The sequence below is a fragment of the Sciurus carolinensis genome, chromosome 11, assembly GCF_902686445.1.
Source record: "Sciurus carolinensis chromosome 11, mSciCar1.2, whole genome shotgun sequence".
Lineage (NCBI taxonomy): Eukaryota > Metazoa > Chordata > Mammalia > Rodentia > Sciuridae > Sciurus > Sciurus carolinensis.
The window spans coordinates 26,205,097-26,277,185 of NC_062223.1; the positions used below are offsets into that span (position 1 = coordinate 26,205,097).

Sequence of the window (72,089 nt, forward strand, 5' to 3'; positions counted from 1 at the left end):
TACAAAAAATTCCTAAAATTGTGGATGTAGCTGTGGGAGTTGGTAATGGGTAGATGATTGGGGGAGAGTCGTGATTCATGATAGAAAAAGCCTGTATTGTCTCAAAGAGACTGTGGGTGCTACTATGAATATCAGAAGGAGGTTGTGGTGAGGGCTCTGAAAGAGAAAACGAGAACTGCTCAAAAGGCCTCTCATGTGATGGAGGACATGCACATCATCAGAACAGAAATATGAAAGGTAAGGTGCTTCTGGTTGAGGTGTCCAGTGGATAAGAGAGATGAGTGGAAATTGGAGGAAAAGCTGCCATTGTTGTTGATTTATAGTCATAGAACCAGTAATGAATATACTGACTTTTGTTCTAGAATTTTACATGTTATTTTAGCCACTATTAATATGAAAATGATCTTAAGTGAATCTTTGCTATTACAACTTTGTGACTCCATGTGTTTATCATGAAACACATTTTCTCATGAAATGCAAGAAAATGCATGAAAATTCATTTTCTTATGAAATTCATTTTTCATTTCTTGTTATATCACATCCCTTTAATCACATAATTATGGCTTCCAGTGAGAGGTGTACTATAACCCAGTTTATTTATAAATTCTAGCACCGTGAATTGATAGCATGATACAAATAAGATATTTTTATGAGAATAATCTTGTTGTCATTTAAATACTGATTCCATCACTATACTTAGGGTAGGAAATTCTGTCTTATTTCTATTACTGAAATGTGCAGTAGACAGCTGGACACAAGTTGATGCTTCTTATACATATTTCAGAGGATGAATGAATTAAGATTGGGATTATAATACTCCTAAGTGTTTTTCATGGTTTTGTAGGTGAACTGCTTAACTATCTGAACTCAGCAACAATAAAAGATTAGATGGAATGGAGGAACAATGTAAGTTACTTTGTTCTCTTGAGACTCACATAGAATCCAATGGAGCAGAAAGTGTTTTTGAAATGTTCTTGCTCTTCTACATCTTGACCATGGTGGGAAATCTGCTCATCCTTATGACCATAAATTTCAGTAAGACCCTGGGCTCACCAATGTACTTCTTTCTCGCTAACTTATCATTATGGGTGCCATTTATTTTACAGTCATTTCTCCCCAAATGATTTCCAACTTGTTCTTAAGGGAAAGTATCATATCCTTTGAGTTTTGTATGACTCAGCTATTCACAGGACACTTTTCTGATGGGTCAGAGGTCTTTCTTCTGTTGGTGATGGTTGATGACCGCTAAGTGGCCATTTATAAGCCATTGAATTATTTGCTTATCATGAGGTCCATGGGTGTGTGTTGTACTGCTGGTAGTTTACTGGGTGGGAGGTGTTTAGCACTCAGTATTTCAGTTGGGTACTATTTATGGGCTTTCATTCTGTGGCCCCAATGTCATTGATCATTTCATATGTGACATACCCCCTATTGAAATTTGTCTGTATTGACACCTATGTGATTGGCCTCTTGGTGATGGCCAATGGGGAACTCATCTGCACAACTGTGTTTCTGCACTTACTCATGTCTTATGCTGTCGTCTTGCACTCTCTGAAGAACCTGAGTCAGGAAGGGAGACAGAAAGCTCTCTTTATCTAGGGTTCCCACATCACTATGTTTGTCTTCTTCCTTGTTCCCTATATTTTCACGTATGCAAGACCAGCTAAGACTTTCCCCTGTGACAAGTCATTGAATGTGTTTTACACAGTCATAACCCCCGTGCTGAATCCTTCATCTATACTTTGAGAAACTCAGAGATGGCAAACGCTGTGAAAAAACTCTGGGGATAAAAGTCACATCAGATAGGAAATGAGTGAGTTTTCCACTATGTGGAGAGTCCTTTTACCTTAAAACTGTCTTCTTAGGAAGTGTAACATTTGTGAAACTGATTCTAACTTCCTTTCCCTCCAGTGTATTTCTGGTAAATACAATTAATGTATAAAATATGTGGTTGTACTTCTAATAGTTTCCCTACTATAATGTAAACTCTGTAATGTCTTGTTTATCTCTACTGAAAAGTTCTCATGCACATGTAGTAGAGTGTTTCTCTAAATATGTACTAAATTAATGAATAAAATTTTAGAATCATTGCCCTGATGTTATTTAACTTTTGCATTTATTCTTATTCCATTCATTGCTGTTCTTCATCTTTTTTAGACTTATTTTTATGTTGAATCTATTTATGTTTAAAAATTTTAATGCTATATAAATTCTATATGTAAATTCAGTTCCACATGTAAATTTTTGTATGGAAATTGTACTTGGTTCAGTAAAAACTGGAATACTTAATGGTAACATTAAAAGTAGAACTCACACAACATGCTAAGTTGTAGAAATATACATCACCCTCATCAGAATCTCTCAATGCTGGTCTCAGATGCAGGTAACAAAATGTTTTCCTGTTTCTTCAAATAAGGAGTCTTATCACTTATAACCACCTGGATAAAACTGGAGGGCATTATATTAAGTGATAATGACTGGACACAGAAAGACAAGTACTGTATGATATCATTTATTTAGATAATCCAAAATAGTCATAGTCCTGGTGCAGAGAGTATAAGGCTGGAGATTGTGGGGACAGTGATGTTCAAAAAGTGCAGAGTTCATTACACTGGAAAATGTCTCCTTTTATCTACATTATTTCTGCTCTGTTATTAACTATAGTTATCATGTATGATAATTATAGCATGATAAATATAGCTAATATTACATCATATAGTTGACATTTGATAAGAGGGTAGATAAGTGTTCTCATTACAAAAATATCACATAACTGTAATATACTAATGAAGACATTAAACAAATGGTAAAGGAAGTAATTCAGACTGATGGAAAAATGATACCATGTGGAAATATGAGTTTGTGAACAGAAAAGAGGTTATCAGAAATAACAAGTACATGAGCAAACATATGAGTTTCCTCTTTAAACATCTTTAACATGTAATTAGTAAAATAATAGTAATGAAGCCATATTGAGGACTTTTAACCCAGTCCCCACAACTAAAATTAATTATTATGTTTAATAAGGAAAGGAAATAAAAAGGAAAAGAAACATAAATAATCCAAAAGAAGTATAAAAATGGCAAAGAATAAACAACATAAAGAACTCATAAGAAATGATATGCTTAAAATTAACCATACCACTAGTTCCATCAATATAAATGGTCTAAATATTGCATTAAAATGCAGATATCACAGGCTCTGAAAGAAATCCGATACTGCCTTATATACTGCCTTCACAAATACACTTTACCCATAAAGTAAGGTATAGATTAAAAGTTTTGGTAGGTTACAGTTTCCTACGGAATCATTCATTTAATACAGATGATAATTTATTTTACTTAATCTAGATGCCAGTACTTTTTAGAGTTGCTAAAACTTCTCAAGTTTTAGAAAAACTTTCTTTGTATTCTTTGTGTCATTTATAATTTTGAAATCTTTGTCTCCTTCATTTTTGTAATTAGAATAAAGAGTGATTACTCATTTCTCATATCATTCTCATTTTTTATCCAACCAGCTAGACCTTAGATATTTGAATACAGAGTGTTCCCCACAAGCTCATTTGTTAAAAACTTAGTCCTCAGCAGGATGCTAATGGAAGGTGGTTGAAATTTAAGAGGTGTAACCTAGTGGGAGTTTTTATGTCATGGGGAGACAGGTTCTAGAAGAGGATTGTGGAAACTGATCTCTTGCTCTCTCCTTTTATTTTCTTGAGATGGAAACGGTTTGCTCCAAAATATGGTCCCTACCATGATATACTGCATCACCACAGGTCCAAAGCAAAGAGGCCACTTCTTAGTCATGGCCTGAAAGCTCAAAACTGTGAGCCAAAATAAAATTTTTCTCTTATTAAGTTGGTGTAACTCAGGTATTTGTTACAGTAATGGAAAACATGTAATAGCTCTAATTAATTTTTCTAATGGTGATACCTCTTTTATTTCATTTTGTGCTCATAAAATACTTTTGTTTTTGTTAATTGTGTGGTTTTCTAAATTTTTTTGTTGAAAGGATATTTGATCTTTTATTTCTTTTTAAGCAATATAAACTCTACCAATGTTAAGTTATCCTGAGAGCACTCAGCTCACACCCCATTGTTTGAAATAGTATTTTCATTTGAATCATATTACATATTTTGGGTTTTAATTTTGAACACTATTTTACCAAAGAACATTTAAAAATAGGACTTTGACCTGTATGAATTAAAAAGTCATAATTGGTTTCTACCAGCAATCTCATTCCTTTTTATTTTACTTGTTCTAATTATTTGTACATGAGAGTAGAATGTATTTATACATTTTGATAGAACACACATAAATGGAGTGTAATCTCTCATTTTTGTGATTATAATCCCATTCATTTCTAGATTTATTGAAAAGTAGTCAGGCATGATTAATACTCTCATTATAAAAACAAAGTGAAAATCATATTGTACAGTACTATGTATCTGATAGATGTGGTGTGAGGAGTTTAAACATTATGTTGTGCTATCAAATCTTCTTGATTTAAATATTATCCCCCTCATTGCAGAGAAAAAAATGAGACTTTTATGTGTTTAAAATAACTTTCTCCAAGTTACAACATCATAAAGAAGAAACCTAACTCCAGTCACCTCTCTGTGAGTTATGTGTAATCTTGCTTAAAATCCACAATAGGTACTTTGAATATGTTTTGACCATTGCATCTCACCTTGTATCTTCATCTGATTGGACTTCAGTTCCATCAAGAAGGCCCTGGGTCATCTAGCTTGCTTTTGTAAAATAAGAAAATGTATTTTTTTTTAAAGCAGTTTTAAGTTCACTGCAATTTTAGCAAAAATCACAGAGAATTTTCTGAAATCTCTCCTCCTTAGAGTTTTCTGCTTGGTTCATTTTCTGCTGCTTGAACAGAACAAGAGACTGCTGAATTCATAAAGAATGGAGAATAATTTTGTCATGGTTCTGGAATCTGGGAAGCCCAAGAACATGGCACTGACATCTGGAGGGAGTCAGGGCCTGTGCCATCCCTTGGTAAGGGGGGAAGTGTAGAATAGGGCAAGGATGAGGCAGCAAGGGAGGGCTGAGCTGACCTTTATCAGCATACCACCCCTATGATGACCAACCCACTGCAGGACCACAGTATTGATCCAGTGAATTAATTCCCTCTGTATTTTTTGATCCCTCAGACATGGATTTAATAATTGTAGAAATCCAAAAGAATCAGCATCAAATCTCCAAGTCAGAGTGAACTCTAGCCAGCAGGTTGGCTCATTCACTGAGCTGCCTCAACCAGCCAAAGGAACTTTGATGTCTAGGCTGACTTCTGTATTTTCATAATCCCATCATTATATATCATGTGTTTAGTTTCATAAAGCATTTAAACTGAAGACTCTGCAGCTTTGGAGAAGAGTAAGGAATGCCTAGTGATTCTGAGAAAGGTGTGGACCTGCATGGCACAGGTATCCATGGGATAGGAGAGAGCAAAGTCCTTTTTTCCAGTATCAGGACAGTCATGAGTGGCAGAACTACCCAGAAGGGCCACCAGGGCTATAATGCTGGACCCTACCCTCTGTCTCTAAACTATAACAGGTTGCTGCTCCTCATGGACTGAGGCAGGAGTTTGCTATTTGGAGTTTTCAGTGAATGAGCACCAATACAAAGTCCTTCTGATGCCTTCATCCAGCTGTTGTGAAAAGATGAGGCAGAGAAAAGAAAATACTCAATCTAGCAGCCAAAAGTATGGAGAATGGACAGTGCTGTCCTTGCTTGTGCTAGACTTTAGTTTTATTCACCACTTTTCAGCTGAATGTTGCTTCTTATTTCCCTTCATTTCCTAGATTCCTTTCATTCCTTCCCTTTGGTCATAGGTCTAGAATCCAACATATCTAAACCTCTGTATCTATGAAGCTGAGTGTGCAGGTTGCCTCTGAGGTATTTAGTCACACCTATGCTGATGTAGCTGCCACAGACAATGCAGCTTTGCGGAGATCCACCTCTTCACTTCCTGGCAATCAGGGAGTTAATGCTCTGGACCCAAGTTAAGGAGCAGTACCTGTTGCCATTTTGTGGAAGCCATTTAAATGGGGCATACTCCACAGGAGCTTCCAAAGACCTTGATGGCATGAGGCCTCTATTGCAGGATATGACTCTGTCTAACGGGAAAGTTTCTATACTTTGGCAGAGACATAATTCTGGTGTGAGTTCTGTTCTCTCTGAACATTAGAAAGGAGGCCAAATGATGTTAAGGAAAGAAAGAACACCAGAGGGGAAGTCTTGTTCCTCCCTACACTATCTGAGAGATTGTTGGGTGAGTTATGGAAGGACTCATTTACTTTGCCTACAGGTGTTACATTGGGCTGTTGGTTGTGAAGTTCCTTTCACAGCCAGAGATTTTGTATGGTCCTTAAAATGCTTGAATGTCTTAGGGGTCCTTTAGGAAGTAGGTAACCCCTTCTGTGATTTTGACTGTATTTCCTGAGTGTGGTGGTCCCCTTGTTCCCAATACCACACTTCCTCCTGATTTGCCTGGGCTATCTAGTTTGCAATGAAAGAAAGGATTTGTGACATAAAACTATAAATGTAGTCATGGCTGGTCATTTAGTAGACAGGAGCCTTGCCTTTACACAGCCTAGTTTAATAAGTAGAAAAGGCAGTTTTCTCCCTCTCTTTATGTGTCCAGGCTGACTCCTTTATGCATGCAGGTGTCTATCCCTCTCCACCTTCCATTTCTTCTCATTCCACCATGGAACCCTGAGTAAAGAACAAGTAGTCCTAGAAAGTGGAGGTCTCAGGTACCAACTGGCAGCCATTTGAAGATGTCAGGTAGTTCTGGCACTAAAGGATGGTTTTACTTCTTCTAAATAGTATACAGTTTCTTTTTCTTGTCTTACTATTGAGTACAATGTTGAAAAGTGGTGAGAGGGAACATCCTTCCCTTGTTCCTGATTGTTATGGTTTAGATATGATGTGTCCTGCACAATCTCCTGTGTGAGGTAGTGCAAGAATCTTTGGGGGTGAAATGATTAGCTCATGAGAGTCTTCATCTAATGAGTGGACTAATCCACTGATACTGGTTAACTGGGCAATAACTGTAGTAGATAGTTTGTGACAGGAAGAGATAGGTTTGGTTTCAGTGACACAAAAGCTGACTAAAACTGATCGTATAAGTAAAGCTTCTAGACTCTCACTATTAAAGATAATGTCAGTTTTGATTGCTTTGAAAATACTCTTTTTTTTTTAACCTTAGGAACTTTTATTTATAGTTTACAGAATGTCCTTACAATGAAGGGGGTCAAATTTTATTAAATACTTTTTCTGCAAATGTTGATATAATCCTGTGATTTTTCTTCCTTATCCTATGGTGTGATGAAGTACATTAACTGTTTTTGAATGATGAACCAGGCTTCTACACCTGAGAAAATCTCACTTGGCCATGGTGTATAAATCTTGATGCACTTTGGTGAATTTGGTTTGATAATTGAGAATTTTTGCTTAAATAGCAGCAATTCCTCTTTACTCTCATTTCAAAAGATCTTTGAATGTAGTTCATATTCCGTAGTAAGATCTGTGATAACCCTACAGGGCTTGGTTCTTGCTCATGTCTTCACCTTCCATTGTTCAATCCTCTCCCTTTCTTATCCCCCTTCAGGTTCAATGACCACCATCATGAAATTTCCCAGCTGTGTCCCACATTGGATCTTTCCATATGTGACAGTGTACCCACCAGAGTAAATGACTTCTCATCCATGGACTTTAGCTTAAACCTCACCATACACCCAAAATGCAAAGAACCCTATCAATAAATGGGCCAAGGAACTAGACAGACACTTTACAGTAGAAGAATTACAGGCAATTAAAAATTTATGAAAATTGTTCAACATATCTAGTCATTAGAGAAATGCAAGTTAAAACAACTCTAAGGGTTTCAACATGGCGGCCTAGAGGGCGGCTGCATTTCACATTGCTCCAGGATGCAGGATTCAAAAGAGGAGATAGTGAGAGACTTGGGACCAACTCAAAGCCGCCGGGTGAGTCTCTCCATTGGGGAGGCATCCCGGATGGGGCGGTAGCCCCGGAACGCAGGGAATTTGTGAAGTGGAGTTGCTCGGTGAGACGCCCCTCCCCCCGCTGGAGCGGTAAACACATACAACTGGGATCATCGTAGAGGAGGTGGCTCAGCACAGTGCTTGGACTTGGAGCAACCACTGGGGCTCCAGGTGGCTGCCTGAGGAGGAGCTGCGTGGTGAGCTGTTTAGACTGAGAGTAATCGCTTCTGATAACCGGGGGGTTGTCTGGAGGAGAGGAGAAGCGCAGCGGGTCGCTTGGTCTAGGAGTGACTGCATCAGAGCCACAGGCGGTTGCCAGAGGAGGAGCTCCATCTGCGAGCTGTTTGGACTCAGAACAACCACTTCTGAACACCCGGGGGGTTGCTCAGAGGAAGAGGAGAAGCGCGGTGGGTCGCTTGGTCTAGGTGTGACTGCATCAGAGCCACAGGCGGTTGCCAGAGGAGGAGGCGAGTGGTGAGTTGATTGCACTCAAAGCGACCACTCCTGAACACTGGTGGCCTGCCTGGAGGAGGAGCACGGTGGGTCACTTGGTCTCAGAGCCACCGCCCCTGAACAGCCGGGGGGCTACTCCGAGGAGGAGGAGGAGGAGGAACAGGGCGGGTCACTTGGGCTTGGAGTGACTGCCTAGGGCTACGGGAGGTTGGTGGGAGGAGGAGACGTGAAGTGAGTTGCTTGGACTCCTAGTGACTGCGTCGGAAACCGGGCTGCTGTCCGGTGGAGGAGGTGTGTGGCCGGTCTCTGGGTATCGGAGCTATTGTACAGGGCTCCAGGTGGCGAATCAGAGGAGGGGCTGCATAGCCAGGCGATTAGGTGCAGAGTAGGGTCCCAGGAGCTAGGTGGCTTCTTGCTGGAAGAGCCGCACAGAGACACGCCTAGGGGCGGAGTGAAGTTTCCAGGACTGCGGGCAGATTATCTGGGAGAGGCAGCCTAAGGAGACTCGCCTGTGGAGGGTGAGGCTCCCAGGCCCAGGAGGTAGGTCCGGGGCCCTGGGAACGTTACAGAGGAAAACAGTCCAGCCCAGGCGGTAGTTGTAGATTGAGGGGAACCTCTAGGAGGGGAACTGACCAGCGAGACGTTCCCACCGAGAGAGTCTTCCCTACCGGGAGAGGTTTTCCCACAGGGATGGTAAAACCAGAGACACAGGCACAAACAGGACTTGCCTCAGCCCGCAACCTAGTTCCCCGTTGGATGACCATTGGTCAACAAGTGGAGACACCTCTGACCACTAGCAGGGAATATACGCCACCTGAGGGTCACCACCCTAGAGAGGCAGCTTCTTCGTGGAGATCCGCATTATCAACTTCCTCCAAGACTTCAGGCTACTGAAGGTAAGAGGGGATATACTAGCAATCTTCAGGGAATTTATAAGTCGATAGAGGAAATCTGCAATATCTTAATGACCCACTGATTCCTGAACAATATGAGAAAACAAGGGAAGAAAATGCCCCAAACAAATCTAGATGTTACATTAATAGAATCCAATGACAGCATGGCAGAAGAAATGAAAGAAAGGGAGTTGAGAATGTACATAATTAAAATGATTAGGGAAGCAAACGATGAGATGAAAGAGCAAATGCAGGCATTGAATGATGAGAAGAAAGAGCAAATGCAGGCATTGAATGATCGCACCAATCAACAGTTAACAGAGCAAATTCAGGAAGCAAAAGATCATTTCAATCAAGAGTTAGAGATATTGAAAAAAAAAACAAACAGAAATCCTTGTAATGAAGGAAGCAATAACCAAATTAAGAACTCCATAGAAAGCATAACCAATAGGATAGAACACGTGGAAAACAGAACTTCAGATATTGAAGACAAAATATTTAACCTCGAAAACAAAGTTGAACAAACAGAGAAGATGGTGAGAAATCATGAACAGAATCTCCAAGAACTATGGAATATCATGAAAAGGCCAAATTTGAGAATTATTGGGATTGAGGAAGGCTTAGAGAAACAAACCAAAGGAATGAACAATCTATTTGAAGAAATAGTATCAGAAAATTTCCCAAATCTGAAAAATAAATGGAAAATCAAGTCCAAGAGGCTTATAGGACTCCAAATACACAAAATTACAACAGACCCACACCAAGGCACATTATAATGAAAATACCTAACATACAAAATAAAGACAGAATTTTAAAGGCGGTGAGAGAAAAGAACCAAATTACATTCAGGGGGAAACCAATACGGATATCAGCAGATTTTTCAATCCAGACCCAAAAAACTAGAAGGGCCTGGAACAACATTTTTCAAGCTCTGAAAGAAAATGGATGCCAACCAAGAATCTTATACCCAGCAAAGCTTACCTTCAAATTTGACGATGAAATAAAATCTTTCCATGATAAACAAAAGCTAAAAGAATTTACAAAAAGAAAGCCAGCATTACAGAACATTCTCAGCAAAATATTTCATGAGGAAGACATAAAAAACAAAGAAGCAAATCAGCAAAGGGAGGAATTATCCTAAAGGAACTGTGAAATAAAAGAGGAACCAAGATGTGTCAAAAAATAAATAAATAAATAAATAAAATTTTAAATATGAACCAAATGACCGGGAATACAAATCATATCTCAATAATAACCCTGAATGTTAATGGCCTGAATTCATCAATCAAAAGACATAGACTGGCAGATTGGATTAAAAAGAAAGATCCAACAATATGTTGCCTGACAAGAGACTCACCTCATAGAAAGAGATACCCATAGACTAAAGGTGAAAGGATGGGGAAAAACATAACATGCACATGGACTCAGCAAAAAGGCTGGAGTATCCATCCTCATTTCAGATAATGTGGACTTCAAGCCAATGTTAGTCAGAAGGGATAAAGAAGGACATTTCATACTGCTTAAGGGAAGCATAAATCAGCAATATATAACAATCATAAACATCTATGCCCCAAACAGTGGCTCATCCATGTATGTTAAACAAATCCTTCTCAATTTTAGAAACCAAATAGACCATAAAACAATAATACTAGGTGATTTTAACATGCCTCTCTCACCACTGGACAGATCTTCCAAACAAAAATTGAACAAAGAAAACATAGATCTCAATAACACAATCAATAATTTACACTTAACAGACATTTATAGAATATACCATCCAACCAAGAGCGAATAGACTTTCTTCTCAGCAGCACATGGATCCTTTTCTAAAATAGACCATATATTATGCCACAAAGCTAATGTCAGCAAATACAAGAAGATAGAGACACTACCTTGTATTCTATCAGATTATAATGGATTGAAGGTTAGAAATAATGAAATGAGTAAAAAAAAGAAACTACTCCAACACCTGGAGATTAAACAATATGCTATTATATGATGAATGGGTAACAAAAGATATTAGGAAGGAAATTAAAAAATTCTTAGAGGTAAATGAGAACAAAGAAATGTCATATCAAAATCTCTGGGACACTATGAAAGCAGTACTTAGAGGAAGATTTATTTCATGGAGCGCATTTAATAAAAGAAGTAAAACTCAAAACATAAATGACCTACACTACAGTTCAAAGCCCTAGACAAAGAAGAATAGACCAACACCAAAAGTAGTAGAAGACAGGAAATAGTCAAACTCAGAGCTGAAATCAACAAAATTGAAACAAAAGAAACAATACAAAAAATTGACAAAATAAATAGTTGGTTCTTCGAAAAAATAAACAAAATTGATAAACCTTTAGCCACACTAACAAAGAGAAGACGAGAGAAAACCCAAATCACTAAAATTCAGAATGAACAAGGAAATATCACAACAGACACGACTGAAATACAAAACATAATTAGAAGCTATTTTGAAAATCTATACTCCAACAAAATAGAAAATTTCGAAGACATCAACAGATTTCTAGAGACCTATGAATTGCCTAAACTGAACGAGGAGGACATACACAATTTAAATAGACCAATTTCAAGTAATGAAATAGAAGAAGTCATCAAAAGCCTACCAACAAAGAAAAGTCCAGGACCAGATGGGTTCTCAGCCGATTTCTACAAAACTTTTAAAGAAGAGCTCATTCCAATACTTCTCAAAGTATTCCATAAAATAGAAGAGGAAGGAACCCTCCCAAACTCATTCTATGAAGCCAATATTACCCTGATACCTAAACCAGACAGAGACACATCGAGGAAAGAAAATTTCAGACCAATATCCTTAATGAACATCGACGCAAAAATTCTCAACAAAATTTTAGCAAATCGCATACAAAACATATTAAAAAGATAGTGCACCATGATCAAGTGGGTTTCATCCCAGGGATGCAAGGTTGGTTCAACATCAGGAAATCAATAAATGTCATTCACCATATCAATAGACTTAAAGTCAAGAATCACATGATTATTTCGATAGATGCAGAAAAAGCATTTGATAAAATACAGCATCCCTTCATGCTCAAAACACTAGAAAAAATAGGGATATTGGGAACATTCCTTAACATTGTAAAGGCCATCTACGCTAAGCCCATGGCTAATATTATTCTAAATGGTGAAAAACTGAAAGCATTCCCTCTAAAAGCTGGAACAAGGCAGGGATGCCCTCTTTCACCACTTCTATTCAATATCGTCCTTGAAACTCTAGCCAGAGCAATTAGATAGACCAAAGAAATTAAAGGGATACGAATAGGAAAAGAAGAACTCAAACTATCCCTATTTGCTGATGATATGATTGTATACTTAGAGGAACCAGGAAATTCCACCAGAAAACTGTTAGATCTCATAAGTGAATTCAATAAAGTAGCGGGATATAAGATCAATGCACATAAATCTAAGGCATTTTTATACATAAGCGATGAATCTTCAGAAAGAGAAATTAGGAAAACTACCCCATTCACAATAGCTTCGAAAAAAATAAAATACTTGGGAATCAATCTCACAAAAGAGGTGAAAGACCTCTACAATGAGAACTACAGAACACTAAAGAAAGAAATTAAAGAAAACCTCAGAAGATGGAAAGATCTCCCATGTTCTTGGATAGGAAGAATTAATATTGTCAAAATGGCCATACTACCAAAAGTGCTATACAGATTCAATGCAATTCCAATTAAAATCCCAATGATGTACCTTACAGAAATAGAGCAAGAAATTATGAAATTCATCTGGAAGAATAAAAAACCCAGAATAGCTAAAGCAATCCTTGGCAGAAAGAGTGAAGCAGGGGGTATCGCAATACCAGATCTTCAACTCTACTACAAAGCTATAGTAACAAAAATGGCATGGTATTGGTACCAAAATAGAAAGGTGGATCAATGGTACAGAATAGAGGATATGGACACAAACCCAAATAAATACAATTTTCTCATACTAGACAAAGGTTCCAAAAATATGCAATGGAGAAAATATAGCCTCTTCAACAAATGGTGCTGGGACAATTGGAAATCCATATGCAACAGAATGAAACTAAACCCATATCTCTCACCATGCATGAAACTAAACTCAAAATGGATTAAGGATCTCGGAATCAGACCAGAGACCTTGCATCTTATAGAACAAAAAGTAGGTCCACAGCTTCAACATGTCGGCTTAGGACCAGACTTCCTCAACAGGACTCCAATAGCACAAGAAATAAAAGCAAGAATTAATAACTGGGATAGATTCAAACTAAAAAGCTTTCTCTCAGCAAAGGAAACTATCAGCAATGCAAAGAAAGAGCCTACAGAGTGGGAGAAAATCTTTGCCAATCATACTTCAGATAGAGCGCTAATCTGCCAGAATCTATAAAGAACTCAAAAAACTCTACACCAAGAATGCAAGTAATCCAGTCGACAAATGGGCTAAGGAAATGAATAGACACTTCACAGAAGAAGATCTACAAGCAATCAACAAACATATGGAAAAATGTTCAACATCTCTAGTAATAAGAGAAATGCAAATCAAAACCACACTAAGATTCCATCTCACCCCAATTAGAATGGCGATTATCAAGAACAGAAGCAACAACAGGTGTTGGCGAGGATGTGGGGAGAAAGGTACACTCATACATTGCTGGTGGGGCTGCAAATTAGTGCAGCCACTCTGGAAAGCAGTATGGAGACTCCTTAGAAAACTTGGAATGGAACAACCATTTGACCCAGCTATCCGACTCCTTGGCCTATACCCAAAGGATTTAAAATCAGCATATACAGAGATACAGCCACATCAATGTTCATAGCTGCTCAGTTCACAATAGCCAAATTGTGGAACCAACCTAGATGTCCTTCAATTGATGAATGGATAAAGAAACTGTGGTATATATATACAATGGAATATTACTCTGTCATAAAGAATGATAAAATTATGGCATTTGCAGGCAAATGGATGAAACTGGAGAATATCATGCTAAGTGAGATAAGCCAATCTCAAAAAACCAAAGGACGAATGATATCGCTAATAAGTGGATGAGGACTCATAATGGGGGGTGAGAAGTGTTAGTGTTAGGGTTAGAGTTATGTTTAGGGAGGGGGGCAAGAATGGAGGAAGGAAGGACTGTATAGAGGGAAAAGAGGGGTGGGGGGGTGGGGGGGAAGGGAAAAAATAACAGATTGAGTCAAACATTACCCTATGTAAATTTATGATTACACAAATGGTATGCCTTTATGCCATGTAGAAATAGAGAAACAACATGTATCCCATTTGTGTACAATAATAAAAAAAATAAAGAAAAAAAAGTTGTAAAAAAAAAAAAAAACAACTCTAAGATTTCATCTTACTCCAATTAGGATGGTTATTATCAAGAACACAAACGTTAATAGATGTTGGCATGGATGTGTGGAAAAAGGCAAACTTTTACATTGCTGGTGGAGTTGCAAATTGGTGCAGCCACTCTGGAAAGCAGTGTGGAGAATCCTCAAAAACTTGGAATGGACCCACCTTTTGACCTTGTTATTTCACTCATCAGTTTATACCTAAGGCACTTAAAATCAGCATTCTACAGTAACACAGCCACATTAATGTTTATAGCAGCTCAGTTCACAATAGCTAGATTGTGGAACCAACCTAGATGACCTTTAAACAGAAGAATGGAGAAAGAAACTGTGGTATATATACACAGTGGAATATTATTCAGCCTTAAAGAAGAAAAATATTATGGCATTTGCAAATAAATGGATGGAATTGTAGAATATTATGCTAAGTGAAATAAGCCAATCCCCAAAAACCAAAGGCCAAATGATTTCCCTGATAAGTGGAGAATGATGTAAGTGGAGAATGATATATCATGTACAACCATAGAAGCAAAATGAGGCACCCTATTTGTGTACAATGAATCAAAATGAAGTCTGTAAAAAATTAAAAATAAATAAATAATTAAAACAAAGCAAAACAATACAAAGAGTTTGCTCACTCTGAAGATTAGTAAAAATAAAGGATATTTACTTAAGTTCATGAAAAAGGAAATACATTTACTTGATGACAGATGTGAAGTCAAATGAACCATCATGGAAAAAAAAAATCAGGACAAACATTGAGAAGAAAGGGAAAAGGGTAGAATTTTTCCCAATTGCCTAATTGGTGTAAGTTGGCACAACTTGTCATGGATATTGTATAGAAAATAAAGCATCTGCTGAGATAAATGACATAGAATTTGTTAACTATTGCCTATATTTTGTATAACTTCTCTTAAGGCACACATCCTGACATCTATTATGCTAATAAAGTATGTGAAATGTAAAGTGTACTTTGAGGGAAAGCCCTTGAGAAAGTACTTTCTGAGTGATTCATTAGTCAAGTAAGAACAAACAAAACAGTTTAAATTTCCTAGAAAAAGACAATTACGTTTGATAGTTTATAGGAAAATCTTCCAGTTTATGCAAGACAATCAGTTAATGCTCTGTGTAAATATAATTCATGTACCTTCAAGTTATAAAATTATTATTTCCTTAATTTCATTACAGAATATTTCAAATAAAAAAAGGCCTATTTAATTGTCTTATTCAAAAAGTGTTTTACTCTTATCTTTTTCTGTCACAATAACCTGTTGTTTTCCAATCAGAGATTACAGCTCTGTTCTTGAGGCTGGACTTTGAAGTCATGACCCTCCTGCATCAGCCTCTGGAGCCTTTGAGATTCAGGCTTACACCACTGTAGCTGGCACTATTTAGTTTTTAGAAAAACAAGGAATAAAGAGAATAAATACATATATAACTAGTTACTATAGCTGCATAAACCTTTAAAAATATATTTGATCTCAAACCCATAAGGGGAAAATTGAAGATTACATAAACAGAAAATAAAATTGCTCTGACCCATAAAAGGAGTAAGTGATAAATTCATTTTCATTAGAACAAATTAATGGGGCTGATATTTTATTCTTGATTATTTGTCACATAATATGTATGAAAAAATTTTTCCTTGTTACACCCTTGTGACTCTACTCATGAGTTTGATGGATTAGGTCTTGACACATAGATGTTCCTTGAAAAGTATATGGAGAGTCCCAGGGAGTGCAATTAAGCAAGAATCAACTTGGACACATTCCAGTTGCAGAGCTCCATGATTAATGTGTGTTCATGGCATAAAATCTTTAGTGATCTTTGTCCCTGTCAGGGAAAAGCTCTCCTCTGTTAGTAATAGTTATGATGTGTTTAAAAGACGGTTTATTATTATTAATGAAGTATTTGAAAAGGCACAGGAGTACTCTGTCTATATTCCAAACACAAGAGGAGACAGGTTAAAAAGCTGAATGGCATTCATTAAAGTTACCAAAAGAGAAGTCAAAATTTCCTTTTTTAAAAATGCTAGGTGTGCTATTCCTTGTTGAAGTTATTTATTTGCATTTTTAGTTAATTGTTTTAATATGGAAAATGTTAATTTTTCCATTTTTACCAAGAATTTCCTTTGAATACCACTATAATCACTAATTATTTTTTCCAGTATTTAGTAGACTGCAGAGAAAATGGAAAAAAAAATGGTTGTGAGATTTTAAATATATTCTCCAAAACAACACAGCTTTTTTTCTTCTGTGCGCACACTGGATGAAAGAGGGATTAATCACTATTTCTGAGTGAGAGCAAATTTCCTCCTTCATCTGCAGACAAGTTCCAAAGGTAGGATTTTATAATCAGTAGAAGAAATATGATTTTAAAATTGTGTAACTGTTTCATAACACAGGACATTATATCACTTGAGAATGTAAGAAAATGTTGATAACCTTCGGCAGGCAGAAAGTGGCTGTTCAGATGGCGTAAGAGAGACATCACAAATATGTTCAAAAAATTGAAAATTTAAATCAGGTACCGTCTACGTCCTCAACATTGTTGCTTCCATCTGGAAAAGTAGATGGTTCAAGGTGAAAAGCTGATTCCTCAGTTAGCATGGAGATTCCATCTCCTCTGATGACCTGAACCTAGGTTGGAACCTGAGACTTACTGTGCTAGTGGACACACAGGAAGCTCACCTCCTGTGAACTGCTGACACAATATAGTGCTCTATGAACACTTTTGGTTTCCTAAATGGAAGGATTGAACTACCACACACCTTTGTACAATAATCACCAATACTTACAAATTTATGATGTCTGTTTCTGGTCTCTGAAATGAGCATCTGCCAAAGACTCAATGTTAGATGTGGCAGGGGTCTCCTGGTTGTTCACAGGGGTGTAAGGGGATGAAATGAGAGTGATCACATTTGTAAGATATTATAAATAGAAAGCCAAGGGGACTGAACAAATGTACACATAAGCAACATAAGAGAAATAAAGGAAGGGAGAACACTGTCAGAATTTGACTTGAAGGATAAGACAGAAGGAAGTACCTTTTAGTCAGACAAAACCTAGAAAGAAACAGATTTATTATGAAAAATAAAATATTTACTCTTCTAAATATTAAGATGATATCTACTTGAAGATGTCAATGAAATACTTGTAGATACCAGTTTAAAAAGTAGGGGTGTGATAATGTTGAAGATATGTAATTCAGAGTGTTTTAGGAATTTATAGGTTAGGATAATGTGGAATATTCAACCAAAGTCTCAGGTTTGTGGTAAGCTGAGACTGTGGTAACTGCTACTTTGTCAGGTTATCACATGAAACTATTATGGTTTGATTGTGTCCATCCCATATAATTTATATGTTGAGATCCTACCTGCAGTACTACAGGAAACATATTTATTTGGAAACAGGGATTTTGTGAAGGTCATTCAGGTATATATTGTATTAGGATGGGTCCCAATTCCTTATCACTTCTATTCTATTGGAATAGAAAATTTGAATGCAGGGATTTAAGGATACAAACTGGTCATCAGCAAGTCAAGAATGGAGCTACTTCTTCCCTCACCATTTTCTGAGGGATCCACCACCACCAAAACCTTCGTTTTGATTGTCTAGTAGAAAGGGCTCTGAGACAAAACATATGTGTCTAAAAGGAGAGTAGCTCTAGCAGACAAAGACAGCTTCTGGTTTCAGGAAGTGAGGGGATGTGCTGCAATAAATGTCTAATATATGAAGTCAACATTGTGATTGATTAATGGATACATGTTGGGAGAGTTTGGCAATCATGATAGAAAGAGCCCAGATGGCTTTGGAGAGATGGTGGGTAGAAACATGAACAATGAGAGGTGATACTGGTGCAAAGAAAGAGGTGAGCAGTGGAGATGGCCTCTGTCTTGGAGAATGGAGACCTCACTGTGAGCACAATGTTCCTGGAAACATGAATGCTAAGATGCTTGTAGGTGACATTTCCAGCAGATGTATGGGCCAAAGAAAGTGGAGGAAGGGCATCATTTTCTAAAGACTCAGCACGACTATTAATACAGTGACTTGTGGTCTCCAGCCTTCCATTAATAATTGATTGTATTCACTCTTCATATGAAAATTATCTTAAGTGAGTCTTCAGTTTTATTCTGTGTAACTTTATACATAGTACATCATTACAAGGATTCCCTTTCATCCTCTCTTGTTATTTCATATCTTTAAACTCATCTAAAGAGCAACCTTCTTTGAGAATCTTCCCAAATCTGAACAGGTTTAGAATGGATTTAGAATGCTGTGAATCGATAGCATGGCTTCAAGAAATATATTTATCAACACATCTCTCATGTTGGTCATTAAATTTTGAACTACATAGCTATATATCAAATCAGTTAGGCCAGGAAAACTTGTCTTATCTTACTTGGATCCATATATCTACTGAGGGCAATATGCCACCAGAAGATGCTTCAAACATATATGGCAGATGAATAAAAGTGGTTATAATGTTTCTAAGGATTTTTTCATTGTTTTACAGGTAAACTGCTTTACTTTCTGAAATTGACATCAATAAGTGAATAGATGGAACACAGGAACAATGAAACTTATTTTGTCCTCTTGGGCCTCACACAAAATCCAAAGGAGCAGAAAGTACTTTTTGTTATGTTCTTGTTCTTCTACATTTTGACCATGCTGGGAACCTGCTCATTGTCATAACTGTAACCTTCAGTAAGACCCTGGGCACTCCAATGTACTTCTTTCTTGCTAATTTATCATTTATAGACATTATTTATTCATCTGTCATTTCCCCCCATTTGATTTCAAACTTGTTTTTAGGAAAAGTTGTAATATCCTTCAAGTTTTGTATGTTTCAGCTCTTTGCAGAACACCTTTTAGGTGGGACAGAGGTCACTCTTCTGTTGGTAATGGCCTTTGACCGCTATGTGGCCATCTGTAAGCCCTTGCATTATTTGGTTATCATGAGGCCATGGGTCTGTGTTGTGCTGCTGGTAGTTTCCTGGACTGGAGGTTTAGTGCACTCTACATTTCAAATTGGCATTATTTATGGGCTCCCATTCTGTGGCCCCAATGTCATTGACCACTTTACTTGTGACATGTACCCCTTATTGCAACTTGTCTGTGGTGACACCTATGTCACTGGCCTCTTAGTTATTGCCAATGGAGGGCTTATGTGCTCTATTTTGTTTCTGCTCTTACTCATTTCTTATGTGGTCATCTTTCACTCTCTGAAGAACCTGAGTCAGGAAGGGAGGCGGAAAGCTCTCTCTACCTGTGGCTCCCACATCACTGTGGTTGTCTTCTTCTTTGTTCCCAGTATTTTCATATATGCAAGACCAGCTAAGACTTTCCCCATTGACAAGTCACTGAGTGTGTTTTATATGGTCATAACCCCCATGCTAAACCCCTTCATCTACACACTGAGAAACTCAGAGATGACAAATGCTATGAAGAAACTCTGGAAAATAAGCCACATCAGGTAGGAAATCATTGAGTCTCCCACTATGAAGAGAAACATTTCACTGTGACATTGTCTCCTTAGGACTATATTTTAGACTTAAAACTGATGCTAATTTGCTAAGGCATTTTTGTTAAGCATAATTAAAGAATAGATTATAGGTTTTGATATTAACATATTTCCTCAGTGTATTGCTCATTCTTCATTTTCTGGTTTATCAAGGGATGTAGGATGTTTTGGTACACATATGCTAGGAAGTCAATAAAAATATGCAATCTATTTATGAATAAAAAATTCATATTATTACAAGTTTGTGTATTTAAGTTTTTTACATTCATTTCTAGTAAATGTTGTCATTTCTCATTTTATATTTACCTTTTTGTTCATTGTTCTATATAGTAAAGTTCTATATATGTCTTTTTTATTTGATTTTACTAGCATTACATTTATAATTTTAGGAGGATAGTTTTATTTTTAAATTAAATTTGGAAAGCATAACAAGTATGCAAATTACAATGGAACCCTTGCAAATGGATAAATTTGAAAAAAGATATATGATGAGCCCCTCACCAGTATCTCCCAGTCCTGATACAGGTGTAGGCACTGTTTCCAAGGTTTTTCAAGTTAAGAAAGCTTATCATTTGTGTGACCTGTGTGGACTCAGAGGACATCATGCTAATTGATGTAAGCTGAACAGAGAAGACAAATAGTGCATGATGTGATTCATATGTGAACACTAAAGTCTTCACACTCACAGATGCAGAAAGAAGAATGATGTTTGTCATGGCTGGAGAGTGGGAAAACTGGAGATGTTGGTCCAGGAGTAACAAGTTTCATATAGAAGCTAACTAATTCTGGAGTCGGAAGCATGGTAGCTATTGTTACCTTTACTGTATTGTATACAGGACTCCTAATAAGAGGGTAGATGTGAAATGCCCCACCACAAAAAGATTAAAGAAAACTCTAATCATGTGACATGATGGATATGCTAATTGTAGCTGTCATTTCAAAATGTACATATATATCATAATATCACATTGTCCACCCAAAGCCTGTATAATTCTTATTTGTCAATCTGATATCAGTGAATTGAAAAATTAAAGAAACTCAAGATGATACTTCTATTATTACTAAAATATGATTGCTACTCTATGTGTTCTTCTAGTTTTTGCAGTTCTTTTTCCCTATGAGTTCTGTATTAGTAGAGATTCACAGTAGATTATTGTGTTTCAAATTTATTACATTTTTCATTTCTCTGTTTTTATGTCACCAAGTTTATGAAGATTATACTTATTTGGTGTATCCTTTCAAATTTAGGTGTTACTTCTTTATTCTTTCTTGGTTTTCCTGGTATATTCTCTGGTAGTTTTCATAGTCATAGGCATTTCTTTCTTTTCAAATTCTAACACTTCTAATGGATTTCTCTTGGTGAGCTGGATTGATGGCTACATCCAGGATCATGTGAAATAGTGGTGATGACAGCTGAGATATGTCACAATTTTATTGAAATAAAAAAATTAACATGCTATACTTTTCTAAATGTGTCATTTGCAGGTATTTAGGTGATTAAAAATTTTTACCCTTATACATGCTAAGGTGATTAATTACTTTATAGGATCGTATTGTATTAAACTATTTTGGCATTTGTGGACTAAACTTTGGTAGGGTTACATTATGTTTTTTCCTTAAATCAAAGGATTCTTATGGTTCTTTTTAGAGTTTTTTTGCATTGCTTTTTATAATATGGGTATATAGGTATTCATATACGCATCACTATTTTGAAATGTTACAGACAAACATTTGGATCACATTTCAAATATCCACCCAAATATTTCTCATCCCTGTCACCCTTAGTGTCACATTACAACATTTAAAGTTATCTCTTGACTCACTTCTTATTATATTTTTCTTAAAAATTTTTGCTATTTGTTTTTTCTAGACTATGAGCTACTGCTCAATTCTCAGCACCTGTAATAGTGATGGCCACAGTAAATCATTGTTGAATGAGTGCTTTATAGAAATATTTTCATCATTAAGAATAATTTATTTTCTGAAAACTGTTGAGTAGCACTGGGCTGATATTCTCTTTGAAGGTTTGTCAGTAACAGTCACACCCAGCATTTATAAAAAACTTGTCCTTTTCAGGACTTGTTCTATATGTGTTAAATGGTTTCCTTTTGTAACATTCCAATGATTAAGACCTCCAGGAACATCATGAGGTGGGCACTCTTACTGGAGCCCTTTTACAGTTGCACAAACAAAGGCTCATGGAAGTTGAAAACCTTGTGAAAGGTTATGACCTGGAGAGTGTCCAGATCCAATTCAAGAAGTCCTGCCTGTGCATAGGTATGGCAGGTTTGGTTACTTGGTTATGACCAGACCTTCCAACTTATTTGCATATAATGAGTAAGCCTCCATCGATTCTGTCATTTTTAGTGGTGCTTTAGTTCTATATTTATCATGTATAGTTGCTTGTTTAACAATATCTTGTGTTAAATATTTTCAAACTCATATATGTTGAAAGATATTCTGAAGACCCTTTTCCCAGAAACTTTCCATGTATTAAAATTATTCCACATTTGCTTGTTACTTTCTTGTCTCTTTTTTTGTATCGGTACATATGAATGTGTGTATATATATATGCCATTGTATGTGCACATGTCACTAAACACATGCCAATATCATTTTTTATTTTTCATTTCTCTCTTAGCCATTTATTTGTATAGATATATTGATAGCTTTTCTTAGAGACTGAGGAGTCAGTTGTAGACATGATGACCCTTTAGTCCTTAAACTCTAAGTCTTTCCAAAACTTGAGACATTTATTGAATAACAAGAGAATGCAAAAGCAAGGGGTTGATATTAAGACAATGTTATTATAAAATCCACTCAGCATATTGCCACTTCACAAACTGTCCCAATGATATCCTCTATGTGGCAAAAGAAAATAGAAGGTCACACATTACATTTCCCTGTCATGTGTAAAGCATGGATTTCTTTCATGTGAAACATTTCTGAGCCTTAAATTTTTCTGGATTCAAGTGTCCTTACATTGTTTTTCAGGAACTGTCTCCAGAATTTATTGAAGGTCATCTTGAAATCAGCATTTCAAGAATGTACTTAGGCAACAGAAGACCACATGTACATATTATAAACTTTTATTGGTTGTATGTGTGACAAGCTCATAATCCTCCACATGGATCATGATAAAAACCCCACCTTGAAAATATGCTACTTATGAAGAGGCTGGATAACCATCCAGGCCTGCATCCAGGCCAAAACTCCCTCCTCACTTGTCAGAGACTTGCAGAGTACATGACCCTTTTCTGGTGGAAAGTCCTGTGTGCTCCTGTGCAGGATTATGTGCTGTTTCTTTAGGTTGTGATTCAGATCATGACTTTGGCAGGATGTTTTGCATGTGACCCTGAATTCCTCTTAGATGTCATACCTATGGTCATAATCATTGTCTGAATGGTTATTTGCAATAGCACATTTCACAAGACTAGTGTATCTTCTTTTGTGCATGCCTATACTTGAAAAAACAATTTGAGCTAACTTTGAGTTGGCTCTGGAAGCACTTCCTTAAAACAACTTTTAGATAATTTGTTTCCCAGGAAATAGCCAGGCACAGTGGTGCACACCTGCAATCCCAACTGCTCCTGAGACTGAGACAGGGGGATTACAAGTTCAAAGTCAGTCTCAGCAACTAAGTGAGGTTGTATGCAACTTAGCTAGACTCGGTTTAATCCCTGGTTAAAAAAACAAAGTGGAATTTGCCCCAATATATTTTATCCCTGTCACAGATAAATTTCAATTATACACTTAGGGTTAGCACTGTTGATCAGTTCTCTATATATTTTACTTAAAATTTTTACTTATTATTTGTTTTTTTCTAGAATATAAACTGTTTCATCCTTAACCCTTATTATCCTGTTGGACACAGTAAACAATTGTTGAAAAATGAGTGCTTTATAGAAATAGTTTTACCTTTAAAAACAGTTTATTTTCTGACACAGTTTAAGAAGCACTTTCGTGATATTTTCTTGGGAAGATTTGTGAGTAACAATCACACTCAGAATTTATAATATTCTTATCCTTTTTAGGACTTGTTCTATGCATGCTATGTGGGATTCCATGTGTTTAATCAGAGTATTGATTCATCCAATAACATCATAAAGTAGGGACTCTTATTGGACCCATTTTACAGCAGTGCAAACAAGGGTTTATTGAGGTTGAAAACCCTATGCAATGACCTTGAGAGAACATCCAGATCAAATCCACGAAGTCATGCCTGTGCTCAGGTATGGTAGGATTTTTACCTAGGGATAATGACAAGGTCTTCAGGCCTGTTTGCATACACTGAGCAAAAAGTACCCATTGAGTCTATTTTTTCTTGCTTCGTTTACACTTCTATATTTTTCATGTGTAAGTTTTTGTTTAAAAATATTTTGATTGTGACAAATTTCAAACTGAGGTCAAAGTTGTAAGATATCCTGGAGAACCTTCCCCCAGGTTCCCCATGTATTCATATTTTTCTATGTTTGTTTTTTACTCTCTTTTCTCTCTTTTTTGTATGTGCGCACACACACACACACACACACACACACACACATATATATATATACACATCATTAAAGACATATGTCAATACCTTTATTTTTTATTCTGCAGTCCTCTGTCATTTTATGTATAGAATTAATAGTTTTTAACTTAAAGGCTTATGAGTAGATGGAGACATGGTGACTCTTTGGTGTTTAGACTTCTAGGCCTCTCTAAAACACAATAAACCCATTAAATAACCACAGCAGAGTGATGAAAATCGAGAGGTCGACATTGAGACAATATTATTACACCATCCACACAGCTTACTACCACTTCACCAACTGTCCCAATAATTCTCTTTAGACACACATTGGATTTTTCCCATCATATCTGAGGCATGGATTCGTGAACCCATTCCCGAGTCTTTCTATTTTTCTGGATCAAAATGACTTTAAGTTGTTTTTCAGGGAGTTCCTCCACAGCCTTCTCATGGTCACCTTGAAATCACCATTTCAAGAACTGACTTAGGCCACAGAAGACAGCTTGTCTCTATTATGAACATTTATTTTTGTGTGTGATAAGCTCAAAATCCCCCCCAGTTTATGATAAAACCCCTGCCTTGAAAAGGCGACAACCTATGAAGAGACAGGATGACCCTTTAGGCACGCACAAAAGAAACTAAAGACTAGTGGAGTACATGACTGTTATTTGGTGGAAAGTCCTGTGTGCTCCTGTTTAGGTTTGCATGCTGTTTTTTAGGTTGATGTTCATGTTATGCGATTAGCTGGATTTTTTGCATGTGATCCTGAATTTCTCTTATATACCACAACTGCTGTCATTAGTGTTGTCTGAACAGTGTTGGGGGACATTCCAGATTGAAATGATAGTAATATATACTTGCTAATTTGATCACAAATTAATAAAAATTAGAAATTGAATAAATCACTATCTATTCTAATCAAATTTATGTGTGATGTGAGAAAATGCATTCTACTCTCCTGTATAACTAAATAGAACAAATAAAAAAAAAAAGAAAAAGAAAGAAATCAATATCTTAAAAAAATTTCACATAAAGTAGAGGAATATTCTGTTTTAAAATGACTTGGGGAAAGAATCATTGTTTTTAGTGTTTTGCTATTAAGGATGGTGCTGACTTTGTGTTTAAGATTTATTCCTTTCCTTTATGTTAAAAAATAAATCATATATTTTCCTCACCTCTTTTTCAGAAATTGCTGTAGTATTCACTAATTATGTTTAAAAACTTATTAAAATGGATTTATGATTTTTCTTTTTGACCATATAAAATTTCCAATATTCAATATTACTGTTTCTTATAATGTTAATTTTGGAGATAATGGGGGAACAGAGAGATTTATGCTAATGTCTCTAACAAGCATATAAGCCAGTAACAAAGAACGGTTTTGAATGCATTTGACAATAGGAAACATTGATGGGAAACATTGAAAAGGGGAGAGAAACAAGTTGATCTGTAGAATAGTCCCTGCTTGTTTCATTGGGGAATCTTCCATGCTGTGCTCTCAGTAGAAGATCCTGGGATATGCCTTGATTTGAGGAGAGGAAAGAGTGAATTGAAGAGATCAAGGTCACTGAGATTGAAGGCTGAAGGGCAGAAGAAGGCAGAGGTGGAACCTGAAAGTAAATGTGTGTGTGTGTGAGAAAGAGAGGAAGCAAGAGCTGGAGCAAGATAAGGAGGGCCGTGGATAATTTCAGGGTTTCTCCTGAATTATTCAGCACAGCACATGCATTTGAGGAAACTACCTGCAGTAGCAAAAGACCTAGCCAGAGAGAAGAGTGCCTGGCACTTGCTGGGCTGAGAACAGTTTCGACTTTCACCAGCTTGACTGGAATCCTGACAGCACAGGGGCAGGTCTTGGGTTGAGTACTTAGATCTTTGTTCAGTAGTGGAATGTTAGTAGATTTACAGTGGACATTTCTCTAGCTTGGGAAAATATAATCAGAAAAATATTTCAAAAATGATAAAGAGAGAAACATACAAAAATCACAATATTTCTAAACAACTTAATTGTAATGCACAACAATTCTCAGGAGTATTTATAAATGTAATAATATCTGGTAAAACATGGTATAATATGGTAAAACAATAAATTCTGAGATCCAGTGCAAAAATGTAAGTCATGTAAAGAAGCACTAAATTGTGCCCAGTAGGAGAATAAATAAATAATGGAATGCTACTCAGAACTGACACATGTATTAGTGGGAGCATAAATGGTATTGAAAGAAATTATAATTATATTCTGTATGTTCAAGAATTGGACATATAAAAGATAAAAGATAATTGAACCTCAGTTTGCTAAAGAGGGAAAAGTTACAATATTTGCAGTAAAAAGAAAAGTAGGGTATGGGATTAATAGCACTTTAGACATTGAAACAAATTACAAAAGATACACTAAAACCAATCGAAATAAACTATATCAAAACACAAAATAGAAACTCTCAGCAGTGAGTTGCTCAATACTACAAGTGACTTAATAAATACAGTGTCAGAGGATAGAAAAATATTTAAAGAAATAATGCAAGAAATATTTTTAATTTGATAGACTTCATAAATACTGACACACGATGCTTCATGAAGGCAGGTATATTAAGCATAAAGAAAATTATACCAAAGCACATCCTAAACAAGTTACTCAGTCCATAACATAGAGAAAATCTTAAAAGTAGAGTAAGATAAATGTGCTATCAGTGGCTTTAATTCCAAGATGTTCAAGGAAGTCAGACTCATGAAAAGTGATCCTAGTTGAGAATATCAGTTTGTACTACCAGATGAAGATCACCAAAGCGGTAACTGCATGAGAAAATACTTAAGATTTTTCATATTACTTAAATTTCTTTAAAATATGCCTGATTAAGACCAAGGAATAACATCATGATTTGGGGTTTAAACACATATAGTTTGACAATAATGTCATAATGGCTCAAAAGAGAAACAATATGTTTACTATGTGAAGTTTTTATAAAATACATCAAGTTTTCAAATATCACCCGATGTTAGTCTGCACCAAGCTGAAATTGTAATTTATAAGCCCTCAATGTAAGAGTTATGTCAATAAGAGATAAAGAAGATTAAAAAATCCAAAATAAACCATCAAAAAGGAAAAGAAATATGAAACTTGTGTAGCACCTAGAAAAATAGCAAGATGGTATGTTTAAAATGAACTTTACCAACAATTATAAAATGTAAATGGTCTAAATACCATGATAAAATGCAAAGATTGAAGACCCCATAAGAATAAGAAGACTCATTTATACATTCATATTCTGCTTACAAGAAAAACATCTTTAATATAAAAAATGAATATATTTGAAATTTTTGTGGTTCATAATTTCCTGTGAAATCACTGATTTAATCTGGATTAAAATTCATTTTACATGATTCTGATTCAGTTATTTATTGTTTTATTACAAGTAATAAAATCTACTCACATTTTTGAAACTTTCTTTGGTCTCTTTGTATAAGTTCTAAATTGAGATTTGTTCTTCTTTCACTACTGAGATTAGAATAGAGAGTGATTTATTCAATTCTCATTTTCATTAATTTGTGATCAAATTACCAAGTATAAATTCATATCATTTGTATCTGGAATGTCCCCCAAGGGCCCAAAAAGTTGGTTCCATGGCTACTGAAAGGTGGCTAACATGTGTGGAGTTGAGGCCTAGTGGGAAGTTTTAGGTCTTTGAAGGGGATGGTGTTGAAAAGGATTGTGGGACTCTGATCCCTTTCTCCCTTTCATTTCATGTCCCATAAGTGTGGTGAACAATTTTTCAGCAACTTTCTCCCCAGCATGATGTGTTGCTTCACCAAAAACCCAAAGGAAAGAGGCCAAATTGTGACGGACCAAAACATCTGAAATGGTGAACCAAAATAAACCTATTGTGTTACTAAGTTGATTTAGCTCAGTTGTTTGTTCAGGAATGGGAAACAAACACACACAGATATGATAGCACTAAGGTTTTTCTAATGGAGGAAACCATTTTTATCTTCATTTTGTTTTCCTACCTATTTTAGTTTGGACCAATTATATGCTTTTTTTCCTAACATTTTTGGTTTAAAAATTTCTTGATCTCTTCCTTACTTTTTATGTAATGCAAACACTTAAGACTCAATTTTCCTCTGAGTATTGGTAATAGTATCCCTTTATTTCAGAAAGTGTTTCCTTTAAAGAATTTTCTGCATTCTAGAATTTCGATTTCAATTTCCTCTTTCATAAAAGAGACTCTAAAGATAGGATTTTTGGTTCTAACAACTGAAACATAACAGTTGGCTTCTATTCAATTTCTCCTTAATATCTAGATTTATTTTAAATGGAGAAGTCAGGCATGTTTAATATTCTCATTTAAGAAAAGAAATCTGTATTATTACATACTTCTGTGTATTAGACACTGTATGAACAGTCTACACATATTTTTCTGTATTAGCAAAACTTTAAATGTAATAATTCCTTTCTTTTCACAAAAAATGATGCTTTCATGTTGAAAATAAGTTTCTCAAAGTTATAAAATCATAGGAAAGATAGTTAACCATAGTCAATTCTCTCAACCTCTTTGCAGTCCTGTTTAAAATCCATAATAGTCTATGTTCAAAATGTTACTATTATTCCATCTTATTTCATATGTTGTTCTGACTGAACTCCAAGTCCAAATATAGGTCCCTTGGTCAGCTAGTTCATCTTCTGGTGTTGGGTGCTTCCTGAACCTGATTCATTCTCAGGAATTTTATGTTTAAACATAATGAACTCTACTTTTAAAGCCATTTCAAAGCCAAAGAAATTTGAGCACAAAGTCCCTAGACCTCCTATGTAACCTCTTCCCCAGTAACTCAACCTACCCCACTGCCTTAGTCCATTTTCTGCTGCTGTAACAGAATAACTGAGGCTGATCAATTCATAAAGAACAGAGATTAATTTGTCCATAGTCCTCAGAATGTGAAGTCCAAGAGCACCGACCCCAGCATCTGGAGATGGTCCAAATCATCCCATGGTGAAGCTGGAAGGACAGGAGAGGGCAAGAATGAGACAGCAAGGGAGGGTCAAGCTCACCTTTATCAGGACCCCACTCCTGTGATAACCAACCCACTCCTCTGATAACAACATCAATCCAGTGGACTAATCTCCTCTTGAGGGTCCCACCTCTTAACATTGTTGCATGGTTTCTAGCTCATGAAATTTTGGGAATTACTGAAGCCATAGAGACACTATTAACTTCCTACACCATGGTGGTACATTTTACAATTGCTTAATGCATAATGACACAATGGTATCATTCAAAGTTCCTTTTTTACATCAGGATGCACTCATGACTCTTGGTGTGGTCCTTTCTATGGACTTGGAAAAATGTACAAGACATGAATCTCTAGTATGTTATCACAGAAGAGTTTCACTAAAGAAAATATCCTCCATGTTCCACCCACTCATGTCCCTCCCTCTAATCCCTGAGAACTAGTGATATTTTTACTTTCCCCATGTTTTTGCACACTCTGGAATGTCACATGATTGGGGTCATACAACATGTAACCTTTTCAGACTGGCTCTTTCACCAGGTTATATACCGTGAAGTTTCCTCTACGTCTTTTTGTTGCTCAGTAGCTCATTTCTTTTTAAGAAATGAATTATATTTTATTTTGTGGATGGACCATGCTGTGTTTATACATTCATGTGCTGAAATGCATCTTGGTTGATTCTTTGGTTTGGCAGTTATGAACAAAGATCGTAGAAACATTTGAATTCCTCTTTTTGTAAGGGCTACACTTTTGACTCATTTGTATAAACTCCAAGGTGCCCCCTTCCTTGATTGTGTGGTGAGTTTGCTTAGATTCAAAAGGAACTGCCAGTTTTCCAAAGTGACTGACATCTCTGTCTATCCTTTGATCTATTTGTTCACTCTTTTAATCAATTCTATAGTGTCTTAATTTCATAGCTTATACTGTCTTGAAGTTAGGCATTGTTTATTGTCCATTTTTATTCTTCCCCTCAGTATTGGTTGAGTGTCAAATTTTTTAAAGGGTTTAATTGCAACTGTTGATATAACCATGTGATTTTTCATCTTGATCCTTTGGCTTAATTCATTGCAGTAATTGATATTTGAATTCTACATCAGCCTTATGTATCTAGGATATATCTCAGTTGGTCATGGTACATGATTGTTTTTATACATTGTCAGATTGAATTTGCTAAAAGATTGTTGAGAATTTTCATTGACCCAGAATTTGGAAGTCCTCTTTACTCTCATTGGAAAAGATCCTTAATAATTTCAAATCCCTGAAATCTGTAATGGCCCGAGGGGTTGCTCTCATCTTGTGCTAGATATCAGTTTGTTCTATCTACTGTGTTTAGTTATTCCCATTATTATGTTGTAACTGTGTTACAAGACATATATCAGATGAAATCTATTTATGATCATATTTTCTGATTCAATACCTCTTATATCTCCATTTACTAGCATGAATATGAAGTAAAAAGATGTTCTAATATTGTTTAAAATATAATGAATAAATACATAGACATCAAGTTATTATAACTGTATAAATCCTTTAAAAATATTTTCAGTTCCATACAAATAGTGAGAGAAAATTGATTCTTAGATAAATGAAAAAAAATTGATCTGGCAGTGTGGAAATAAGTGATAAATTCATCTTCAGTGGAAAAAATTAAATGAACTGTTACATAATTTTTGTCAATTATCATTTTGTCTATTTTCCTATGTTTCTGAAATTTTTTTGTTATATTTTCTTGACCATAATAATGTGATCAAGCTATTGGCATATTTAGAGGTATAAATATGTGGGAATTCCCATTGAAAGTGATTACAAAAGAATCAGTCTTGGATACATTTCAGTTGTAGAACTCCTCTGTTAATGTGGTTTCTTGGTATAAAGCCTACTATAATCTACAACTTTGTTAGGGAATGCTGTCCTTAAGGGCTTGATATAATTGTTTGAACAGAAGTTTCTGCAGGTTTAAAGCATTGTGTACATGAAGAAGGATAATGCTATCTCCTGATATCTCCCACAAGTATTAGACTATACCAATAGCAGCAGAGACTCTGTACAGAGATGAATGGTAGTAATTAATAAAGTTACTGGAAGAGAACTTACAGAGAAAACATTACTTGTTAAAAAGTTAGGTGCTATCTTCCTACATGAACATGTGATTTGTTTGCCTTTTTGAGAAATTATTCTATTATGGAAATTTTTCATCTTTCTATTTTCGACATGGAATTAATTTGAAATTCATCTACAATGCGGATAATGATTTTCTGCAAATGTGAGAATACTGGAGGCAATAGACAGACATAGATGTATTGTTATAAATATATTCACAGGAAAAATACTGATTTATTTCTTCTGCATGTATCCTGGGTTGAAAAGGGATTTTCTGCTCTTTACTAGTGAAGTAAAATGTTCTCATTCAAACTGTAGACAAGATTCCCAAAGTAAGACATTAACAATTGAATAAATTGTTCAATTTATTCAATTTTCAATTATGTGAATTTTCAATTATGTGAATTTTTCATTGCATATGAAATTATATCCATTGAATTTGCAATAATTCAAATGTTGGGCAAAACTTCTGTGTGAAGATAATGGCTGGTCTGTTTATATATGAGAGTTATCATGAATACATTTAAAATTAAAAGAAGAAATTCTGCAACCATTTTCTATCCCCAAGATTTGTGCTTCATTGGTAACAGTAGAGGTGACAAGGTGTGTGCTCAGTCACTAGATACATAATCTTGGTGCATACTGAACTTTAATAAGTTTGTGGACACTCTGTGATGCCTGAAAATTTTCCTTATTAGGTTGATGTGATAGAAGGTAGGTGCTATGTACACACTAGTTGGTTGAATCAATAAATAAAAGGTTGAATGTAGAACAGAACTTCTACAATATTCATCTTTAGAGGTTGTCATCCTCATTTCTGGTCTTGGAAGTTAGTGTCTATGAAAGAACAGATGGAAATAGAGTGATGCAAAATCAGTATGGATGTTTGAGCATTAGGGAAAAATTTGAGAGGATGATCATGGAGAATTCCAAAAGATGATTTGAGACAGTTAGCAAGAAAGTCTGGGAGTCCATGAATACATATTGAGCATGTGATAAAAATCTCCTGTAGGATTTTAATTAAGGAAATGATATGATCTGAATAAGATTAAAAAGATAATTTGTATTGCTTCAGGAAATAGGCCTGTTGGAATCTAAGAGGAATGTAGGTAGATGTGGCAAGAGGCTCATGCAGGATATCAGGGATGTAGAGGGTTGCAGTGAGAAATTTGCAATATATGACAAAGAGGGTATCCCAGTATAGGTCAACAAAATCTTTTAAGTGTATGAATAAGTAACATGAAAGGAATAATGAATGGATGTCCATTATGTGTCAAAATATCAGATCTGGGACTAAAAAGTTGTGCTAAGGAAATTCAATTTTATTAGATAATGACAACCTGAGAAGGAACAGATTTATCATGAAAAATTAAAACTTCACTTTTGTAATACATATGGATATCTAGTTTGTGTTGCAAATTAAATAGTTGCAGTTATCCATTTAAATTCGGAGAGAGGCAGTGGTGAAGACAGACAATTTTATTGTTCTTTGAGCATTTGCAGGTTAGAAAAAGGAGGAGCATGCATGTAAAGACCCCAAAAGAAGGGTTCAGCAATGTGGGATGGTATTTGAAAGTGTGATAGCTATTGGTCATACATTGAATCACATGAAACAACTTCTGTTTTATTTTGTTCTTTTTCTCCCACATATTCCTCAAATTTATGTTGAGTTTCAAATCTCCACTACCACATAATGTGAATTTTTTGTATGTAGGGTCTTTGCAGAAGTCAACAAATTAAAACAGTTTCATTAGATTGGTCCTTGTTCCAATAAGACTGATGTCCTGTTCGAGGGGAGATTTGGATGTAGGGAGAGTGACAGGTGACACAAAACAGGTATATGTAAGCCAAGGAGAAAGGCCTGAGATTCTGCTTTTCCTCAAAGTCTTCTGAAGAAATCAATACAGCACAGATGGTGATTCTGAATCTCTAGCGTACCAAACTATCAAACAAAGGATTTCTGTTCTTAAAGAGTTTGGAATACTTTGTTACAGCAGCTGTCACAAAAAAACATGAATTTTGCTACTGGAAAGCAACAGAAAATACCTAAAACTGTGGGTTAAACTTTGGGATTGGATAGTGGTAGATGTTTGGGAGACAGTCCTGATTCATGATAGAAAAAGCCTATATCATCTCAAAGAGTCTGTGGGTGCAACTATGAACATCAGAAGGTGGTGCTGCTGAAGGTTGTGAAAGAGAAGGAAAACTGCTCAGAAGGCCTCTCATGTGCTGGAGGACATGCACATCATCAGAGCAGAACACACCTAGAAATATGAATGGTAAGGTGCTTCTGGTTGAGATGTCCAGGGGATAAGAGAGATGAGTGGAAATTGGAGGAAAAACTGCCATTGTTGTTGATTTACAGTCATAGAACCAGTAATGAATATACTGACATTTGTTCTACAGTTTTACATGTTATTTTTGCCACTATTAATATGAAAATGACCTTAAGTGAATCTTTGGTATTATACCTTTTTGACACCATGTGTTTATCATGAAACACATTTTCTCATGAAATGAATGAAAATGCATGAAAATTCATTTTCTTATGAAATTAATTTTTCATTTCTTGTTATTTTACATCTCCTTTTAATATACAATTATGGGTTCCTGTGAGAGGTGTACCATAATGCAGTTGATTTATAAATTCCAGCTGTGAATTGATAGCATGATACAAATAAGACCCTTATGAGAATGATCATGTTGTCATTTAAATCCTGATTCCATCACTATACTTAGGGTAGGAAATCCCATCTTATTTCATTATTACTGACATGTGCAGTAGACAGCTGAACAAAAGTTGATGCTTCTTATACATATTTCAGAGGATTAATGAATTAAGATTGGGATTATAATACTCCTAAGGATTTTTCATGGTTTGTAGGTGAACTGCTTTACTATCTGAAGTCAGCAATGATAAAGGATTAGATGGAATGGAGGAACAATGTAAATTACTTTGTCTTTTGGGCTTCACACAGAATCCAATGGAGCAGAAAGTGCTTTTTGAAATGTTCTTGCTCTTCTACATCTTGACCATGGTGGGAAATCTGCTCATCCTATGACCATAAATTTCAGTAAGACCCTGGGCTCACCAACGTACTTCTTTCTTGCTACATTATCATTTATGGATGCCATTTATTCTATAGTCATTTCTCCCCAAATGATTTCCAACATGTTCTTAAGGGAAAATATCATATCCTTTGAGTTTTGTATAACTCAGCTATTTATAGGACACATTTTTGGTGGCTCAGAGTTCTTTCTTCTGTTGGTGATGGCCTATGACCTCTATGTGACTTTGTAGAAGGCCTTGCATTATTTGGTTATCATGAGGCCAATGAGGCCATCTCTGTGGGTTGTGTTGCTGGTAGTTTCCTGGGTGGGGAGCTTTTTGCACTCAGTAATTGAATTTGTCACTATATATGATCCCCCATTCTGTGGACCCAATGTCATTGATCATTTCATATATGACATGTACCCCTTATTGAAACTTGTCTGTATTAACACCTATGCCATTGGCCTCTTTTTTTTTTGTTTTTAGACTATTTTTATTTTAAAGGAAAAATAGTGTGGGTACACGTATTTTTTTTTCCTTTTTTTAAATTATTGTATACAAATGAGATACATGTTGTTTCTCTATTTATACATGGAGTCAAGGCATACCATTTGTGTAATCATAAATTTACATAGGGCAATGATGTTTGATTCATTTTTTTTCCTTCCCCCCGACCCCTCCCACCCCTCTTTTCCCTCTATACAGTCCTTCTTTCCTTCATTCTTATCATCCTCCTTATCCCTAACCATAAACCTACCCCTAACCTAATGCTAACCCCTCCCACCCCTCATTATATGTCCTCATACGCTTATCAGCGAGATCATTTGTCATTTAGTTTTTTGAGATTGGCTTATCTCACTTAGCATGGTATTCTCCAATTTTGTCCATTTGCCTGCAAATGCCATAATTTTATCATTCTTCATTGCGGAGTAATATTCCATTGTATATATATGCCACAGTTTCTTTATCCATTCATCAACTGAAGGGCATCTAGGTTGGTTCCACAATCTGGCTATGGTGAATTGAACAGCAATGAACATTGATGTGGCTGTATCTCTTTAGTATGCTGATTTTAAGTCCTTTGGGTATAGGCCAAGGAGTGGGATAGCTGGGTCAAATGGTGGTTCCATTCCAAGCTTTCTGAGGAATCTCCACACTGCTTTCCAGAGTGGCTGCACTAATTTGCAATCCCACCAGCAATGTGTGAGTGTACCTTTCTCCCCACATCCTCGCCAACACCTGTTGTTGCTTGTGTTCTTGATAATCGCCATTCTAATTGGGGTGAGATGAAATCTTAGGGTAGTTTTGATTTGCATTTCTCTTATTACTAGAGATGTTGAACATTTTTTTGTATATCTGTTGCTTGCTTGTATATCTTCTTCTGTGAAGTGTTTGTTCATTTCCTTAGCCCATTTGTTGATTGGATTATTTCTATTCTTCGTGTAGAGTTTTTTGAGTTCTTTATAGATTCTGGAAATTAGGACTCTATCTGAAGTATGAGTGGCAAATATATTCTCCCACTCTGTAGGCTCTCTCTTCACATTACTGAGAATTTCCTTTGCTGAGAGAAAGCTTTTTAGTTTGAATCTATCTCAGTTGTTGATTCTTGCTTTTATTTCTTGTGCTATGGGAGTCCTGTTAAGGAAGTCTGATCCTAAGGCAACAATTGAAGGTTTGGACCTACTTTTTCTTCTATAAGATGCAGGGTCTCTGGTCTGATTCCGAGGTCCTTGATCCATTTTGAGTTGAGTTTTGTGTAGGGTGAGAGATAGGGGTTTAATTTCATTCTATTGCATATGGTTTTCCAGTTTTCCCAGCACCATTTGTTGAAGAGGCTATCTTTTCTCCATTGCATATTTTTGGACCCTTTGTCTAGTATGAGAAAATTGTATTTATTTGGATTTGTGTCCATGTCCTCTATTCTGTACCATTGATCTACCTGTCTATTTTGGTACCAATACCATGCCGTTTTTGTTACTATTGCTTTGTAGTAGAGTTGAAGATCTGGTATTGCAATACCCCCTGCTTCGCTCTTTCTACTGAGGATTGCTTTAGCTATTCTGGGTTTTTTATTCTTCCAGATGAATTTCATAATTGCTTGCTCTATTTCTGCAAGGTACATCATTGGAATTTTAATTGGAATTGCATTGAATCTGTATAGCACTTTACGTAGTATGGACATTTTGACAATATTAATTCTGCCTATCCAGGAACATGGGAGATCTTTCCATCTTCTAAGGTTTTCTTTAATTTCTTTCTTTAGTGTTCTGTAGTTCTCATTGTAGAGGTCTTTCACCTCTTTTGTGAGATTGATTCCCAAGTATTTTATTTTTTTCGATGCTATTGTGAATGGGGTAGTTTTCCTAATTTCTCTTTCTGAAGATTCATCACTTATATATAAAAATGCATTGGATTTATGAACATTGATCTTGTAACCTGCTACTTTACTGAATTCACTTATGAGTTCTAAAAGTTTTCTGGTGGAATTTCCAGGTTCCTCTAAATATATAATCATGTCATCAGTGAACAGGGATAGTTTGCGTTCTTCTTTTCCAATTCATATCCCTTTAATTTATTTGGTTTGTCTAATTGCTCTGGCTAGAGTCTCAAGGATGATGTTGAATACAAGTGGTGAAAGAGGGCATCCCTGCCTTGTTCCAGTTTTTAGAGGGAATGCTTTCAGTTTTTCACCATTTAGAATGATGTTGGCCATGGGCTTAGCGTAGATGGCCTTTATAATGTTAAGCAATGTTCCCACTACCCCAATTTTTTCTAGTGTTTTGAGCATGAAGGGATGCTGTATTTTATCGAATGCTTTTTCTGCATCTATTGAAATAATCATGTGATTCTTAACTTTAAGTCTGTTGATATGGTGAATGACATTTATTGATTTCCGAATGTTGAACCAACCTTGCATCCCTGGGATAAAACCCACTTGATCGTGGTGCACTATCTTTTTAATATATTTTTATATGCGATTTGCTAAAATTTTGTTGAGAATTTTTGTGTCGATATTCATTAAGGATATTGGTCTGAAATTTTCTTTCCTCGATGTGTCTCTGTGTGGTTTAGGTATCAGGGTGATATTGGCTTCATAGAATGAGTTTGGGAGGGTTCCGTCCTCTTCTATTTCATGGAATACTTTGAGGAGTATTGGAATGAGCTCTTCTTTAATGGTTTTGTAGAACTCGGCTGAGAACCCATCTGGTCCTGGACTTTTCTTTGTTGGTAGGCTTTTGATGACCTCTTCTATTTCATTGCTTGAAATTGATTTATTTAAGTTGTGTATGTCCTCCTCGTTCAGTTTAGGTAATTCATATGTCTCTAGAAACTTGTTGATGTCTTTGAGGTTTTCCGTTTTGTTGGAGTATAGATTTTCAAAATAGCTTCTAATTATGTTTTGTATTTCAGTCAGTGTCTGTTGTGATATTTCCTTGTTCATTCCGAATTTTAGTAATTTGAGTTTTCTCCCTCTTTCTCTTTGTTAGTGTGGCTAAGGGTTTATCAATTTTGTTTATTTTTTCGAAGAACCAACTATTTATTTTGTTAATTTTTTCCGATTGTTTCTTTTGTTTCAATTTCGTTGATTTCGGCTCTGATTTTAACTATTTCCTGTCTTCTACTACTTTTGGTGTTGGTCTGCTCTTCTTTTTCTAGGACTTTGAGTTGTAGTGTTAAGTCATTTATTTGTTGATTTCTACTTCTTTAGTTGAATGCGCCTCATGAAATAAATCTTCCTCTAAGTACTGCTTTCATAGTGTCCCATAGATTTTGATATGATGTGTCTTTGATCTCTTTTACTTCTAAGAATTTTTTCATTTCCCTCCTAATGTCTTCTGTTATCCATTCATCATATAATAGTGTATTATTTAATCTCCAGGTATTGGAGTAGTTTCTGTTTTTTATTCTGTCATTTATTTCTAATTTCAATCCATTATGATCTGATAGAGTACAAGGTAGTATCTCTATCTTCTTGTATTTGCTAACAGTAGCTTTGTGGCATAAAATATGGTCTATTTTAGAGAAGGATCCATGTGCTGCTGAGAAGAAAGTGTATTCGTTCTTTGTTGGATGGTATATTCTATATATGTCGGTTAAGTCTAAATTGTTGATTGTGTTATTGAGATCTATGGTTTCTTTATTCAATTTTTGTTTGGAAGATCTATCCAGTGGTGAGAGAGGTGTGTTAAAATCACCTAGTATTATTGTGTTGTGGTCTATTTGATTTCTGGAATTGAGAAGGATTTGTTTGAAGTACGTGGATGAGCCAATGTTCGGGACATCGATATTTATGATTGTTATGTCTTGCTGATTTATGCTTCCCTTAAGCAGCATGTAATGTCCTTCTTTATCCCTTCTGACTAGTTTTGGCTTGAAGTCCACATTATCTGAAATGAGGATGGATACTCCAGCTTTTTTGCTGTGTCCTTGTGCATGGTATGTTTTTCCCCATCCTTTTACCTTTAGTCTATGGTTATCTCTTTCTATGAGATGAGTCTCTTGTAGGCAGCATATTGTTGGATTTTTCTTTTTAATCCAATCTGCCAGTCTATGTCTTTTGATTGATGAGTTCAAGCCATTAACATTCAGGGTTATTATTGTGATATGATTTGTATTCCCAGTCATTTGACTCATTTTTGTTTTTTGACATGATTTGGTTTCTCCTTTATTTGGCTATTCCTTTAGGCTAGTTCCTCCCATTGCTGATTTGCATCATTGTTTTTCATCTCTTCCTCATGGAATATTTTGCTGAGAATGTTCTGTAATGCCGGCTTTCTTTTTGTAAATTCCTTTAGCTTTTGTTTATCATGGAAGGATCTTATTTCGTCGTCAAATCTGAAAGTAAGTTTTGCTGGGTATAAGATTCTTGGTTGGCATCTGTTTTCTTTCAGGGCTTGGTAAATGTTGTTCTAGGCCCTTCTAGCTTTTAGGGTCTGGATTGAAAAATCTGCTGATATTCTTGTTGGTTTCCCTTTGAATGTAATTTGATTCTTTTCTCTCGCGGTCTTTAAAATTTTGTCTTTATTTTGTGTGTTAGGTATTTTCATAATAATGTGCCTTGGTGTGGGTCTGTTGTAATTTTGTATATTTGGAGTCCTATAAGCCTCTTGTACTTGGTTTTCCATTTCATTCTTCAGATTTGGGAGATTTTCTGATATTATTTCATTGAATAGATTGTTCATTCCTTTGGTTTGTTTCTCTAAGCCTTCCTCAATCCCAATCATTCTTAAATTTAGCCTTTTCATGATATCCCATAATTCTTGTAGATTCTGTTCATGATTTCCTACCATCTTCTCTCTTGCCACCTTTGTTTTCAAGATTAAATATTTTGTCTTCAATGTCTGAGTTTCTGTCTTCCAGGTGTTCTATCCTATTGGTTATGCTTTCTATGGAGTTTTTAACTTGGTTTATTGTTTCCTTCATTTCAAGTATTTCAGTTTGTTTTTTTTTTTCAGTATCTCTAACTCTTTATTGAAATGATCTCTTGCTTCCCATATTTGGTCTTTTAACTGTTAATTGGTGCGATCATTTAATGCTTGCATTTGCTCTTTCATCTCCTCCTTCAATGCCTGAATTTGCTCTTTCATCTCCTCATTTGTTTCCCTGATTGTTTTAATTATGTATATTCTGAACTCCCTTTCTGACATTTCTTCTGCTGTGCTGTCATTGGGTTTTATTGATGTAGTATCTAGGTTTGTTTGGAACATTTTCCTCCCTTGTTTTCTCATATTGGTCATATCTCAGTGGGACTCTGAGATATTGCAGATTTCCTCTATTGGCTTATAGTGTCCCATTAGATTTCCAGTGTATCACCTCCCAGCCTTCAGTAGCCTGAAGTCTTGGAGGACCTTGATAATGCAGTGCTTCCAAAGAAAGCTGCCCCCAGCCCCCTACTGGTTCCAGGGCTGGGAGCTGGCTCTGTGCAGAAAGGCTGTCACTAGGGGGCCTGCACCGCGCAGCTGGCCAAGTGGGAGGAGCCCACCGCCGGAGTGTGCAAGGCTACCTAGGGAAGACGCTAGCTGCCCTGCCCTGCTCTGATAAGCCTCCCCATCCGTGCCTGCCGCCCAGGCCGAGCTTCACCCAGTGGGGGAGACTCACACCATGACTCTATTTTAGTCTGAGTCTCTCAATGCCTCCCCTTCTTGAGTTCTGGGGTCTGGAGCAACTGGAGATGCAGTCACCCTCTAGTCCGCCATCTTGGATCACCCCGTGGAAAGAGCCTTTGGCCGAAGGGGGCAGGGCAGCCTGGAGAAGTCTCTGGTTGCCCTGCCCTGATCCCAGAGACTTTTTGCAGGTCGAAGCTCTTCGTTGGCTCGGGGAATTGTGGCTGGCTCTGTGTAGAAAGGCTCTCACTGGGCGGTCTGCTCCGAGAAGCTAGCCTTGAAATGCACCTCCTGCCGCAGGGGGCCGGGCTGCATGGGGAAGTCCCTGACTGCCGTGTCCTGGTCCCTGAAGCCGCTTGTGGGGCAGAGCACGCTGCGCTGGCTCCGGGACTTGGAGCCGGTTCTGATCAGAAAGGCTCTCACTGGGGGGCCTGCTCTGAGAAGCTGGAGAAGCTGGCCATGTGGGAGGGGCCCACCGCTGGAATGTGCAGGGCTGCCTGGGGAAGACTCTAGCTGCCCTGCATTGCTCCGATAAGCCACCTCTATCTGGGCCTGCTGCCCAGGCCGAGCTTTACCCGGTGGGCGGGACTCACACGTGGCTCTATTTTAGTTCGAGTCTCTCAATGCCTCCCCTTCTTGAATCCTGGGTTCTGGAGCGACTGGAGATGCAGTCACCCTCTAGTCTGCCATCTTGGATTGCTCATTGGCCTCTTGGTGATGGCCAATGGGGGACTCATCTGCATGACTCTGTTTTTGCTCTTACTCATGTCTTATGCTGTTATCTTTCACTCTCTGAAGAACCTGAGTCAGGAAGGAAGGTGGAAAACTCTCTTTACCTGGGGCTCCCACAAAACTGTGGTTGTCTTGTTCTTTATTCCCTGTATTTTCATGTATGCAAGACCAGCTAAGACTTTTCCCATTGACAACTCATTGAGTGTGATTTACACAGTCATAACCCCCATGCTGAACCCCATCAACTACACTCTGAGAAAATCAGAGATGACAAACACTTTGAAGAGACTGTGGAGATGAAAAGTCACATCGGGTAGGAAATGAGTGTTTCCCTCTATGGGGAGAGTCGTCTTACCATAAAAGTGTCTTCTTAGGAAGCATAACATTTGTGAAATTGATGCTAACTTCCTTTCCCTCCAATGTATTTCTTGTAAGTACAATTAAAGCATCAAATATGTGGTTGTACTTCTAATAGTTTCCCTACTATAATGTAAACTCTATAATGTCTTGTCTATCACTACTAGAAAGTTCTCATGCACATGTAGTAGAGTGTTTATCTAAATATGTACTAAATTAATCAATAAAATTTTGGGATCTTTGCACTGATGTTATTTAATTTTTGCATTTACTCTTATTCCTCACTTTGCTCTTCTCCAGCTTATTTTTTGACTTATTTTTGTGTTGATCCTCATTAGTATGTTTTAAAATTTTAATGCTATATAAATACCTTCATTTGATTTCCATTTCATATTTAAATTTTAATACAGAAATTATACTTGGTAATGTAAAAATGAAATACTTAACAGTGAGTAACATTAAAAGTAGAACCCACACAACATGGTAAATTGAAGAAATCTATATCTCTCTCATCAGAATCTCTCATCACTGGTCTCAGATGCAGGTAACAAAATGTTTTCTTGTTTCCTCAAATAAGGAGTTTTATCACTTGTGACCACCTGGGTGAAACTGGAGGACATTATATTACGTGATAAAAGCTGGACACAGAAAGACAAATACTGCATGGTATCATTTATTTATAGAATCCAAAATAGCCACAATCCTGGGACAGAGAACAAAGGTTGAAAAGTAAGGGGACAGTGATGTTGTTCCAAAAGTGCAATATTTGCTACACTGCAAAATGTCTCCTGTGATCTGTGTTATTTGTGCTCTGTTATTAAGTATAGCTATCATGCATTATTACTATAGCATGATCGCTATACTTAATACTATATTATATGCTTGACATTTGATAAGAGGGTAGATAAGTGTTCTCATCACAAAAATATATCACACAAATATAATGCACTGATGAAGACATTAAAAATGTTAAAGAAAGTAAATTGGATCATGGAAAATGACACCATGTGAAAATATGAGTTTGTGAACAGGAAAGTGGTTACCCAAAATAACAAGTACATGAGCAAATATATGAGTTTCCTTTCTAAATATCTTTAACATATAATTACTAAACTAATAGTAATGAAGCCATATTGTGGACCTTTAACACAATCCCCACAACTCAAATAAACATGTTTAGTAAGATAAGGAAATAAAAAGAAAAAGAGACACTAAATAATACAAATGAAGTATAAAAATGGTAAAGAATAAACAACATAAAGAACTCATAATCAATGATATGCTTAAAATTAACCATACCAATGGTTGCATCAATGTAAATGGTCTAAATATTGCATTAAAATGAGAGATCAAAGACTCTGAAAAAAATCTAAGGCTGTCTTATATGCTGCTTCCAGAAATACACTTTAAGCACAATGTAAGGTATAGATTAAAAGTTTTGGAAGTTAACAGTTTCCTAGGGAATCATTCATTTAATCCAGATAATAATTTATTTTACTTAATCTAGATGCCAGTACTTTTTAGAGTTGCTAAAACTTCTCAAGTTTTTAGAAAAACTTTCTGTGTATTCTTTGTGTCATTTATAATTTTGAAATCTTTGTCTCCTTCATTATTTTTTGTAATTAGAATAAAGAGTGATTACTCATTTCTCATATCATTCTTATTTTTTATCCTACCAGCTAGACCTTAGATATTTGAATACAGAGTGTTCGCCACAAGCTCATTTGTTAAAAACTTAGTCCTCAGCAGGATGCTAATGGAAGGTGGTTGAAATTTAAGAGGTGTAACCTAGTAGCAGTTTTTATGTCATGGGGAGACAGGTTCCAGAAGAGGATTGTTGAAACTGATCTCTTGCTCTCTCCTTTTATTTTCTTGAGATGGAAACGGTTTGCTTCAAAATATGGTCCCCACCATGACATGCTGCATCACCACAGGTCCAAAGCAAAGAGGCCACTTCTTAGTCATGGCCTGAAAGCTCAAAACTGTGAGCCAAAATAAAATTTTTCTCTTATTAAGTTGGTGTGACTCAGGTATTTGTTAGAGTAATGGAAAACATGTAATAGCTCTAATTAATTTTTTCTAATGGTGAGACCTCTTTTATTTCATTTTATTCTCATAAAATACTTTTGTTTTTGTTAATTGTGTGGTTGTGTAATTTTTTTTGTTGAAAGGATATTTGATCTTTTATTTCTTTTTAAGCAATACAAACTCTACCGATGTTAAGTTATCCTGAGAGCACTCAGCTCACACCCCATTGTTTGAAATAGTATTTTCATTTGAATCATATTACATATTTTGGGTTTTAATTTCTAACACTATTTCACCAAAGAACCTTTAAAAATAGGACTTTGAGCTGTATGAATTATAAAGTCATAATTGGTTTCTACCAGCAATCTCATTCCTTTTTGAAGTTTTTTTATTTTACTTGTTCTAATTATTTGTACATGAGAGTAGAATGTATTTATACATTCTGATAGAACACACATAAATGGAGCGTAATCTCTCATTTTTGTGATTATAATTCCTTTCATTTCTAGATTTATTGAAAAGCAATCAGGCATGATTAATACTCTCATTATAAAACAAAAGTGAAAATCCTATTGTACAGAACTATGTATCTGATAGATGTGGTGTGAGGAGTTTAACATTATGTTGTGTTATAAAATCTTCTTGATTTATATATTATCCCCTTCATTGCAGAATAAATGAGCCTTTTGTATGTTTAAAATAACTTTCTCCAAGTTACAATATCATAAAGAAGCCTAGCCCCAGTCACCTCTCTATGAGTTATGTGTAATCTTGCTTAAAATTCACATTGGCTACTTTGAAAATGTTTTGACCATTGCATCTCACCTTGTATCTCCACCTGATTGGACCTCAGTTCCTTCAGGAAGGCCCTGGATCATTATTTAACTTTCTTTTGTTAGATAAGAAAATGTATTTTTTTTTAAAAGCAGATTTTGGTTCACAGAAATTTTAGCAAAAATCACAGAGAATTTTCTGAAATCTCTCTTCCTTAGAGTTTCCTGCTTGTTCCATTTTCTGCTGCTCAAACAGAATAAGTGAGACTGCTGAATTCAAAAAGAATGGAGAATAATTTTGTCATGGTTCCAGAATCTGGGAAGCCCAAGAACATGGCACTGACATCTGGAGGGAGTCTGGAGGCTGTGCCATCCCTTGGTAAGGGGGGAAGTGTAGAATAGGGCAAGGATGAGACAGCAAGGGAGGGCTGAGCTGACCTTTATCAGCATACCACCCCTATGATAACCAACCCACTGCAGAACCACAGTATTGATCCAATGAATTAGTTCCCTCTGTATTTTTTTGATATGTCAGACATGGATTTAATAATTGTAGAAATCCAAAAGAATCAGCATCAAATCTCCAAGTCAGAGTGAACTCTAGCCAGCAGGTTGGCTCATTCACTGAGCTGCCTCAACCAGCCAAAGGAACTTTGATGTCTAGGCTGACTTCTGTATTTTCATAATCCCATCATTATATGTCATGTGTTTAGTTTCATAAAGCATTTAGACCCAAGGCACTGCAACTTGGGAGTAGACTAAGGAATACCTAGTGATTCTGAGTAATGTGTGGACCTGTGTGGCACAGGTATCCATGGGAGCAGAGGAGAGAGTAAAGTCTTTCTTCCAGTATCAGGACAGTCATGAGTGGCAGAACTACCCAGAAAGGACCACCAGGGCTAATAAGCAGGACCCTGCTCTAGGTCTCTAAACTATGACAAGTTCTTGCTCCCCATGGGGAGATGTAGGAGCTTGTAATTGGGAGTTTTCAGAGAATGAGCACCAAGACAAAGTCCTTCTGATGCCTTCATCCAGCTGTTGTGAAAAGATGAGGCAGAGACAAGAAGCTCAATCTAGCAGTCAAGAGAATGGACAGTGCTGCCCTTGCTTGGGCTAGACTTTAGTTTTATGCACCACTTCTCAGCTCCATCTTGCTACTTATTTCCCTTCAATTCCTAGTTTCCATTCATTCCTTCCTTTCTGTCATAGTTCTAGAATCCAACAGTTCTGAACTTCAGTGTCTATGAAGCTGAGTGTTCAGGTTGCCTCTGAGGTATTTAGTCACACCTATGCTGATGGAGCTGCCACAGACAATGCAGTTTTGCAGAGATTCACCTCCTCACTTCCTGGCAATCAGGGAGTTAATGCTCTGAACCTGAGGCAAGGAGCTGTGCCTGCTGCCATTTTGTGGAAGCCATTTAAGCTGGAGCATACTCCACAGGAGCAGCCCAAGACCTTGATGGCATGAGATCTCTATTGTGAAACATGACTCTGTCTAACGGGAAAGTTTCTGTACTTTGGCAGAGACATAATTCTGGTGTGAGTTCTCTCTGAACATTAGAGAGGAGGCCAAATGATGTTAAGGAAAGAAAGAAGACCAGAGTGGGATTCTGGTTCTTCCTAGACTATCTGGGAGACTTCAGGTGACTTATGGAAGGCCTCATTTACTCTGCCTGCAGGTGTTACATTGGGCTGATGGTTGTGAAGTTCCTTTCTCAGTCAGAGATTTTGTATGGTCCTTAAAATACTTGAATGTCTTAGGGGTCATTTATGAAATAGATAACCCATTCCTGATTTTGACTGGATTTCCTGAGCAAGGTGGTCCTCTTGTCCCAGTACTACACTGCCTCCTGATCAGCCTCGGCTACCCAGGGATCAATTAAAGAAAGCGCTTGTGACACAAAAGTATAAATGTCGTCATAGCTGACCATTAATTAGCAATGAATCTTTCCTTTACACATCTTTGTATAACAACTAGAAAAGGCTGTTTCTCTCTCTCCACCAGAAGGTCACTCCTTTAGCCCTGTAGGTAACTATTCCTTCCTACCTTCCCTTTCCTCTCATTCCACCAAGGAACCCTGACTAAGGAACAACAAGAAGTCCTAGAAAGCAGAGGTCTCAAGTACCAACTGGCAGCCATTTGAAGATGGCAGTTAATTCTGGTCCTAAAGGCTGTGTCCAGCAGAAGCCAATTCCATAGGAATGTGAGCTCCAAGGCCCGAGGTTAGCAGTTGCAGAGGACGAGCTCACTGCTGAGAGTTTGTGTGCAGAACCCATGGAGGATCTCGTGGCAGCACAGACCCTGCACAGCATTGTCATGGATGGTGTTCACACTGGGGTGGGGGGGTGCAGCACTGCTGTCCCTCCACAGGCAACCAGTCCATCGACCACACATAGCACTAAAAGTGGCAGCAGCAGCTTCAGCACAGCCCAGGACCAAGTGTGTTTCCACGGGTGAGTTGCTGGGATGGGAGCCAAACTTGGATTTGGGGGCCTGATGTGCTTTCTTCTTGGACTCCTTCTCCTGCTCCCGCATGGAAGCTTTGAGGGCATCGGACTCTTTTCCCTGATGCTCTTCTCTGGTACCTTTCCACTTCCTCAGTTTGGGCTCCTGAGCTTCCTTAGCTCTCTGTTTGGCCTCCCACCTCTTCTCTGCCTCTGGTTGCCCTTCCAACTTCCTCTGCCTGTGTCTCTCCTGATCTGCCTGCACAGCCTTCATGTGCTGTGACACCTTGTTTACACACTGCTCACACTGTTTCTCATCCAACAATCATTGGCCACTGTGGCCAGGACAGGGTCCAAGAGGTTGTCCTTCAGGTTCAGTCACTTCAGGTTCTTGAGCTGAGCAACTCTGACAGGCAGTGTGACCAGCCTGTTTTTGAGCACATCCAGGTGTTGGAGCTGGACCAGATGGCCAAAGTCAGTCAGCAGCTGCAGCTTGTTCTCACTGTGGACTAGTTTCACCAGGTGTGTGAGGCCACTACTCATTTTATGGTAGGACAAATCTGGTACAGTGGCCTTTGGAAATGCAGCCAGCTGTTGACCAGGACCTCATTCAGGTTGCTGAGCTCAGGTCCAGCTCCTTGCCATCCAGCTTGTGTCAAAGGTTCCTGTCCTTCCTACTGGCCTTGTCCTTTGTCATGGTGATGCTGATTGAACTGGCCCCAGCTCTTGGGGCTAGTCCAGCCAGTGAGAGAGGCTGAAAGCATATCACTCAGGAGCTGTGCACTAACTGGCCACCCCCTGAGCCCTCCACCAACACTGCCTCTGGGAGACCACCGCAAGTATCCCAGCCAGAGGCACTCCCAGACCCAGGACCGTTCCCACCAGTGCAGCCAATAATCCCATTTATTTATTTATTTATTTATTTTTTTGTTTGTTTTATTTGTTCTATTTAGTTATATATGACAGCAGAATGCATTTTGACTCATTGTACATGAATGGAGCACAACTTTTCATTTCTCTGGTAGCATATAATGTAAGATACACCATTCATGCAATCATACATGTACATAGAGTAGTAATGTCCTTCTCATTCCAACATTTTCCCATTTCTATACCATCTCCCCTGCCCTCACTCTCCTCTGCCCAATCTAAAATTTCTCTATTCTTCCCTCCTGGTCACCTCACCTTGCCCCAATATAGATCACTATCCACATATCAGAGAAAACAGTTGGCCTTTATTTTGGTGGGGTTTGGTTTATCTTGCTTACATGATATTCTCTAACTCCATCCTTTTACCTGCAAAGGTCATAATTCCATTCTATTTTAAGGTGGAGTAATGTTCCATTGTGTAATCCACTCTTGAGGGTCTCACCTCTCATTGTTCATTGTCCAATTTTGTTGTTCAAAATATGCCCTCCTCGGCATGGTGCTACCCCTTCTGTGTCTTTGCCTTAGAATGTAAACTTGGTAATTAGTTTGTTAACATCTATCAAATCAGGTCATAAATATTTGGATTGTAGAAAAGATAGATCTGGGAAGACCCGATCTTGACAATGTTGAGACTTCATTGTGCATGAGCAGGGGTAAGTTTTCATTTACTATCTTTTTCATCAGAGCATTGTAGTTTCTCTCAATGGTCTTGTACATATTTGGCTAGAGCAATACTCAAGTATTTCATTTTGGGGAGAAACAGAGTAAGTGCTACTGTGTTTCTAACTTCAATTTAACTTGTGTATTGCTGGCATATAGGAAAGTAATTGATATTTGCACATTATTTTTTTGTATTTCAGCTTCACACTAATCATTTATTAAATCCAGAGTTTTGTAGAAGTATTTGTGATTTTCTTCATAGAAGATGTCAACTGCAAAGTGGGATGATTTTACATCTTCTCTTTTCTATACTTTCTTTTTCTTGTGTTACTATTGAGTACAATGTTGTAAACTGGTGAGAGGGAACATCCTTCCCTCATTCCTGATTGTTATGGTTTAGATATGAGGTGTCCTGCACAATCTCCTGTGTGAGGTAGTGCAAGAATCTTTGGAGGTGAAATGATTAGCTCACGAGAGTCTTCATCTAGTGAGTGCACTAATCCATTGATGCTGGTTAAAAGGGAAATAACTCTAGGTAAGTAGTGTGTGACAGGAAGAAACTGGTTTGGATACACAAAAGCTGACTAAAAGTGATCTTATCAGTAAAGCTTCTAGACTCTCACTATTAATGATGATGTCAGGTTTTGATTGCTTTGAAAATACTCTTTTTTAAAAAACCTTAGGGACTTTTATTCATAGTTTACAGAATGTCCTTACAACAAAGGGCGGTCAAATTTTATTACATATATTTTCTGCAAATGTTGATATAATCCTGTGATTTTTCTTCCTTATTCTATGGTGTAATGAATTATGTTAATTGATTTTTGAATGTTGAACCAGGCTTCTACATCTGAGATAATCTCACTTGGCCATGGTGTATATATCTTGAACCACTTTGGTGAATTTGGTTTGCAAATTGTTGAGCATTTTTGCTTAACTAACAGCAAGTTCTCTTTACTCTCATTTCAAAAGAGCTTTAAATGTAGTTCAGATTCCTTAGTAAGATCTGTGATACCTGTGCAAGACTTAGTTCTTGCTCATGTCTTCACCTTCCATTTTTTCATCCTCTCCCTGTCTTATCCCCCTTCAGGTTCAATGACCTCCATCTTGAAATTGCCCAGCTGTGTCCCACATCGGATCTTCCATATGTGACAGGAACAATTGACTTCTAATCCTTGGACTTTAGCTTAAATCTCACCTTTAAAAAGACCTTATTTAATTGCCTTAATCAAAGAGTGTCTTGCTCTTATCTTTTTCTCTCACAATGATCTGTTGTTGTCCAATCAGAGATTACAGCTCTGTTCCTGAGGCTGGCTTTGAAGTCATGATTCTCCTGCATCAGTCCCTTGAGTCATTGAGTTTACAGGCTTATACCACTGCAGCCGGCACTACTATTTAGTTTTTAGAAAAAGAAGTAATAAAGAGAATAAATACATATATAACTAGTTACTATGGCTGCATAAACCTTTAAAAATATAATTGATCTCAAACTCATAAGGAGAAAATTGAAGATTAAATAAACAGAAAATTAAATTGCTCTGACCCATAAAAGGAGTAAGTGATAAACTCATCTTCTTTGGAACAAATTAATGGAGATGATATTTTATTCTTGTTTATTTGTCCCATGACATTTATGAAACAACTTTTCCTTGTTACATCCTTGTGACTCTACTCATGAGTTTGATGGATTGGGTCTTGACACATAGATGTTCCTTTAAAAGTATATGGAGAGCCCAGGGAGTGTAATTAAGCAGGAATCAGTTTGGATACATTCCAGTTGTCCATGATTAACGTGTGTTCCTGGTATAAAATCTTTAGTGATTTCTGTCCCTGTCAGGGAAAAGCTCTCCTCTGTTAGTAATAGTTATGATTTTTTTAAAAGATGATTTATTATTCTTAAAGAAGGATTTGAAAAAGCACATGAGTACTCCATCCATAATCCAAGCACAAGAGTTTAGCTTATGAGGACAAGAAGAGAAAGATTAAAAAACTGAATGGTATTCATTAAAGTTACCAAAAGAGACATCAAATTTTTCTTTTTTAAAAATGCTAGGTGTGCTATTCCTTGTTGAAGTTATTTGTTTGCATTTTTAGTTAATTGTTTTAATATGAAAAATTATAATTTTTCTCTTTTTACCATGAAATTTCTTTGAATACCACTACAATCGCTAATTATTTTTTCCAGTATTTAGTGGACTCTGGAGAAAATGGACAAATATGGTTGTGTGATTTGAAATTTATTTTCCAAGAACAGCACATCTTTTTTTCTTCTGTGAGTACACTGGATGGAAGAGGGATTACTCACTATTTGTGAGGAGATCAAATTTCCTCATTCACTGCAGACAAGCTTCTAAAGGTAGGATTTTATAGTCAGTAGAAGAAATAAGATTTTGAAGTTGTGTAACTGTTTTATAACACAGGACATTATGTCATTTGAGTATGTAATAAAATAGTGATAAACTTCCACAGGCAAAAAGTGGTTGTTCAGATGGCATAGGAGAGACATTACAAATATATTCCACAAATTGAAAATTTAAGTAAGGGACCATCTGCATCCTCAACACTGTTGCTTCCATCCGGAAAAGTAGGTGGTCCAAGGGAAAAGCTGCTTCCTCAGTCAGTGTGGGGATTCCATCTCCTCTGATGACCTGAGCCTGGGTTAGACCCTGAGACTTACTGTGCTAGTGGACAAACTGATGCCTGGAAGTTCACTCCCTGTGAACTCTGTGGCACAATATAGTGCTCTATGCACACTTTTGGTTCACTAAATGGAAGGATTGGACTACCACATACCTTTGTACAATAATCACCAACACTTGCACAACTGTGTTGTCTGTTTCTGGTCTCTGAAATGAGTATCTGCCAAAGAGTCAATATTAGATGTGGCAGGGGCTCCTGCTGTCCACAGGGATGTAAGGGGATGAAATGAGAATGATCACACTTGCAGGATATTATAAATAGAGAGTCAAGAGGACCATATAAATGTATATATAAGCAACATAAGAGAAATAAAGAAAGGTAGAACACTGGCAAAATTTGACCTGAAAGATAAGACGAAGGAAGTACCCTTTAGTTAGACAAAACCTAGGAAGGAAGAGATTTATTGTGAAAAATAAAATATGTACTTTTGTAATACTAAAAGATATCTACTTGAAGATATCAATGAAATAGTTGTAGATGCCAGGGTGAAAAGTAGGGGTGAGAAGATGTTGAAGATATGCAATTCAGAGTGCTTGAGTTATTTATGGGTTAGGATAGCATCGAATGTTCAGACAAAGTCTCTAGAAGGAGGTTTCAGGTTTTTGGTATATTGAGACTGTGGTAACTGTTCGTTTGTCAAGTTATCACCTGAAACTATTATGGTTTGATTGTGTCCACACCATATAATTCATTTAAATTATTTTTTTTATTTTTACAGACTACATTTTGATTCAATGTACACAACTTTTCTATAGTTGTACAGAATGTAGATTCACACTATTCATGTAAACATACATATACATTGGATAATACTGTTTGTTTCATTTTACTATCTTTCTGTCCTCCACCCCATGTAATTTATATGTTGATGTCCAATGTGCAGTACCACAAGAAACAGATTTGTTTGGAAAAAGGGAGTTTGTGAAGGTCATCCAGGTATAAAATTGTATTAGGATGGGTCCCAAACCCATATAACTTCTACTCTATTGAAATAGAAAATTTGAATGCAGAGAAAATGATACAAGAAGAGAAACTGGTCATCAGCAAGTCAAGGATGGAGCAGGTCCTTCCCTCACAGTTTTCTGAGGGATCCACCACAGCCAAAACCTTCATTTTGATCCTCTAGCAGCAGGGCTCTGAGACAATACATTTGTGTCTAAAAGGACTTTAACTCTAGCAGATGAAGACAGTTTTGGTACCAGGAAGAGAGGTGCTGCTGCTGCAATAAATGTCTAACATATAAAACCAGCATTGTGATTGATTAATGGATACATGTTGGGAGAGTTTGATAATCATGATAGAAAGAGCCCATATGGCTTTGTAGAGATGATGGGTAGAAACGTGAACATTGAGAGGTAATGCTGGTGCAAGAAAAGAGGAGAGCAGTGGAGATGGCCTCTGTCTTGGAGAATGGATACATCACTGTGAGCACAATGTCCCTGGAAACAAAAATGCTAAGATGCTTGGAGGTGATATTTCCAGTGGACCAGAGGGCCAAAGAAAGTGGAGGAAGGACATAATTTTCTAAAGAATCAGTTCCACTATGGATACAATGACTTGTGGTCTGTAGTCTTCTATTAAAATTGATTTATCCACACTTCATATGGAAACTACCTTAAGTGAGTTTTATACGTTGTGAGTTTTACCTTAAGTTCAGTTTTATGCTGTGTGACTTTGACTTTATACATAGTACAACTTTACATGGATTTTCCTTTTGTTCTCTCGTAATTTCATATCTTTAAACACATCTAAAAAGTAACTTTCCAAATCTCAACAGGTTTAGAATGGGTTTAGAATGCTGTGAATCAATAGCATGGCTTCAAGAAATATATTTATCAACATGTGTCTCAAGTTGGTCATTAAATTTTGGACAACATAGTTTTGTATCCAATCACTCAGGGCAGGAAAACTTACCTTATTTTACTTGGATCTAGGAATCTACTGAAGCTGTGTGCCAGCAGTAGATGCTTCAAACATATATGGCAGATGAATAAAAGAGGTCGTACTGTTTCTCAGGAGTTTTCATTGTTTTACAGGTAAACTGCTTTACTTTCTGAAATTGGCATCAATAAGTGAATAGATGGAACACAGGAACAATGAAACTTACTTTGTCCTCTTGGGCCTCACACAAAATCCAAAGGAGCAAAAAGTACTTTTTGTTATATTCTTGTTCTTCTACATTTTGACCATGCTGGGGAACCTGCTCATAGTCACAACTGTAACCTTCAGTAAGACCCTGGGCACGCCAATGTACTTCTTTCTTGCTAATTTATCATTTGTGGACATTATTTATTCATCTGTCATTTCTCCCCATTTGATTTCAAACTTGTTTTTAGGAAAAGTTGTAATATCCTTCAAGTTTTGTATGTTTCAGCTCTTTGCAGAACACCTTTTAGGTGGGACAGAGGTCACTATTCTGTTGGTGATGGCCTTTGACCGCTATGTGGCCATCTGCAAGCCCTTGCATTATTTGGTGATCATGAGGCCATGGGTGTGTGTTGTACTGCTGGTAGTTTCCTGGGCTGGAGGTTTTGTGCACTCTACATTTCAAATTGGCACTATTTATGGGCTCCCATTCTGTGGCCCCAATGTCATTGACCACTTTACTTGTGACATGTACCCCTTATTGCAACTTGTCTGTGGTGACACCTATGTCACTGGCCTCTTAGTGATTGCCAATGGGGGGCTGATGTGCGTTATTATGTTTCTGCTTTTACTCATGTCTTATGTGGTCATCTTTCTCTCTCTGAAGAACCTGAGTCTGGAAGGGAGACGGAAAGCTCTCTCCACCTGTGGCTCCCACATCACTGTGGTTGTCCTCTTCTTTGTTCCCTGTATTTTCATGTATGCAAGACCAGCTAAGACTTTCCCCATTGACAAGTCATTGAGTGTGTTTTATATGGTCATAACCCCCATGCTGAACCCCTTCATCTATACTCTGAGAAACTCAGAGATGACAAATGCTATGAAGAAACTCTGGACAATAAGCCACATCAGGTAGGAAATCATTGAATCTCCCACTATGAAAAGAACCATTTCACTGTGAAGCTGTCTCCTTAGGATGTACTATTTATTTCAGACCTAAAACTGATACTAATTTGCTAAGGCATTTTTGTTAAGCATAATTAATGAATAGATTATAGGTTTTGATATTAACATATTTCCCCAGTGTATTACTCATTCTGTATTTTCTGGTTTATCAAGGGATCTAGGAATTTCTTTGGCACATATACTAGGAATTTAATAAAATTATGCAATCTATTTATGAATAAAATTTTTATATCATTACAAAGATGTGTATTCAATTTTTTTACATTCATTTGTAGTAACTATGTTGTCATTCCTCATTTTATTTTTCTTTTAGTTTATTTTTTATTATAGTAAAGTGTTATATATGTCTTTTTTATTTGATTTTCCTAGCATGACCTAGTAATTTTAGGATAGTAGTTTTATTTTTAAATTAAATTTGGAAAGCATAACAAGTATGAATATTGCAATGGAACCCTTGCAAAATGGGATTTCTGTAAAAAGGTATATGGTGATTCCCTCACCAGCATCTCCCAGTACTGATCCTGGGTGCAGGCACTGTTTCCAAGATTCTTCAAGTTAAGAAAGCTTATACCTTGTGTGACCTGGGTGGTCTCATGCTAAATGATATAAGCTGGACACAGAAGACAAATAGTGCATGATGTGATTCATATGTGAACACTAAAGTCTTCACACTCACAGAAGCAGAAAGAGGAATGATGGTTGTCATGACTGGAGAGTGGGAAAACTGGAGATGTTGGTCCAGGAGTACCAAGTTTCATAAAGAAGCTAACTAATTCTGGAGTCAAAAGCATGGTAGCTACTGTTAACTTTGCTGTATTGTATACAGGACTCCTAATAAGAGGGTAGATGTGAAGTGCCCTACCATGAAAAGTTTAAAGAAAACTCTAATCATGTGACATGATGGATATGCTAATTATAGTTATCATTTCACTATATACACATATATCAAAATATCATTGTCCACTCAAAACCTATGTGATTTTTATTTGTCAATCTGATATCAGTGAACTGAAAAATTAAAGACACTCAAGATGATGCTTCCATTACTACTAAAATATGATTGCTTTTCAATGTGTTTTTCTAGTTTTTGCAGTTCTTTTTCCCTATGAGTTCTATATTAGTAGAGATTCACAGTTGAATTATTTTGTTTCAACTTTATTACATTGTCCATTAATCTTTGTTTTTCTGTCCCCAACTTTATGATGATTATACTCATTTGGTGTTTCCCTTTCAAATTTAAGTGTAACTTCTTTATTCTTTCTTTGTTTTCCTGCAGTATTCCCTGGTCATTTTCGTAATTGTAAGCATTTCTTTCTTTTCAAATTCTAACACTTGTAATAGATTTCCTTGGTGAGCTGGATTGATGGCTACATCCAGGATAATGTGAAATAATGGTGATGACAGCTGATATGTGTCAAATTTTATTGAAATAATAAAATTAAAATGGTATGCTTTTTCTACACATGTTATTTGTAGTTATTTATGTGATTAAAATGTTTATCCTTATACATGCTAATACGATCAATTACTACTTAGGATTTTATTATATTTTGGCATTTGTGGACTAAAGTTTGATAGGGTTACATTATGTTATTTCCTTATATCAAAGGATTCTTATGGGTCTTTTTAGAGTTTTTTTGCATTGATTTTTATAATATGAGAGTATAGATATCCATATATACATCACTATTTTGGAATATTACAAGCATTTTGATCATATTTTAAAAATCCACCCCCAAATTTCTCATGCCTGTCACCCTTAATGTTTCATTACAACATTTAAGGTTAGTTCTGTTGACTCACTTCTCTGTATATTTTCCTTAAAAATATTTGGTATTTGATTTTCTCTAGACTATGAGCTACTACTCAATCCTCAGCACCTGTAATAGTGATAGCCATAGTAAATCATTGTTGAATGAGTACTTCATAGAAATATTTTTATCATTAAGAATAATTTATTTCCTGAGACAATATGAATAGTAGTGGGCTAATATTCTCTTTGAAGGTTTGTGAGTAACAATCACACCCAGTGTTTATAAAGCGCTTATCCTTTTCAGGACTTGTTCTACATGTGTTATGTGGGTTTCCTCTTGTAACATTCCAATGATTAAGTCCTCCAGGAAAATCATGAGGTAGGCACTCTTACTGGAGTCATTTTACAGTTGCACAAAGAAGGGCTCATGGAGGTTGAAAACCCTGTGAAAGTTATGACCTGGAGAGTGTCCAGATCCAATTCAAGAAGTCCTGCCAGTGCACAGGTATGGCAGGTTTGGTTACCTGGTAAGGACAAGGCCTTCAGACCTATTAGCATATAAGGAGTTAGAATCCATCAATTCTGTCATTTTTAGTGGTGCTTTTGTTCTATATTTATCATGTATAGTTGCTTGTTTAAAAATATCTTAAGTGTTAAATATTTTCAAACTTATATATGTTGAAAGATATTTTGAAGACCCTTTCCCCAGTCTTCCCATGTATTAAAATTATTCCACATTTGCTCGTTACTTTCTTGTCTCTTTTTTTGTATCAGTACATATGAATGCATATATATATATATATATATGTATATATGTCATTATATATGCACATGTTACTAAACACATGCCAATATCATTTTTTATTTTTCATTTCTCTTAGTCATTTATTTGTATAGATATATTGATAGCTTTTCTTAGAGACTGAGGAGTCAGTTGTAGACATGATGACCCTTTAGTTTGAAAATTCTAAGCCTTTCCAAAACTTGAGACATTTATTGAATAACCACAAGAGAATGCAAAATCAATGGGTTGATATCGAGATAATGTTATCACACAATCAACTTATTGCCACTTCACACACTGTCCCAATATTAACCTTTATGTGGCAGAAGACAATAGGTCACACATTGCATTTTCAATCATGTGTAAAGCATGGATTCCTTTCATGTGAAACACTCCTGAGCCTTTATTATTTTCTGGATCCAAGTGTCCTTACGTTGTTTTTCAGGAACTGTCTCCAGAATCCATTAAAGGTAATCTTGAAACCAGCATTTCAAGAATGTACTTAGGCAACAAAAGACCACATGTTCATATTATAAACTTTTATTGTGTGTTTGTGATAAGCTCATAATCTTTCACATGGATCATGATAAAACCCCTTCCTTGAAAAGTATGCTACTTATGAAGAGGCTGATGACCATCCAGGTCTGCACAAAAGAGCCCTAGAACTCCGCTTCTCATCTTTAGAGACTTTTCTGGTGGAAAGTCCTGTGTGCTCCTGTTTAGGATAATGTGCTGTTTCTTTAGGTTGCAGTTCGAATCATGCCTTTGGCAGGATGTTTTCCACGTGACCCTGAATTCCTCTTAGATGTCATACCTATGGTCATAATCATTGTCTGAAAGGTTACTTGCAATAGCACATTTCACGAGGCTAGTGTATCTTCTTTTGTGCATGCCTATTCTTGAAAAACCAATTTGAGCTAACTTGGAGTTGGCTCTGGAAGCACTTCCTTAAAATAACTTTTAGAAAATTTGTTTCCCAGGAAATAGCCAGGCACAGTGGTGCACACCTGCAATCCCAACTGCTCCTGAGACTGAGACAGAGGGATCACAAATTCAAAGTCAGCCTCAGCAACTTAAGTGAGGCTGTATGCAACTTAGCTAGACCCAGTTTAATCCCTGGTTAAAAAAAAAATGGAATTTGTCCCAATATATTTTATCCCTGTCACAGATAAATTTCAATTATACACTTAGGGTTAGCACTGTTGACCAGTTCTTTATATATTTTACTTAAAATTTTTATTTATTATTTGTTTTTTTTTTCTAGAATATAAACTGTTTCATCCTTAGCCCTTGCAATCCTGCTGGATACAATAAACAATTGTTGAAAGAGTGCTTTATAGAAATAATTTTACCTTTTAAAAGTAGTTCATTTTCTGACACAGCTTAAGTAGAATTTTGGAGATATTTTCTTGGGAATGTTTGTGAGTAACAATCACAATCAGCATTTATAAAACACTTATCCTTTTCAGGACTTGTTCTATGCATGCTATGTGGGATTCCATGTGTTATATCAGAGTATTGATTCATCCAATAACATCATGAAGTAGGTACTCTTATTGAACCCATTTTACAGCAGTGCAAACAAGGGTTTATTGAGGTTGAAAACCCTATGCAATGACCTTGAGAGAACATCTGGATCAAATCCATGAGTCATCCCTCTGCTCAGGTATGGTAGGATTTTTACCTAGCGATAATGACAAGGTCTTCAGCCCTGTTTGCATACACTGAGCAAAAAGTACCCATTGAGTCTATTGTTTCTACCTTCATTTACACTTTCATATTTTTCATGTGTAGGTTTTTGTTTAAAAAAACATTTTGAATGTGACATACTTCAAACTCAGGTAAAAGCTGCAAGATATTTTGGAGAACCTTGCCCAAGTTTCCCCATATTCATAATTTTCTATGTTTGCTTTTCACTCTCGTCTATTTTTTGTATGTGTACACACAAATATATATATATATATATATCATTAAAGACATATGTCAATACCCTTATTTTTCATTCTACAGTCCTTTTAGTCATTTATATGTATAGAATTAATAGTTTTTACTTAAAGGCTTATTAGTAGATGGAGACATGATGACTCTTTGGTATTTAAACTTCTAAGCCTTTCCAAAACACAGTAAACTCATTAAATAACCACAGCAGAGTGATCAAAATCGAGAGGTTCACATTGAGGCAATATTATTACACCATCCACACAGCTTACTACCACTTCACCAACTGTCCCAATAACATTCTCTTTGTAGTGAAAGAAAATAGATACACATTGCATTTTTCCTGTCATATCTGAAGCATGGATTCCTTTTATGTGAAACTATTCCTGAGTCTTTCTACTTTTCTGGATCCAAATGACTTTGTTTTTCAGGGAGTTCCTCCAGAGTCGTCTCATGGTCACCTTGAAATCACCATTTCAAGAATGACTTAGAAAAAAAAAGAAGAAGAAAAAAAAGAATGACTTAGGCCACAGAAGACAACTTGTCTATATCATGAACAAATTTTTGTGTGTGTGTGATAAGCTCAAAATCCCCCTCAGGGTTCATGATAAAACCCCCACCGTGAAAAGAATGCAACCTATGAAGAGCCAGGATGACCCTTTAGGCATGCAAAAAAGAAACTAAAAAACTTGGAGTACATGACAGTTATTTGGTGGAAGGTCCTGTTTGCTCCTGTTTAGGTTTGCTTGCTGTTCTTTAGGTTTATGTTCAAGTTATGTGTTTGGAAGGACGTTTTGCATGTGATTCTCAATTCATCTTAGATACCACATCTTTGGTCATCAGTGTTGTCTGAACAGTGTTGGGGGACATTCCAGGTTGAAATGATAGTAATATATACTTGCTAATTTGATCACAAATTAATAAAAATTAGAAATTGAACAAATCACTATCTATTCTAATCAAAATTTATGTGTGATGTGTGAAAATGCATTCTACTCCCCTGTATAACTAAATAGACAAATAAAAAAAGAAGAAAAAGAAAGAAATTAATATCTTAGAAAAATTTCACATAAAGATGAGGAATATTCTATTTTAAAATGATTTGGAGAAAGAATCAATGATTTTAGTGTTTTGCTATTAAGGATGGTACTGACTTTGTGTTTGAGATTTATTCCTTTATGTCAAAAATAAATCATATATTTTCCTCACTTATTTTTCAGAAAGTGCTATAGCATTCACTAATTATGTTTAAAAACCTATTAAAATGAATTTTTGATTTTTATTTTTGACCATATAAAATTTCCAATATTCAATTACACTCATTCTTGTAATGTTAATTTTTGCCATGATGGGGAAACAGAGAGATTTACACTCATGTCTGTAAGAAGCCTATAAGTCAGCAAAAAAGAAAGAATGGTTTTAAACACATTTGACAATAGGAAACATTGATGGGAAATATTGAGGGTAGAGAAAGAAGTTGATCTGTAGAACAATCCCTGCTTGTTTCCTTTGGAAATCTTGCATGCTGTGCCCACAGTGGAAGATCCTGGGACATGCCTTGATTTGAGGAGAGGGAAGAATGAGTTGAAGAGATCAAGGCCACTGAGGCTGATGGCTTAAGGGCAGAAGAAGGCAGAGGTAGAGCCTGAAAGTGCATGTGTATTTGTGAGAAAGAGGAAGCAAGAGCTGGAGCAAGATAAGGAGGGCCGTGGAGAATTGCAGGGTTTTTCCTGAGTTATTCAGTACAGCACATGCATTTGAGGAAACTACCTGCAGCAGCAAAAGACCTAGCCAGAGAGAAGAGTGCCTGGCACTTGTTGGACTGAGAACAGTGTCTACTTCACCAGCTTGACTGGAATCCTGACAGCACAGGGGGCATGTCTTCAGTTGAGTACTTAGATCTTTGCTCAGTAGTGGAATGTTATTAGATTTACAGTGGGCATTTCTCTAGCTTGGGAAAATATAAGCAGAAGAATATTTTGAAAATGATAAAGAGAGAAACATATAAAAATCACAATACTTCCAAACAACTTAATTGTTACGCAGAACAATTCTCAAGAGTATTTATAAATGTATTAATATCTAATTCTTAACATGATAAAACAATAAATTTTGAGATCCAGTGCAAAAATATAAGTCATATGAAGAAGCACTAAATCATGCCCTTTAAGAGAGTAAATAAATCAGTGGAATGCTACTCAGAACTGACACATCTATTAGCGGTAGCATAAATGGTATTGAAAGAAATTTTCATTATATTGTATATGTTCAAGGATTTGATATATAGAAAAGATAATCCAATCTGAATTTGCTAAAGAGGCAAAATTTACACTATTTGTAGCAAAAAAAAATAGGGTATGGTATTAATAGCACTTTAGACGCTGCCACAGATAACAAAAGATACACTAAAACTAATCAAAATAAAATATATAAAAAAATAAAACAGGAATTCTCAGCAGGGAGTCACTTAATACTAAAAGTGACTTAATAAATACATAATATGAGATGTTGAGGGAAAACAGTGTCAGAGGATAGAAAAATATTTAAAGAAATAATGAAAGACTTCATAAACACTCATGAAGCTTCATGAAAGCAGGTATATTAAACATAAAGAAAATTATACCAAAGCACATACTAAACAAGTTACTCAGTCCATAACATAGAGAAAATCTTAAAAGTAGAGTAAGATAAATGTGCTATCAGTGGCTTTAATTCCAAGATGTTCAAGGAAGTGAGACTCATGAAAAGTGATTCCCAGATGAGAATATATCAGTATGTACTACCAGATGAAGATCACCAAAGCAGTAACTGCATGAGAAAATACTTAAGATTTTTCATATTACTTAAATTTCTTTAAAATATGCCTGATTAAGACCCAGGAATAACATCATGATTTGGGGTTTAAACACATGTAGTTTGACAATAATGCCATAATGGCTCAAAAGGGAAACAATACGTTTACTATGTGAAGTTTTTATAAAATACATCAAGTTTTCAAATATCACCTGATGTTTGAATGTGAATAACTGAAATTGCAATTTGTAAGCCATCCATGTAAGAGTTAGGTCAATAAGAGACCAAAGAAGAGAAAAAATCAAAAATAAACCATCAAAATGGAAAAATAAAATATGAAACCTGTGTAGCACCTAGAAAAATAGCAAGATGGTATGTTTAAAATGAACTTTATCAACAATTATAAAATGTAAATGTTCTAAATACCATGATAAAATTCAAAGATTGCAGACCCCATAAGAATAACAAGACTCATATATTCTGTGTATGAGACATACATATTAAATATAAAATAATGAATATATTTGAAATTTTTGTGGTTCATAATTTCCTGTGAAATCACTGATTTAATATGGATTAAAATTTATTTTACTTGATTCTGATTCAGTTATTTATTGTTTTATTACAAGTGATAAAATGTACTCATATTTTTGAAACTTTTCTTGGTCTCTGTATAAGTCCTAAATTTGAGATTTGTACTCCTTTTACTACTGAGATTAGGATAGAGAGTGATTTATTCAATTTCTCATTTTCATCAATTTGTGATCAAATTACCAGGTATAGATTTGTATCATTTGTATCTGGAATGTCCCCCAAGAGCCCACAGAAGTTGGTTCCATGGCTATTGGAAGATGGCTAACATGTGTGGAGGTGAGGCCTAGTGGGAGGTTTTAGGTCTTTGAAGGGGATGGTCTTGTAAAGGGTTGTGGGACTCTGATCCCTTTCTCCCTTTCATTTTCATGTCCCATAAGTGTGGTGAACAATTTTTCAGCAACTTGTTCCCCACAACCATGTGTTTTTTCACCAAAAGCCCAAAGCAACAGTCCAAATGGTGATGAACCAAAACATCTGAAATGGTGAGCTGTGGTGGGCGAGATCCGGAGCCCAGGGTTACGCTACATGCATCTAAAATGGTGACTGGCAGAGAGCCAAAGGTCGTGCTGAATGCGCCTTGAGAAAAACAGGAAGGTTTACCATTGGCTATATGATAATTAGTTCAGTCGCTTAGCGCATGCATAGATATATCTTACATGTATGCTTGAGCTCGCGATCGCTTCACCTTTAATAGGATTGGATGGACATATCTGATTACAATTGCTTATGCATGAGACTGCTTATATATTGAGGGTGTTATCTGAATAAAGTGGAAGTGGCTTCATGAACTTCTGAAGAGTACGTGTCGTTTGTCCTGCTGGTCTGCGGCAAGCAGCAAGCGGCGGCAAGCAGCAGTGAGCCAAATAAACCTGTTGTGTTACTAAGTTGATTTAGCTCAGGTATTTGTTACAGGAATGGGAAACAAACACACACAGATATGATAGCACTAAGGTTTTTCTAATAGAGGAAGCCATTTTTATCTTCATTTTGTTCTCCTACCTCTGTTAGTTTAGATTAAATGTATGCTTTTTTCCTAACATTTTTGGTTTAAGGATTTCTTGATTTCTTCCTTATTTTTTAAATATTATAAACATTTAAGACTAAATATTTTTCTAAGTACCAATAGTAATGTCCCATTTTTTCAGAGAGGGTGTTCCTTTGAAGAACTTTATGCATTCTAGAATTTTGATTTCAATTTCCTTTTCACAAAAGAGATTTTAAAGATAAGTTGTTGGTTCTAACAACTGAAACATAACAGTTGGCTTCTATTCACTTTCTCCTTAATATCTAGATTTATTTTAACAGAAGAAGACAAGCATGTTTAATATTCTCTTTGAATAAATAAAAGTGTATTACATACTTCTGTGTATTAGACACTGTATTAACAGTCTACACATATTTTTCTGTATTAGCAAAACTTGAAATGTAATAATTCCTTTCATCTCACAAAAAATGATGCTTTCATGTTGAAAATAAGTTTCTCAAAGTTATAAAATCATAGGAAAGATAGTTAACCATAGTCAATTCTCTCAACCTCTTTGCAGTCCTGTTTAAAATCCATAATAGTCTATGTTCAAAATGTTACTATTATTCCATCTTATATTTCATATGTTGTTCTGACACAACTACAAGTTCAAATATAGGTCCCTTGGTCAGCTAGTTCATCTTCTGGTGTTGGGTGCTTCCTGAACCTGATTCATTCTCAGGAATTTTATGTTTAAACATAATGAACTCTACTTTTAAAACAGTTTCAAAGCCAAAGAAATTTGAACACAAAGTCCCTAGACCTCCTATGTAACCTCTTCCCCAGTAACTCAACCTACCCCACTGCCTTAGTCCATTTTCTGCTGCTGTAACAGAATAACTGAGGCTGATCAATTCATAAAGAACAGAGATTAATTTGTCCATAGTCCTCAGAATATGAAGGCCAAGAGCACCGCCCCAGCATCTGGAGATGGTCCAAATCATCCCATGGTGAAGCTGGAAGGACAGGAGAGGGCAAGAATGAGACAGCAAGGGAGGATCAAGCTCACCTTTATCAGGATCCCACTCCTGTGATAACCAACCCACTCCCCTGATAACAACATCAATCCAGTGGACTAATCTCCTCTTGAGGGTCCCACCTCTCAACAGTGTTGCATGGTTTCTAGCTCATGAAATTTCAGGAATTATTTAAAACATACAGACACTATTAACTTCCTATACTGTGGTGGTACATTTTACAATTGCTTAATCAATAATGGCACAATGGTATCATTCAAAGTTCCTTTCTCATCACATTGCACTCGTGACTCTTGGTGTGGTCCTTTCTATGGATTTGGAAAAATGTACAAGAAATGCATCTCTATTATGGTAGCACAGAAGAGTTTCACTAAAGAAAATATCCTCTGTGATCCACCCAGTCCTGTCCTTCCCTCTAACCTCTGAGTACTCGTGATGTTTTTTCTTTCCCCAAGATGTTGCACATTCTGGAATGTCACATGATTGGGACCTGTACAACATATAACCTTTTCAGACTGGCTCTTTCACTTGGTTAATACTGTGAAGTTTCCTCTACATCTTTTCATGGCTCAGTAGTTCATTTCTTTCAAGAACTGAATTATATTTCATTGTGTGGATGGACCACAGTGTATTTGTCCATTCGTGTGCTGAAATGCATCTTGGTTGATTCTTTGTTTTGTCAGTTATGAACAAAGATTGTAGAAATATTTGAATGTCTCTCTCTGTAAGGGTTACACTTTTGACTCATTTGTGTAGATTCTGAGGTGCCCCCTCACTTGATTGTGTGGTGACTTTGCTTAAATTCATAAGGAACTGCCAGTTTCACAAAGTGGCTGACATCCTTTTCTATCCTTTGATCTATTTGTCCACTCTTTTCATCAATTCTACACTGTCTTGATTTCATAGATTATACTCTCTCAAAGTTAGGCTTTGCTTATTGTCCATTTTTATTCTTCCCCTCAGTGTTGGGAGAGTGACCAATTTTTTAAATACTTTAACTGCAATTCTTGATATAATCCTGGGAATTTTCATCATTATCCTTTGGCTTAATTTATTGCAGTATCTCAATCTCTTTATCGAAGTGTTCTTTTACTTCTTGCATTTTCTCTTTTAACTGTCTATTGGAATGGTCTTGCATTGCCTGCATTTGCTCTCTTATCTCATCTTTTGCTTCACGGATCATATTAATCATGCAGATTCTAAACTCTTTTTCTGTCATTTCTACTGCCATGCTGTCATCGGAGTCTATCACAATAGCATCTTGGTTTGTTAGGGACACTTTTTTCCCCTGTTTTTTCATATTGTTTCTGTATATTCCCCTCTAGCAGTGAAGATCAGATACTGAAGTTTGCCCCCTGCAGGCTTATTATGACCCTGCAGTTTTCCACTACTTCTCCTTTGAAGGGGAGATCAATACCAGTAGCACCCAATACAGAGAAAATGCAGCCCTGAACCAGACAGCCCCTATAAAGACTTTAACATTTTTTAAATACACAGGGTCAGTTCAATTACTATTTACAATATTTCTAGTTGTGAACAAGAGGATGGGGAAGGGGTGTAGGATATAAGTGAGTAAATAGGGGTAGCTGTCAAAGGGCCTCCAGTCTCCCCTAGGTGTCTCAGGAAGGGAGCCGCCCTTCCAATGATGAAGGCCAAGCCCTCAGGAATAATTCAATGTGCCTGCACAGCCTCCAAAGAAGCTGGGGAACCCCAGTGAGGATGCACTGAGTCAGTAGGGAGGCAGGTGCAGTATCCCTCGGCAGTAGGGGGGCAGGCGGACGGGCAGGCAGGTTCAGCGCTGGACCAACCTTGGTGTGGAGGATCAGGTGAAATGCATGCAGCCTCCCTGGAGAGTGATACAGCATCCTGTGTGCTATAGACCTTGAAGATTTTTCCCTTTCTCCTAAAGACACTTGCTCAGAATGTAGGAGAGCAGTGGTTGTAAGGGCCCAGGAAATCTTCATTTCTCTTGGAGTCTCCACTACATATACCCCTGGATGACCATTATTAATCCCTGAAAAAATGCTACTTGTTCTACCTGAGATGACTTCACCTTCCTTTTCCATATGCCAAAGCCTATACATTTTTCAGACTCTATCAGTCAGTTTTTCACTGCTGGGATGGAAGTGCCTGACAAGAACTTAGAGGAGGAAAAGTTTATTTTGAGCTCATGGTCTCAGAGGTCTTAGTCCATGGTCAGCTCACTCATTCCATTGCCTTGGACCCAAGATAAGGCAGATCATCATGGCAGAAGGGCATGGCAGAGGAAAATTGTTCCCCACAGGGTAAACAGGAAGAAGAGACAGAAACAGAGGGGAAAAAAGAAACAGAGACAGATATGGTTCAGCCCCCAGTGACTTATTCCTTCCAGCCACACCACAGGCACTTACACTTGCCACCCATTAGTCTATTGAAATTGTTAATCCACAAAATGGATTAATCCACTAATGAGGTAACAGTTCTCATAATCTTGTCATTTCACCTCTGAACATTACAACACCTATTACATCAGTAGAAGATGGCTTAAGTAAATGATGGCATACTCACTCAGTGAATACCATGAAACTGTAAGAAAAAATGAGAAAGTTTTCCTAGTATCCATGTAGGAAAAAATCTCCAATATACACTGTTAAATCAAGAAAGCAAGTTTCGTATCTCTTTACATAGCATGTTATTATTCACATAAAAGGTGGAGATAAATGAGAAATCCCCTGTTCTACATGAATTTGCTCAAAGAATCTCTGAAAAAAAAATACAGGAAACTAAGAAAAGTAGGACAAGGAAAGGAGGAGTGGGAAAAAGAATAGAAAGAAACTTTGCACTAATATACCTGTTCATTTTGTTTATTCTTCAAACCTTATGAGTATATTACCAGGGCACCAATTAAAATTTTAAGTAATTTTAAGGTCAAATATGAATTTAAGTAGTGGCATAAGATAGTATAAATGCAAAACTCATGGAATAAATCAATAGAATATGGAATTATACTTTATAAAACTATAAGTTTATAAACATTGAAAATTTTGTAAATGAGACTCTAGACCAAACATGAACAAACACCTATCTTCGCACAAAAAAATCAAAGAATGCAAATGATACAATAAGATGTCCCCCTAATTTGCAAAACCTTTTAAACTTGTATTATAAAATAATTTGACTTACAGAAATGTTGAAAAGTAGAAAGAATGCTTGTTTCCCCCTAATCCAAATTCCCCAAATGTTAGTATTTTTCCACATTTTTATTATCATTCATTCTCAAAAAATAAGGATATATGGACAAAGGGACACAGAGAATTTTTCTCATACAATGGAAATAAGGAGAAGTAGGTCAGAGAATACAAATTTATAGCTCTAAAAGATAAATCTGTCTCCAGATCTAATGTACAGCATGTGAACTATATCTTACACTGTTATATTTTATATTGAAATTTGCTTAGAGAGTAAATTTTAGGTAAACATCATAAAAAATGCTAACATTGGAAGTGATGGATATATTAATTCACTTCACAATATACAAATTATTTTACTCTACATATGTGTATCAAAATGGCATGTAGAATACCTTAAATATATGCAATAAAAATAACAATATTTTCTCTAACCTTTTTGAAAGCTACCAACAAGATGCCCTCTTATCTCTAGATAATAAATGAGGCATCCAATAGCCCAGGACATTCTCTGACATAAGCAAAACATAATTTTCAAAATCAGCCAGTTAATATTTATGCAATTATATCAATTCATTTACAGAGTTTTTCCCCAGTAACATCCTTTATCTAATACAGGACCTGATCCAAGATCCCAGCTTGCATTGAGTGATCATCAATGTTTAAACCGCAACAATTCAACCTTTTTCTTCACATGTTTGAAGGGTGAAGGGAAGTAATTTTACAGAATACTCTTTAGTTTGGGTTTCCCTTATTCCTTTTTTCATGATTACACTAAGGTTATGTGTTTGGGGTAGAAGTACTACATTAATGATGCGTGTGCCACCAGTGAATCACATCAGGAGGCACATGGCATTGACTGACCCCACTCCTGGTGATATTAACTTTGGGAAATGGTGAAAAGTGGCTGTGAAGTTATATTTTTATCCACTTGAAATTAATAACTAACTTGGTGGGAGAGTCAGTATTTAAAATTTTATTTCTCAATGAATACATATTTAATGGCAGAGTTGGATATTCTTAAGAGCACTTTCAAAAGGTGGGTGATTCAATTTAACACAAATGTCTTTATGATCTATTACAATGTCTTTAAGATCAAATGTCTTTATACTCTATTACACAGTAATTTCACTATAGTAAATGAGTCTAAATGAAAAGCAGAAATAGAGGTACATATTTCTACTCAAGAATATTTACCACAATATCATGAATAGTAGTAAAAACATTAGAAACAACTTAAAATGACTAGTTAGGTTATGGAATATCCTTAGGGAATTACACACAATTAAAATGAAATTTTTGAAGCTGGACAAAAGACAGAATACCACTAATATATCCAGTGAACTTTCCTTCCACCTATTATGCCCATTCAGTTTGGACTCAGTATCACTCTAAACCCAAGAACAGTACCAAGGCTCAACCTCTATTTCTCATCTAGTTTCACCATCCTGGTCCACAGCCTCTTCATGGCCTTCTTCGCTTTAGCATTTCTCAGGGAGTAGATGATTTCTCAGGGTTGAGGAGTGGGGTTATCACTGTGTAGAACATGGCTACCATCTTGTCTGCAGGCAGAGTGGTGGAAGGTCTCAGATAGATGAAGACACAGGGTACAAAGAACAACATAACCACGGTGATGTGGGACCCACGGGTGGAGAGGGCTTTGCGCCGCCCCTCAGAGCTCTGAGTTCTCAGATGAAGCAGGATGACCACATAGGATGTCAAAAGTACCCAAAGACTGATCAATTCAAGGTCCCCCCATTAGCAATGATCAGCAGACCAATGAAGAAGGTGAGTGAGCAGGAAAGTTCAAGTAGGGGAAGCACATCACAGAAATAGTGGTCAATCACATTGGGGCCACAGAAGGGCAGTTGGAAGATGAGAAGGATCTGGGCAAAGGAATGCATGAAGCCTCCCACCCATGCCATTCCCACCAAGACCATACACACCTGCTGGCTCATGATAGTGGTGTAGGTGAGGGGCTTGCAGATGGCCACATAGTGGTCATAGGCCATCAACGTGAGTGGTGACATCTCAGTGCCCCCAAAGAAGTGCATGAAGAAAAGCTGTGTCATGCCGTTCACCAAGATATGGTTTTCCTTTCAACCAGTAGATCTGAATAGAGTTTAGAGGTCATAGTAGAGGAGTAGCAGATCTCCACAAAGGACAAGTAGCTTAGGAAGAAGTACATGGGGGATCCCAGACTTCTGCTGGTCATGACAGTGAGCAAAATGAGGAAGTTCCCCAGCACGATCGCCATGTACAAGAGCAGAAAAATCACAAAGCAAACTCTCTGCACCTCCTGACTGGGAGACAGTCCCAGGAGGATGAATTCAGTCTCATTTTATGTAGCAGCCACAAGGTAACCACCAAGAGGCAGCTATTTGGGTGGTGTGACCTGAAATGATACAAAAGACTTCTTCATAAAGTAAGTGAGTTACATGGAGACACTTGCCTATTTGAGGTGTTTGTGAGCTAGGTTTTGAAAGATGTGGGGGAGTTAGTGATATATAGAAGGGGACAAGCATTTCAAGAATCCAGACAATGACTCTAAGTGCATCATGGCAAGTGGCTAGAATAAAGGAAAGAATAACAACAAATAAAATTGTGGAGAGACTCATTCCAATTTATGAAGAACTATTAGGATTATGGGTATTCTACAAAATATGGGGATTCATCAAATATACTTGTCACTTGAAAAGTAAAATCATTTTGTATTCAGAAGTTGGACTAATGGAAACAGCAGAGAAGGGGAGACCTATTAAAAATCAGTAAATCCCCTCATTGAACAATATAGGGCAGCCAGGAGAGTGTTCCTGTGTCTATGTCATAGATCTTTCTATTGCCTTTGCATATTTTCAGTTATCCTTTAACTGAAGCTTTCCTATATCATTCTTCTCTTTACTTGTTTCCTAAAATTGGTTTCCAAAACAGTGTTCTCAACCTGTCCACGTGCCCTTCAGAGGCTTCAGAAGAGATGTCCTGTGATGCACCTCCCTGAAATCAGCACTCTCAGGAGGACCCTAAGATTTTGTCTGAGCACTTATTTCTGCTCCTCTCCTAATTATTGTGCTCTACATTTTGTCACTGTGTGACCTTCTTGCTTTCTAAGAGTCCATTCAATCCATGCACAATTCTTCTCTTTGCCAGCAGTTTTCATTTCTTCCAATCATATGTAGCCAGTGCCAACAAAGCTCCCCAGCCTGTGCCCACTCAATTTCTGACTCATCCTTCTTCACATCCTAGTCTTTCAACATATCATCATCACCAAGACTACCCAATGACTGATTTTCACACTATGCTGCTCCATGCTGGACTTTGTTCAAGCTAACTGAGGTCAGTGTGGTCTCATTCAGGGAGACTCTGCGACACCGGAGCCTGGGAGCCAGACAACTTGTACTCATGCCACAGAGTTTTTCTGTAATGCTTGAAGACAGGCTAAGGTTATTAAAGACCACCAGGAGTCCGAGGGGGCTCACAGAGAGAACTTACAACTACAGAAACAAGGAGAAGGCAAGGTCCATCCCCCAGTTCATAGATCACTGGGAAATTCTACCAAGTCATTCAGGAAAGAAAGCACTGCCAACATTCTGGACACCTGGGTTCATGTGAAGGTTTTTCAAATACTGTCTATGTGATATCTAACAAGTTCTTTAATCTCTCTGAGACTCAAGGTCCAAACTGTAACATGCAAATCATACCTAGACACCATGAATCCCACTTCCAATACCACTCCAGGATATTAAGTTGCCATCCTGTGTGCTGCCTTGAATCCCTCTCAGGTGGAAAATCCATGTTGTGAGAACAGAGGGTCTCACAGTCAGTGGCCCCCTTTCCCTCAGGGAATTTTGGAATAACAGGACTTCACACTGGATTATATTATTTTATATGCCCACCTGCCCTGCTGCCATCTGAGACTTCTGAGGAGAGGCCACATCTTCTCACTACTCCATCTCCACTACTTGCTCATGTGACCACCACATAATAGCACTCAGTGAGTGTCACCGGGGTGAGTGACAGTGGATGTGTGTCTTCCCTGGCCTTCTTAGCATGGTATTTGCTACATCATAAAATTTCAGTAAACATTGTAACAACAAAGGCCCCCAAGGTCCAAGGCCACACCTTCTCCATTTCTGAATCCTGGAGCCAGCACAGGGCTGCCCTCACACCCACATGGAAGAACTTTGTAAAACATCATGAACCTCAGTCCCATTTCCTTTGCTTTAAGAGTGAAGTCAATCATCACTTACCAAAGAAGTTCATGTTCACAAAGCAAAACTGACACCAGTGTTTCTGTGACTTTGCTCTTCTCACCTCAGCAAAATGTTCTGAAGATAGGGATGCAAATTCCTCCCTAAGAACAGCCCTGGGCTCATGCAAGC

General features: G+C 36.8%; 1 protein-coding gene and 3 pseudogenes across 1 annotated transcript; 2 read left to right on the forward strand and 2 right to left on the reverse strand.

The window, feature by feature from the left end:
* Nucleotides 1–19,273: 19,273 nt before the first annotated feature.
* LOC124959291 (olfactory receptor 4A47-like) lies at nucleotides 19,274–20,193 on the forward strand (annotated as a pseudogene).
* A 26,947-nt stretch (nucleotides 20,194–47,140) lies between these two features.
* Nucleotides 47,141–53,317, reverse strand: LOC124959292 (leucine-rich repeat-containing protein 59-like; annotated as a pseudogene).
* Nucleotides 53,318–53,709: 392 nt separating this feature from the next.
* On the forward strand, nucleotides 53,710–54,630 carry LOC124959293 (olfactory receptor 4A47-like). Its single transcript, XM_047517840.1, has one exon. The coding sequence runs from the start codon at nucleotides 53,710–53,712 to the stop codon at nucleotides 54,628–54,630; it is 921 nt and encodes a 306-aa protein (XP_047373796.1).
* A 14,503-nt stretch (nucleotides 54,631–69,133) lies between these two features.
* Nucleotides 69,134–72,089, reverse strand: part of LOC124959294 (olfactory receptor 4X2-like) — an 8,980-nt pseudogene continuing 6,024 nt past the window's right edge.

Excerpts from the sequence above, each read along its gene's own strand:
- LOC124959293 (XM_047517840.1), top strand. The coding sequence starts at position 53,710 with ATGGAACACAGGAACAATGAAACTTACTTTGTCCTCTTGGGCCTCACA.